We start from the raw sequence: 71,376 nt of genomic DNA on the forward strand, positions 1-71,376 counted from the left end.
CAATCCCATTGAAAAAGGGTTAATTCAAGGCAGAAACCAAATGGGAAATGGAATAGGTAGTGCACGGCTAGGATTTAGGGAATTCTAGAAGGTTTGGTGCGGCATCTTAATAGGGATGAGATCAGGTTTCTAGAAAGAATGGTTTAGGGCAGATTCCTAAACCTAAAGGGCCAAGGACACATGATATAAGTGTATAAGGAGGATTGCAATTCCTAAACCTACAAGGAATGGTCCACATGCGGCAAACACATGGATAAGGCTTCTAGAAACTGAAATAGGTGTTTAAATGTGTAATTAATCCCCTTTAATTAGCTAGATTTAAGTCCTAACCTAATTTGGATAGGATAAGATAGGATAATGTTAGAGTTAGGAAAGGATAAGGTTTGTTAGGATAGGATAAGATAAGGTTGGATAAGGTTCCTTGTTTCTTGCTTCTTCCTTATCTTCTTTGCATTTGGACTTCTTCCACCAGATTTGTAGCCTTTCCTAGCCCTTCTTGACTTCAATTTCGTCCATCCTCTTTACTCCATGGTTAAGCTATCAAATCCATGCCCAAAAATGCTCCATTTAGCTCCAAAATGCCCTTTCTTGCTCCTTTTGTCATTAGGACCTAAAAACATACGAAAATAACTTAAAAGACTGAAATAAATAGTAATTAACTCACTAAATGCAAGGAAACAACATAACTAAGTAGCATAAATATGCTCCTATCAAAATCAATCCGGATTTGACTTATGATGAGGAACCAGTGACGATTCTAGATTGGAAGGAAAATGTTCTGAGGAACAAGACAGTGAATTTGGTGAAGGTTTTGTGGAGGAATCATTCCGTGGAGGAAGCTACTTAGGAAACTGAAGATCGGATGAGAGATTTGTATCCTTGGTTGTTTTTTGATCACTAGGGGTTTGCTTTGTGTGGTTGTTTTGAATTTCGGGACGAAATTCTAATAAGGTGGGTAGGTTGTGACAGACCGTTCCGAATTTTCGAACCGTAGGGGTGAAATGACGTTTTTGCCCCTAGTGTGGTTATTTTGTTGTGTGGTTGTTTTTGGATTTTGTTGGCAGGTTTTGGACCACACACACACTCTCCTACACCCCCTCACCCTTTTCCCTGTCTTGCACCCTGTCCCGAGCTCTCTCTCTCTTTCCCATTTCCATTCTTTTTGTACGGACACACCCAAAAACCATCCAAACCTTCATAGATCGAGGAAACAAATTACATATTCGTGCTCGTGAGGTCCGTAGGAGTTCAACCATACCCATTTCAGGTAAGGATACTTTCGTTTTCACGTTGAACTCGGTATACCCCGATTTGGTCACTATTCATGCACACGTTAATTCTTGTGTTTTTGGGAATTTCAAGCTTGTAGGAAGCTTGGTGAGGTCCTTAGGAGGCTCGGGGTGGTTCGTTTGAAGGTTTTGGATGTCGGGATCGTGAGTTACAAGGTTGGCCGGAGTTGGTGGTGTTTTCCCGGCGTGATCCCATGTGTTTTGGTGCTTGAAAGTGGTATGGATTTGTTCCTTTTGTTGTAAGCTTCATTTTGGTACCAAATTTGTGAAATTTGGTTGAAAAACGAAGAAGTTACAAGGTTTTGAAAATTACCCGGTTTTCCGGCACCAGCGACGGCGCCGGAGCTTTGCCGGAAAAGACGACGGAATATTCCGTCAGTTTGGACGGAATATTCCTAACGGCGTTAACGGAATCCGTTAAAGTTAACGGAATATTCCTGACGGCGTTAACTGACACCGTCAGTGTGCTAGGCACGTGCCTGCGTGTGGCTGGCGCGTGCGGCAGTGGAAAATTTTTCTAAAAATATGGGGATGTTCCTGAGGTTGAGTAGATCACGTTGGTGTATTCATACACCCTATTTGAGCATTGTATGAGAAGTTATTTCATAAGGTTGGTTATGTGTTTTAAAATTAACGTTTTTATAGTTGTTTCGCATATAGGTAAGACCTATCCCGAGGACGAGCGCGATCACTCGAGGCAAGGGGGTTACGACCCTTCTACATACCAGTGAGTGGGCTTTTGGTTTTCCGTATATACCTATATACTTATGATTTTCCCAGAAAATGAATTGAAACGTTTTTTTTCGTTTTTATGCCATGCATTATGTTTGTCGTTCGTTTATGCATTGTTAGTAGCCTATATATATATATATATATATATGTTTGGTGCTGCGGATGCACAGGTAAGTGCCAGGTGAGTTATGATTTATATTTATGTTCAATAGTGATTTGAGATGCATAGAGAGCTCATAACCTGCACCCCCGGTGTTAGTGCTCCAGCCCAGAGTTGGCAACAGTCCTTCATGTGTTGTTCACCTCCCGCACCACACGCTCATCTTGGATCCAAGTTAGGTGCGTAGTCCTATCGTACAGACCACTTTAGGTGGTTCCGACTCGTAGATGACCCGCGATTATTCGCCCAGCCTTCACGTGATCGTAGCACTTGAGCGTACTTATAGTACACCTAGTCCTGTCGTACATACCACTTTAGGTGGTTCCAACTCGTGTGCAGGTATAGTTAGTGAGATGGAGATTTGAGCTCTAGATTCAGCCGTACAGGTCACGTTAAGTGACTCCGACTGACAGATTCATGGCATTGATTTTGACATTTTTCCTGAGCACTTGCATTTATTCGAGGCATTTGGCATGGCATATTTCTAAGCATGACTTATATATATTTATATATATATATATGTGTATATATATATATATATGTATATATATATATGTATGTATTCTACTTTTCTGGGAAGTATACATGTTTTACGGCGAGGGGTTAGAACTTGTTTACAAAATGGTTTTTGGAAAGCTTTGTTTTTGCCCACTCACACTTTTTGTTTTGCGCCCCTCCAGGTTCTAGTTGGCTAGCACTTTTGGTGGCTTCCCAAAGGATTTCCCCAGCATATCTGACAGATTATTACCAGTGTAGGACCACCTTTGGGTGTGTTTTTGTAGCGTTATTTTCTTTCGGACTGCATTAAGTCTTCGAGCTCTGAACTTTGTTTTCACACTTACGCTTGCACATGTATGTTCTTACGTTGTGTATAGCTGGTTTTTATTTATTCATACTTTTATTTATTATTTATTAGCTTCCGCACTGTGCACATGGTTACGTCACTTCCACCTGACGGCCAGCATGCCCTGATCTCGGTCGGGGTGTGTCATCTGCAGATGTTACTTGGATCTGCAAACTCTTCAAGGACATAGCCTTTCCTCTATCTAAGGTTCCAATGCTTTGGTGTGACAATGTATCTACCATCTCTGTGACAACCCGTCCCAGAAATTTTACAACGTACGTGTGAAAAGACAAAATTGCCCCTAGTTCGAATTCTCTATGTTTATTGGTTGTTTTTTAGTTTGGTTGGCATGTTGTAGGCCACACACACCTTCCCACACACCACAACCTTTCCTCTTGTTTCCCTGCATCTGTCTCGAGCCCCATTCCCTTCCCATTCCCTTTGAAACGTACGGACACACCCACACACCCATCAAACCTTCACAGATCGTGGAATCCAAGCACATATTTGAGCTCATGAGGCTTGTAGGAGTCCAACCATACCTTTTTCAGGTAAGAACACCTTCGTTTTCACGTCGAATCCACGATGTTCGATTTCGAGTACTGTTCATGCACACGTGATTTCTCACGTTTTAGGGAATTTCAAGCTTGTAGGTAGCTTGGTGAGGTCCCTAGGAGGCTCGGGGTGGTTCGTTTGAAGGTTTTGGACGTCGGGATCACTAGTTTCGAAGTTGGCCGAAGTTGGGTTGATTTTACAGGTGAGATTTCATGGTTTTTAGCACTTGAAAGTGGTATGATTGTGTTCCTCTCGTTCTAAGCTTCATTTTGGTACCAATTTTGTGAAATTTGGTTGAAAAACGAAGAAGATATCGAAGTTTGAAATTTTCCCGATTTTACGGCGCCGGAGGCTCGTCGAAGAAGATGACGGAATATTCCGCCAATTCTGACGGAATATTCCTGACGCCGTTGACAGAATCTGTTAAATATGACGGAATATTCCCTACGGCGTCAGTTGACGCCGTCAGCGTGCCAGGCATGTGCCTGCGCGTGGTCGGCGCGTGTGGCTATGCCTTGGCCGGCGCGTGGGGGCGCGTGCGGCGGTGAAAAATTATTTTAAAAATATGGGGATGTTCCTGAGGTTGAGTAGATCACGTTGGTGTATTCATACACCCCATTTGAGCATTGTATGAGAAGTTATTTCAAAAGGTTGGTTATGTGCTTTAAAATTAACGTTTTTGTAGTTGTTTCGCATATAGGTGATACCTATCCCAAGGACGAGCGTGGTCACTCGAGGTAGGGGGGCTACGACCCTTCCACATACCAGTGAGTGGGCTTTTGGTTTTCCGTATATACCTATATACTTATATTTTCCCAGAAATTGATTTGAATTGTCATTTGCCATATGCCATGCATTATATTAGCGTTATTTATGCATCATTAGTTGCGTTATTAGTGGTATATATATATACATATGCATATTGGGTGCTGCGGACGCACAGGTAAGTGCCAGGTAAGTGTTATTCATGTTTACATTCAGTGGTGAGTTGAGATGCTTAGATAGCTCATAACCTGCACCCCCGGTGTTAGTGCTCCCGCCCAGAGTAGGGCACAGTCCTTCACGTGATGTTCACCTCCCGCACCACACGCTCAGCTTGGATCCAAGTTAGGTGCACAGTCCTGTCGTACAGACCACATTAGGTGGTTCCGACTCGTAGGTGACCTGCGATTATTCGCACAGCCTTCACGTGATCGTAGCACTAGAGCATTTATATGTATTACACCCAAGCTTGTCGTATAGACCACTTTAGGTGGTTCCGACTCGTGGGCAGGTTTAGTTATTGATATTGAGATTTGAGCTCTAGATTCAGCCGTATAGGTCACGTTAGGTGACTTCGGCTGCCAGACTATATGATATTGATATGACTTTCACCTGAGCACTTGCATTTCATTGTGAGATTTAGCATGGCATATCCTGGAGCATTATTGGTATATATACATATCTATATGTACATATGTTATTTTCTGGGAAGTATACAGGTTTTACGGCGAGGGGTTAGAACTTATTTGTTAAATGGTTTTCGAAAAGCTTTGTTTTTGCCCACTCACGCTTTTGTTTTGCGCCCCTCCAGGTTCTAGTTGTCTAGCAGGTTTGGTGGTTTCCCAGAGGGCTTTTCCGGCATTTCTAACACACGATCACCAGCGTAGGGCCACATTCGGGTGTACTGTTGTTGCGTCATTTTCGTTTGGACTGCTTTAGGCGTTATGCTCTGAACTGGTGTCACACTTACGTTTGCACCTATTATCATTTCATGTAAACCAGTTTTTATTTATTCGTATTACTATTTCCATTATTGTTTTATTAGCTTCCGCACTGTGCACATGGATACGTCACCTCCGCGTGACGGCCAGCACGCCCTGATCTCGGTCGGGGTGTGTCAATCTCTCTAGCATCTAATCATGTTTTCCGTGCTAGAACCAAACACGTCGAAATTGACTATCACTATATTCGGGAACTAGTCTTAGCTTCTTTTCTTCAAGTTTGATTTGTACCAAGTGACAACCAAATTGTAGATATTCATACTAAATCTCTGTCCAAAGCTCGATTTCAGCTTCTCAAATCCAAGCTTTCACTTGGTACTCTTCCCTTCAGCTTAAGGGGGTGTAAATAGACACATCATTCTCAACAGTCCAAGTCATCAGTACAGTCAGCAGTTACTTAGTGTAAAAGTTTTGTTTGTTGTAACTACATTGTAACTAATCATAGCTTAAGGTTAATTAGTTACATTAGTTGACACTAATCTTTATTGACTGATTTGTATAAATATCTCAATCTAAATCATTTTAATCAATGAGAAATATATTTCTAATATAAGGTTTGTCTCTGGTAATGCAATCATCGCAATCTAGTTCTCTTGTCCACTACTTCAGTCTTATATTTGGTTACTAACTTGACCGTCAAAGAGTTTTTGGCCGGCACAGTCCTTCTCGGTCTTAGGCTTGCTCATGATTGTTTACTGTTTACAGATTGCTCGGATTTGTGCCTCCACCGTCGACGGCAATGTGCGAATTTGATTTCAGCACAAAGAAATTTGTAAATGCTTTTAATTTTTGCAACTCATTCAGAGACATGTTGTGAGACTCCATATTTTAAATATATATTTAATATTAAACATAGTTTCGTTAATTTATTTTATATCTATTATTTGTATATTGTTGTGATTTGTTTACAATTTCTAGTCACTAGGTTTTCAGGCATGCATTTTGAAAGCTGTCAACCAACCATTGGAATCTCATATATTTAGTGTTGTCAGTTATTGGGATGCTTTTGTTTTAATTACAACATGCAGCAAGTTGCTTTTGTAGGTGTCAACTTCTACTTAGTTGACTCATTACTTAAAGAGATCAAACCAAACTTTTATCTGGACAAGAATTGTCTACCCTCCCATTTCCGATGCCCTTCCGTACCCTCCTGTTTTGTATGGTCACGGTAAAGTCACGTCAACATTTTATATTGTTTTTTTTTATAGAGATAATAAGACAAAAATGAATAGTAATATAAAATGTTGACGTGGCTTAACCGTGACCACATAAACAGGAGGGCAAGGGAGGGCAAACAATCCTTGTCCCTTTTATCTATCCATACATTTATATTTTATTAATATTTTGGTTAGCCCTCAATTCTTTTAACCGCTCATTTCCCACTATAAAAGAACTTGCTTTCATTCATTTGTCGAACTCACTAGAAATGTACGTTGGTTGCGATGCATGCATAGTACATATTCTATTGCATGCATGGTCAGTGTATGTATTATACATAAATAGAGGGACAAAGAAAAGAGAGAGAGAGAGAGAGAGAGAGAGAGAGTTAGGTTTGAGGTTTGTGGAGATGTTAGTAGAGTTGTCTTGTCAAAGTTCGGATTATCGAGGTGAGTGGTTTAGGTAATGAGTTTAAAATATTCTTATTTTCTGATAAACGAAAACTATGAGTTATCATGTGATTTTACACTATTTCCAAATATCTCACTATTTCAAGTCAAGCATGTTGGATTTTGTGAAGTAATTTCGAAGTTATTATATATCTGATCAGTAATATGTTTGAGATGTTCATGGAGCATGAGAACTTTAGTGTTGGGTTATTCGAGAGATAAATGTATGGCACATGGGGACATTATGGCAGAATGGCCAATTTTGGGGTCACGTGGTGCTGCATATTATGAAGGATAACCAACATGTGAAGGGATGATGTGATATGACACTATGGGTGCATTTGTTGCACCGGACTATCTCGGACTAGATTAGCTTCAAGGATTAAGTTAGAGTGGCTTGACTTGGACTAAGCAGGATAATAATAGTGAAGTGTTTGGTGTAGTGCCGGACTAATTTATGGACTAAAATTATTTTAGAGCCCAAAATGTTTTTTTATCATTTTTAATTTACTTTTACTTTAAAAAACCAAAAGCAATCAAATATTATATTATAAAATATTATTTTTAATTTACTTGCCTTTCTCTTATCTTCATTGTTTCTATCAAACTCTGCATCTAACCCCTATCTCTTTGCTGCTCTTTTTTCTCCCAATTAGTCAAATCTCCCTCCTCTTTGCCCTTCCACTTCTTGCCTTCTCAACAGATTTGGGGTTTTTGCAATTCCCAAATCCCCCTTCTTCGTGTTTTGGTCGAATCATGTGTTGAGACATCACGTTGTTTGTCGTCGAATCTTCAAACAGCTTTTGGGGAGCGGTGAAACCGGCCTGTAGCAAGGCCCGACGAGCTAACCAGAGGGGAGTGGGGGATTATGGAGTCAAGGGAGTGAGAGACGAAGGTGACTTGGGGTTAGAATGCTTGGATTTCTTGAGACGTTGCAAAACCCAGAAACGGTCTTAGTAGTTCGACGCTTTTCAGGGTCTCTCGCTAAGAACCCCTAGCGAGTTCTTTAGTCCATGCGAGTCCCACCTAATCTCATTAAAGTTAGTCCCTTCTGTTAACAAACACTGGACTACACTAACTCTTAGTCTAGTCCAGTCCAATGAAACTTAGTGAGTGCAAACAAACACACCCTATGTGTATATTGATTTGATATTATTATTTATTTTCTAGAGTGGGTAAAACGGCATCGCATGACTGACATATTACATATTCTACTCACTGAGGGACGGTGGTTGTTGCTCACCCCTCACCTTTTATTTTACAGATGAGTTATTTGGCAAGACAGGTACTAGACAAGCTGAAGTTGTGTTAGACGAGAGATTTAAGAGTTTTTATTTTATATTTTTGTACACCCTGTAATGCTTTTGAAGTTATTTTATAAGGGAAGTTTGTTTTTTGTTTTTATTTATTTAGTTTTTAGCTCACGTGCTGCCCACAACATTTAATTTTTTCACCGATCCTAGGTCCAAGGCATGACAAATGTATGCGTGCATCAATTTTTTTATTTCAGTACTCTGTATCAGGTCATTTGTAAGTAATTTCAAAATTTATAAAGTAATTTCATAATTCTATTTTCTAAAAATCAACAATCCCTCATTATTTTGTATTCATTATATTTTACTAAAGAGATCTCCATTTCTTTGTAAAAATGAAGATTAGTTGTGAGGCTCATTATACATCGAACTTCAACGATCCGAACCGTTTATTTTTAAAGTTTTCATTCATAGATTATTTTGCAAAAAATAAATTCAATCTAAAACTATTTACTCATTTGTTGTCATGATGAAATTTCAATATTACTTAGAATGTAGTGTTCGTCAATTTCTTTTAACTCAATTAAATGCCTAATTTTTTTTTGATTTGGCCAATATTTTGTACTGATGATCTATAAAGTGCAACCTGAAAAATAAACTATTCGAATCGTTGAAGTTCGATGTGGAGTGAGCTCTGCACCTAGTTCCTATTTTTATATATAAAAATAAAATTAAAAAAAAAACAAAAAAACAAAAAAAGCAGCCCTTTAGATAAAGAGCCAATATATATATATATATATATATATATATATATATATTTATGTATATGTCCAAATGCTCCTTGCTCTAGGCACGTGACTGTACTATGCATGGACCTTTCCATAGCAGACGGTCCGGTCTCAGGAATATAGTTTGTTTGGTTTGTTCACTTTTACGTATTTTAAATCAAGCAAAATCCATGCTGTCTATTCACATCTTAGAAGCTCAATTCTTTATGAAAATAGGCAGAATGGGGTAGCTGCCCACATTTTAGCCTTCAAGTTTCAGACTATCTTGAAAATAACGGGCCATTGCCTTTGGAATTTAGCACGAGTAGCGTTTTCATGGCCATATTCCATTCCAGAAAGGATGCATTGTTCATCAGTTTGTGTCATTTCTGCACTTACTATTTGCTGTATATATACACAAACAGGTTTCTTGTTTTTCTTAGGTATACAACCTATTTTTAGTTAAATGTTAATGGATCTACTGGTTCCATCACTTGATTTCTCATATTATTTAGGGTTTTATGCTGAAATTAACAAGGTCTAAGTTAGTCGCACCGGTAAACTTGACTAATCAAGGTTAATAACTATATCCTCAATTATATTTGGTATATGATAGATATACAGTCTCTCTCTTTTGACCAACGAGATAATAATTCAATCATCAACTGCTATGTGATTTAATTTACAAAATTTAATTTAAAAATTTAGTTTCCTTAGCATTACTCTAAATGATATGCTATTATCAATGGTTGATGCCGACAACCTAATTATTACTGATCAATAGAGATAAATATTTTCTCTAAACATGCAAGAATCAAATGAATCTTGTCAACGTGTTGTGCAAACTTAAATGGATGTTGTTTTGTTCTAGATATTATTATTATGGTTAATTTTTGGAGTTAGAAAAAACAAAGATAAGAAGTACTGAAGTAATATTAGGTAATGAAAAGAGTCGTGAGCCCGTGAAGTGTGTGCTCCATCTCTATTTACATCATGTCATGTTGAAGATACTAATGTGAGCGTTTACTAAACCCAAAAAAATAGGGAAAAATGTTTAAAATAGTAATGTGAAAATGTCGTCATTTAGTATTATAGTTTAATAATTTTATTTATTTATTTTGTAAGTGGCGGTTTTAAGTTCAAACTATGTAGACTACAAGTTCAATATTAAATTACTATAATTAGCTAAGTGTGTGACTAACTTAAGTCTCTCAACCCAGAGAGGGGAGTGTAGGGGAATTGTGGGTTCAATGATCCTTATTTTTTCTGAAAAAGAGTAAGTATCTCGCACATGCTTATTAACGAATAACTAATCTCGCATAATTTTTCATTAGCGTAATTGGTGTATGGAGGAGGAATGAGTAGTTATGTTGTTGTTGGATGGACTTGTTTATCCGATTTGAAGGGCTGTGGGATTTCCAACTCACTTATGTGAAGATATTAAGATAAGGAGGGAGGTGTGGTCATTCTGTCATTCTCTTGATGGGGATCTCTTTCTGCATGCAGTAGTCTTGACTCTTGCGCTCAGAAGAACATGGACAATGCCTGCCCCAGTTGCCCACTTTTTATCCAGCTTATAATTAATTTGAGTCAAAATTCAAACTACGATTTGAAATGCCTCTTAGAATTTGTTTTTTACACTCACTATTTTAAGAAATAATTTTATTAACATTTTATCCCTAAGGTTCTGTTAGAAAAGTAAATACCATAAATAAGGCCAATTTTATTGTTTAACTTCTTAAATTACTGTTGATTTTCGTTATAATTGCATTCAGAATAATGCTTAGCTCATTTAACATCGAGAGACATAATTTTATATTTATAATGAAAACCGTTCGAGTTACATCTCTAAATTCCAAATTTCAATTTGAGTCAACCAAATTTTCTATGATTCTTCACTACATATGGTATTTTGCAACCAAATTTTTTGTGATTGATGACTTCTAAGTTTCGCGGGATGGGAACCTTGCTGCTCATGCAGTGGCGGCGCATGTTGCTAGCCTCGTTGGTTCCTTCTTGTGGAATTATTTAGAACCTGAGTTTTTGTTTAATATATTAACTGAGAATGTAAACGTTTTTATTCAATTATGATTTTAATAAATTCTACCTTTGGAAGAAGAAAAAAAATTGACAATTTACAAATAAAGATACAAGTTATAGCGTTAGTTGATTTTTTTTAATTGATTTGACTTCCTAATCATTACTGTTGCTGAATGAAAAACTTGTCCGTAAGTAATGAAATATTATATGTTTGTAAAATTGTGATCAATTATTGCTGCCCCGTTCCATGATTTATAGGTTTTTTATATTTGAGTATTTGGCTTTTAGGTCACCAGGTCGTGCACTATAAGTTCATAAACCAAAATTCTACGGTTCTATTCTACATTAGTTGTTTTTTCCTTTCACAAATTCATATCTTTATTTCATAATTAATTTTGTTTATAAGTAGAATTCTTATATGCTACAAGAATGTTTATTCTTTGAATCTATAATTTTGGTTATATGGTCCAACCTGATCGTATTATTTGTTATTTTGTCATATAAATTTATCTTTGTATTTTTAATAAATTACTTTAAAGAATACCAATCTAGATAAATATATATATATATATATATATATTTTACCAGCCTGAAATAAAAAATAGTTTCTTTACAATAGGTAAAAGAAATATGGGTACACTCTTTGGCAATGAGCAGCGCCGATTTCGAAGAGGAACTGACAACGAACCAACTAGTGTCCATACCAACATGAATTTTGTGCGCAACACATCAGCAAATATGCAAATTTCAACAAAGTAAAATACTCGTCACAAAGAAAGACTCGCAAATAACATCACTAAAAAAAGTACACAAATGCAAATGCGACATGGCTATCACTTATAATCTCGTGTATAGTGTCTAAAAAATGAAACCGCTAAATAAAGACACGTCCTAAAAAAGTACACAAATACGAATGCGATCTCGCTATCAATTTTGTTTCACTCGTTACAAACTGCCCTTGACACGCCTCTAGTGTATTGGCTGATTGAGGGAGACTAGTGGGTAATTATCAATCTTGTTCTATGGTGCAAATTTTGTGTGATTTTGGTTAATTATAAGTGGAATACAGGGATAATGGGATGGGGGCCGGAAGGGTGTGCAAAAGCCATAACAATTTGATATTGTAATCTTCAAGTTTTTGAACCTAATAAGCTCAACGTATGATTCCCATCGACCGCACATTAAAATTGACAGAGGACACCAAACAACAAAAAGGACCTTCAAATCATTGCCAGAGATCCAAAAACCCACCTTATTTCTTGATACACGTGAATATCATCCAAACCCAAAAAAATGCATTCCAGTCAGCCCTATAAAATCTCGAATGCCCAATCGGAAATCGACACGTCACCAGATAAGAAAAGGGTTTTTCCATAAAATCTCAAGTCACTTTGCAGGTGGTATGGGTGGCATACAAAGAATCATCCAAACAAGACATCCACGCTTGTCCCGTGGTTAGATTTGATGAGATTGAGAATATTTGGGCTAATCTTAGAATTGGCTAGTCATAATAATATGATTCAAATTCATTTTTGAGAATAATCAAACCTAAAACTTCTTACTTATAAGAAAGAATACCACTAGACCGTAGTACTAAGTGGTATCCATCAATGCAACTTTTATTATTTGTTTGCATAAATAACGTGAGCTTAGAATCTTGACCATGATCTCACTCATTTAACGCTAGTTGAGTTAGGGAGCTAATTTATATTTTTAACCTCTCATATGCTTTTCAATTTATTTATTTTTTATTAAATTAAATAAATTAAATGAAAACAACATACATAATTAAATAAAAGGGTGTAGAAAAAAAAAGAAAGAAAAAGAAGAAGTGTGTTTATCATATCATTCTCCTTGAGTTATACTTACACATACTTCATCAGAACAATTTTGTTCCATGCCTTTAGCTAATGTTTTTCTCTATAGGTTACAATCATAACACAATGAGACATTACGGACCACTTTAATAACTACTTCGTTAGTTTTTACGTTTGTTAGAATTAAAAGGAAATACGAGGAAGAAATGAGGATGAATAAGGATAGAGGAAGGATGATGGGAGGATATAGAACAAATGCAATTGGTATCGTATACTACATGAAAATCAAAAACAAAAAAATGAAAACAATTTCTAGTTTTTTGTTTTCACTTTTGTATGTTCATTTCATGTACATTTATCCTTCTCTCTTCACGTTTTTGATTCACCCATCATTCCATGTACTTTCTTTCTAGAGTAAATTGTAGCAATAGTCCCTCAACTTTAACTAAATTGAAGCAATGGTCTCTCAACTAAAAATCAATTGTCATTGGTCCCTCAACTCATCAAAACGTGCAACTATGATCATTTTCGTCAATTTTGTTAGAAATTTTGTCAAAATGAGTCACGTGCCATGCACATGAGGTTGAATTAAGAGGCAAATATGAAAAATCAAATAAGAAAAAAATTACATCAATGGTCCCTCAACTTTAATCCAACTGGAGAAATTAATGGTCTCTCAATTTTAACCCAGTTGGAGCAATGGTCATTCCAACATAATTCATTATAACAGAATTCTGACAGAGTTGATGAAAGGGAATATGGCTACACGTTTTGATGAGGTGAGGGACCAATTGTAATAGATTTTTAGTTGAAGGACCATTGCTCTAATTTGGTTAAAGTTGATGGACCATTGCTATAATTTAGGGAACTTTAACGAAAACTGATATTGTTCACTTTAACAAAAAACCACATTTTTATACTAAAAAATCAATTTTGGTACTATTCACTTTACTCTTTATTTTATCTTTATCGTTAAAACTCAAAGTTTTCAAATTATTTTTATTAGTTTTCCTTACTCTGCTTTCTATATAATTGAAGACTGAAAAATGAAAACAAATTTGTTATCGAACACATCATAGATATGATGTTTTCTTTTATGAATATTAGATTTGGTGTTTGTGGGTGCTTTTTTTTTTTTTTTTTTTTTGTTTTGTTTTAATCAGCTTCAGAAAATCTTTTTAAGTTGTTCAATGATTGGGTTGTTGTTGCTTCTATTATTATTATTTAATCATGTATAGAAATTGTGATAATTGGGCAAACTTTTAATCAAAAAATAAAGCTGTGGTTGCATGTGATCCATCTCATATAAACACAAGTTGAGTGGGAAGACTCCAAATAAATTCAATTCTTATGTTTCTCATTTGAATTAAAGGAATTCCTACCAAGCCGTAGAAACAAAAGAAGAAAAAAAAAAACAATCATAAATACAAATTGTAATTATGCATTATTAGAATTAAGCAATTTTTTTTCCCCCAAAAACTAACTAAAATAATAAATGTTACATAATTTTTGTTTTCTTTAGGTAAAACGATATCTTTATTGAAATTAACCCTTAAGAGGCCAAATTATGGATGAATACAGCCCTAATGAAATCTGAGGGTTCCTCGAACCATACTTTTGAGTCATCACTATGTAAATTGGACTTAGATAAACAGTGAGCTACTCCGTTACAACTATGAGGAATATACAAAATCGTATACCTTGAGAGACTGAGACATCCAATCCTAGACATCCTTAGCTATAAATCCAAGACTCGAGAGATCCCCAAGGTATTTCATCTGTAACCATTTGAACAACGCATTTTGTTTTACCCAAACCACTTGAACAAAGTTAAGGTCAGAAGAAATTAAGTTTCATCTATGAATTTATTTAGTTATCGAAATAAAAAAGTTATGATAAAATCAAAACAAATTGTATTTTATCTTCTAGAAAATAAAAGAAGCATGAATTTAATTGATGTGACATTAGCAAGATAAAAGGGAACATTTTTTCTCACCATCTTAAACTTTGATGTATGTTTACCATGCACCTAATCATTTTTCGATTGTTGTTTTACTTAACATTGGTTAACTTTTTTCATAATTTAAAAAGTAACATTTAATATAAAATTTAAGTAAAGTTAAATAAATAACACATAATAAATAATTAGATTAGAAATATAATGAACGTACACTCTAATTATGGTTGCGAGCAAAATGCACTCAAGATAAAATGATTGAAACGGTAAAAAGGTAGCGAGAAAATTAGAAGGAAAAAAGGCAGAAAAAAAGAAAAAGGGTCCCACAGGCAGAACTGCTGAAGCTGAGCATTGTCTCTTCCTGTGTCTCATCTCCATCACTCATACATGGGCACTTCCCCGTCTCACAGTGCCCCTCTGGCCTCTTTACTCTTTAGAGAGAGAGAGAGAGAGAAGAGGAGAGAGCGACATAGAATCTGTCTCTTCATATGCTTGTGCTATATTTACAGGCCTCCCAACGGTTCTTTACTTCTTTTTATTTGGTCCGCCTCGTCACCTACTCTCCAAAAACTCCACCTCTTCTCTCTCTCCCCTCAATCTTTCTGTTTTTGGTGCTGAATTTCCACAGCATATACAGTATTCGATTTTCTTTATTGGGTAACTATCCTCTCTGGGATATTTCCATTCCTTTTCTCCATCTGCCAAGACCCAGTTACTATTTCCCTTGATAGATTAGTCACTTGGGTTTTCTTCTCTCTCTAGGGTTTTGGGACACTTCTTTATCAAGGGAAAATAGAAACATACTATGAACTTTTTGGGGTTTCGTTTCTTGGGTTTTTCTGAAACAACTTTCAACATTTTTCCCATCAAATTTTAATTCCTTTGCTCCAATTTTGCAACTCCAGAAAAAAAAAAAAGCCCGTTTCTCAGGTGTTCTTTCTTTTTTAATCACACAAAAACTGCTTGGCCTTTTCCCACTTTTCATTTCAAAAAAAAAAAAAAAAAAAACCATTTCTTCTACTTTTAGGGTTTAGGGTTTTGTACCTTTTCAAGTTCCTCTCTGTCCTTTTAAAGCAAGGATTTTAGCAACTTGAATTTCAACAATTCCATGACTTCATCTCACCTGTTGTGCATGCTCTTCAATCCAACAGCCTGAGTTTTGTGTTTCTAAATTCTCTGTCTTCGCCTTTGGTTCCTCGGAATCGTCAAAAGATGTCTTCGTGTCTAAGAGGCGGCGGAAGAACCTATGCCTTCGAGCTTGACATAGTCAAATCGCCGTCCACATCAACCTTCACCTCCACCTCTTCTCCGTCCTCAACTCTCTCGGAATCCAGCAACTCCGGCCTCGCAATCTCGACGAGAAAACCTCGTACCCCTCGAAAACGGCCAAACCAAACATACAACGAAGCCGCCGCATTGCTCTCCACAGCGTACCCCAACATCTTCTCTTCCAAGAACTTCACAAATCCCAGAAAATTCACTAAACCCCACGACTCTTTCTTCGACCAATCCACAGAATTGCTCCTGCCCTTCAGAGTCATCGAAGCCGAAAATGCCGGGTTCTTGCTCCACCTCCCAATCCGGGAAAAACCCAGTTCCCAATTCGAGCCCAAGTCCCTGAATTCGTTCGAGAAACCGTGCCGGAGTCCCGGGGAATTCGATTCCCAGCCGAATTGCAATTCCGATTCCATGGAGTTGTGCGACGTGTACAATTTTCAAGAGGAAGACTTCGATGCGGAGTCGATTCTCGACGAGGAAATTGAAGAGGGGATTGATAGCATCATGGGAAGTATGAGTGTGAACATGGACTTGGAGGATGAGTCTACAAATGGAGGTGCGCAAATGAATAATTCAAATCCGAACTGGAATTCCTGTTATGGGTACCCAATGGGGCTCGGATTTGGCGGGAAATTCGAATTCGGGTTCGGGTCGAGAAGAGGAGTGAAGCCGTTGAGGCACGTCGATAATGGGAACTGGTGGAGTTTTCCCACCGTCGATGTTCTCGAAATCTCGCCCAGATTCAACAAATCTCAGTCGTGTTCCGCCCCGGCTCCAGCCGCGGCCACAGCCGGGAAGAAGAAGAAGAAGAAGGTGGAGAAGCTGTCGGTGTTGGAAACGAGAACCGCGGCGGAATTGCCGAAGGAGGCGAATCCGATTCCGAAGCCCCCGGCGGAGGAGGAGCCTGGGCTGATGCTAAAACTGGACTACGACGACGTTTTGAATGCTTGGTCGGACAAAGCGTCGCCGTTTTCGGAGGAAATGCCGGGATCTGATGCAGCGGCGGGGAATGATGTATCTGTACGTTTCTCATCTCCTGCCAGGGAATCGAATTCCGGGAAAACTTAAACGTGTTCAAATTCCGGAGCTTGAAAAATAAAATATAAAAAAAAAATCAGTTCCCCTGTTTTTTGTCAGTCTATTAAAGTCGGTGTGCAATTTCTTTTGGGCGTTAATTTATTTTCTGTTACCATTTTTGGTTTGATATTTTTTTTGTTCATTTTTTGCCCGTTCCGTTTTTTAGTATTTGTTTTTACTTCACTTATTTTTTCTTAATGTACATGATATCGTTGTTAAAAAAAAAAATCTCAATTTCATTATCCTTAAAACTTCACTTACAAAAATTTTGGGAGAACAGTTGTTTAAATTATTCTTCTGACTAATATTATCTTACGTGATACTGTAATTGTAATGAGTCGTATAATTGCATTCGCTAAAAGAAATTCTGAACCCTGACTTAACAATTTTTAAGCTCAAATGACAGAGAAGTCACTTGTATTTTTGCCAATCCGATCGCTTTGCCGTAAGTGCCAAAGTATTTATTAGTCTAAAACAAAGCATAAATTTAATTTTTAATTTACAATTCATTACTTTTTTTTAATCTTTTGGGTCAAAATCAAAGTATTTTTTGTGGTTTTTCTTTTTGGACACAATCATAAATATTTATTATTTTATTGAAGGCGGTATTGGTTATTTTCTAGGTCCATAATCTATTGGGAAGTCAAGAATGTACAATAGAATGACAGAATTGTCCTTGTATTTTTGTCTATAACTTATTATTTTGTTGATCATTGGGTTTGTTTTGGGCAGGCCAGGTTGGCGCATATTGATTTATTCTCGGATGTTGGAGGACTAAGGGAGGCTAGCGTGTTGCGCTACAAGGAGAAACGACGTACCCGCCTCTTCTCTAAAAAGATCAGATACCAAGTCAGAAAAGCTAATGCCGATCGACGACCTAGAATGAAGGTACATTTTTTCTTCTAAAACATTCTTTTTTTTTTTCTCTCTACAAGTAATAATAATATATACTAATTTATCTAGACGATGTGGAAAGAGATTTGAATGTGGGTGCAAATGGTGAAGCACACTAATATAGTAAATTTAGCACCGAATTGATGAATTTGAGCCCAAAATAAACGAAAAAGAAAAATAAAGATGTCATGATTCTTACTTTACAACATGTTTCTCATGATTAGTATTTATGTTTTCTTCTCTTTTTTCCCCTCCCAAACCTTCTCTCCATTCTCTCATTCTTGTTAGTAAAAACTTACTTGACAAGTAACTAAAGATCAATGTACACACCATCTTATTAACAAATAGAAGTTCAATTGAGAAACAAATTAGATCGGCCAGACAGAATAACAAAAACTTATTTTGATACAAGTGAGATATTCTATTTTAATCTAATTCGAACTTCGGGGAGAAAGATTTTAACTTGTAAGAGTGCACGTTCCGTTCTAAATAATATGAATACACTCACATCTGCAACACCAAGCCTCATTTTAGTTATACTTGTTCCCTATCATAGAAACTATATTTTTGTTTCAGGGACTGATGTTGGTTTCTTTATTTTGTTTCAGGGAAGATTTGTTAGAAGGCCACATTCTAGCACAAACGTTCAAAGACAAAAGGAAATATGATGATTTTCCCCTTGGATCATGGCCATAGGACACTTTCTGGCCCCCTCTTTCTCTTTCTACCCTTTTCCCTTTGTTTTGTTAATTAATTAAGTAATTAGTTCTCCTGTTTTGTTAATTATTTTGACTTTTATGTTTCTCACACTAGCAAAGAAGCCAAAGAGATGAAGACTAGACTAGTTACTTTTTAATGGGTAAAGAGATTTTGTTGTAGGAGGCCCAAGTAGCACATAAATCAAGTTATTTTAGTTGAAATTATTTTGGGTTGTTATCTTCGATGATAGAGTTTTGGTTTTTATATGCGTATTCATATTTCTATTGAAAAGTTAGATTTGCATTCCAACTATTTTTACAAATGACTCATAATCAATCCGTATAGTTTTACTAACTAGATCTCACGTTTGTGGTATTTCTCTTCTAATATTGTCATGTTGGCTTCTCAATGAAATGAGGAGGAGTTTCTCCTCAAGTTATGAAATTTTATGAAGTGAAGGAAGGCCAACCTCGTTTGTTGTAATCACGTGCACTATTTTGGTTTCAATTGCCATCCTGCATTCCACTCACAATTATCTTAGCTTTTAATATTCAAAATGCACAATGGTTTGCTAATTAGAGCAAGATATATTTCTCTATCGTGTTAATCTAGCCATAAAAATACACTAGCATATAATGACCTTAATTAAAAGCAAATCTATCATTATAAAATATAGTTTTTAGGGATAAAATATAGTTCTTTGGGATAAAATAAGTAGTACAATTCATCGCTCATCAAGTGACTTAATATGTCTCAAAATATGCAGCTACTGCGTGTTTGTTTAATTACAGAAGTTTGGTTGTGAGGTTAAGTAGCACATAATGGAGTTATTTTTGTTGTAGTTTACTTGGGTTGCTCTCTTGTATATAATGGTTTCGGTTTTCATATGCGTATAATCTTTGTTCTGGAAAACTAGATCTCGAACCTTCACATTTCAATTGTTTTACATACCTCTTGTAGTGAATCCTAATATGTTTACTGACTAACTCGTAAGTAAGTGGTATCTCTCATTCAATTTTGAAAACAATCGTGAAAGTTTGAATTGTCTTTCTCTACTCTAGGTGTTCAAGGCCCAATATGAGGTGGATTATAGTGCAAGACAGCTAGGTGCACTCTCTACACTGTTTGGTTTATCATAAAAATTCATGTTCCCTATGTTTTGTTTTTTTGTTTTTGAACAAATGATAATATCTACACTAAGGGGTGGGGAAGTGGGCTAAGTCTCACACTGGGCTTGTAAGACCCCACATCTCCCAGGGGAGTGGATCCTCTATGCCTTATATGTATATTCCCATCTTTACCTAGCACGAGGCCATTTGGGAACTTATTGGCTTCGGGTTCCATCAAAACTCCAAAGTTAAGCGAGTTCGGGCGAGAGCAATCCTAGGATGGGTGACCTACTGGGAAGTTCTCATGTGAGTTCCCAAAAACAAAACCGTGAGGGCGTGGTTGTGGCCCAAAGCAGACAATATTGTGCTATAGTGGAGTCGAGCCCGGGATGTGGTGGGCGCCTGGGCAGGGATATGACAATTTGGTATCAGAGCCAATCCCTAGCTGGAAGTGTGTCGACGAGGACGTTGGGCTGGCCGGAAGTGCGCCGACGAGGACGTCGGACCCCTAAGGGAAGGGGGTGAATTATAAGATCGCACATCGCCCAGGGGAGTGGATCCTCTATGCCTTATATATATATATTGCCATCTCTACCTAGCATGAGGCTTTTTGGGAACTCAGTGGCTTTGGGTTCCATCGAAACTCCGAAGTTAAGCGAGTTCGGGCGAGAGCATTCCCAGAATGTTTCACATCCCGGCCCGGGACGGATCACTTCCCGGGCCCGCTCCACCACCGTAGCACGATATTGTCCGCTTTGGGCTTACCATTCCCTCACGGTTTTGTTTTTGGGAACTCACGAGCAACTTCTCAATGGGTCACCCATCATAGGATTGCTCTAGCCCCCTTCTCGCTTAACTTCGGAGTTCCTACGGAACCCGAAGCCAGTGAGCTCCCAAAAAGCCTCGTGCTAGGTAGATATGGGAATATACATTTGGATCACTCCCCTGGGCGATGTGGGATGTCACAGAATGGGTGACCTACTAGGAAGTTCTCGTGTGAGTTCCCATAAACAAAACCGTGATGGCATGGTCAGGGCCCAAAGCGGACAATATCGTGCTACGGTGGAGTTAAGCCTAAGATGTGGTGGAGGCCCAAGCCGGGATGTGACAGGGCTAGCCATAATAATGTGGTTGAAATTCGCTTTTAGTGAGAATTAAACCTAAGACTTTTCACTTTCAAGTGAAAAAGAATACCATTAGACCGTAATACTAAGTAACATGTTCCCTATGTTTCTTTATAACAAAATTCCCTCCTATCGCTAGAATAATTTTTTCCCATTTTTTAAACATGAACTGGTTTTTGAAAAAAATTTCAAATTGTGTCTTTCCTAATTTTCAATTCCCCCATTTTTAATACAAAATTCTACAATTCCAACTTTTAATGGTCTGATCAAAACAATTTCAAGTCAGAAGCGGACCTGACTACATATATTTTTTCATAAGTACAAGGACATTTAATTAAATCTTAAACTTTATTTTTTGTCCCTTCATGTGCAAAGGAGTAAAGCTCGACTCACCAATTGCCATAAAAAAGTTTAATCTACCTCGCATTATGACGTTGTTTCCCGTGAAACACGTCAAGAAAATAATAAAATATAAAATTTTGACAGCATGATTTGAGGGGACGACATGGATTATATGGTTCGGATAAATCCGGATAGACAGATATCCATTTTAATAAAAGAACGAGACGACGCCACTTGGTGTCCTTCAAATTATTATCCTTTCTTCTTTTTCCCCTGCAACAGCAATGAACACACTCACCAACTCCACAGTCCACTCCATTCACAGTAGCTCCCTATCCACCTGGTACTCTTCTTCCTTTAATTGCTCTGTCAAATTTGTTTTATATTTTAATTTGAATTTCTTATTCGACTGGTAAATTTTGATTTCCCCTTGAATTTTTTATTGATTGTTAGATTGTTTAAATTTCGATTGACATAATTTGTTATTCAAATTGGGGGTTTTGCTGGGTTCCGGGGTTGTTGAGCTCAACGCCATCATCGGGGATAAAATTGACGGACTTTACATATTTGTGTTTGAATTTTCGAGATAGTTTTGCATACAATCAATGCGCCTAGGGTTTCAAAGAAACAATTGTATTAAAAATAAAATGGACAAAATGCAAACAAGTGAATGAGGGATCAACCAAAAGCTCACTCAGCCCTCACTTAGTACCACGGTCTAGTGGTATCCATCTGATTTGTAAGTGACAGATCTTAGGTTCGATTCTTGCAAAAGGCGAATTTGAACCACATAATTATGAGGCTAAACTCACCCCCCTAGTGTAGATAATATTGATTGTTCAAAAAAAAGAAAAAAAAAGAAGAAGCTCAATCCATTCCATACAAAAGGGAACCAAAATCTTTAACTTTAATTGGAAGTACTTTTGCTTTCGAAATTTCCTTAGTTGGATCGTAGTAGAACCCCAACCTCTCAAACTCATGTATGCATTCTGGAGTATTCCTTTCCCCAAAACTAAGTTGATTATGTAATTACAATATTTCGTTTATTTTTAAATTGCTTTTAAGATTTGTCTCCTCTTCCTCATTTTACAACAGATGGCATCTCTTGGAGAAGAGTTCCTTGACCATACCCTTGAATTTATGCGTCTTGCTATGGAATAGGTACTGTTGAGGCTGTAATTTTAAGTTTTGGATAGTAATCGGCGGACTAAATATAATATAGTAGGGTTGACCTGGTGTTTTTGTTTACCAGTGCCTATTAGTGTTGTTCTGGTTCCCATCTTTTAACAAAAATATGTGTTGCTGTTGATGGAAACGCTTAGTATCATTTGAATTCAATTGATGTGCATGCCGTTACTTTATTCCTTTTATGGTTATTTTTTGGGTGATTAATTTTTTCTATGCTTTCTGGTATTTAACTTTTATATTTGGTTATGCTTTCGTATTTGTAGGCAAATGAGGCTTTGGACAACCTCGAAGTTCCTGTTGGGTAAGATTTCCGATAATTGCATGAACTCTATTTGTCATGCTTTTAAGAGTCTTTATGAAGGGAAATCTATGAGATTCATGTGGGATTTCTAGTGACTAGCATGCATATACAATTCAAAATTTATATACGAAAGCAACGGAAGCATGTCATACATTTTATCAAAGCTATAGTCATGCAAATCCCCTTCAAGATGCATAGGTTTATATAAGATGCATCAAAACAAAATTTATAAGAAGAACAAACTAGAGGTTTAGTTTTATACCTCTTGATCTAGATCTTAGACCAAGGATGGACCACCTCCAAGATCTTTGCTCCTCAAACTCCTTGAGCCTAGCCTCCCTCCTTGCTTCCTCCACTTTGTATAGTAAGTGCTCCTAGGTTCTCTTCAAGTTTCCAAAGATATGAAAACCTCTAAAGATCCTCACCCACTTTGTAATGAGAAAGATGAAGGAATAACCAAAAGGGTGTATAGATGATTAGTTAAATCACCCCCTTGGTGGCCGGCCCTTTGTGTTCAAGAGAGAGAGCTTTTCTTTTTCTCTTTTGTTGTTTTAGAACACATCAAAACCCTAATGAATCTTTCACTATAATGTTCCTTTTATTACATAAAGAAACAAGTCATCAATTGACCTTCTCTCTCCTTCTCTTTGGCCGGTCATATGTGTTTGGTTTGGGCTTTGGGCTTTTAATTATTTCAAGTCATCCAATGCTTGAATAAAAGCCCAATGGGTTTTGGCCCAATGGGCCTAATTAAACCCGAACGTTTCTATAAGCCCAAAACGATCTTTATCGCTTTTATGATTTCTTTAGACTTTCTAAATTAATCAAAACACTTAATTAATCCAATTAATTATTTCCTTCATCCATTAGTTACTCACTACAAGAGTGTATTGGTGAACAATCTTTTAGGTTCTAATTAGCAAGGCAGTGAGGTGATTGGCACCAATCCAATTGATTATCCAATCACTTAGTGAATTAAAACTTACTTTTAATTCACCTTCCTTTTGATGACTACATTTAATCATTTAGAAGAACTCACAAGCCATGAGTGACATCTAACCATATATCATGGCTACCCAAGCTAATGTAGAAGTTATTCGGAGAACCTATTCAGTTGGAATTACAATGTAATTCGATCCTTCTCTAAAACAATACTCTCAATCACATTACTAGGGTATGGATTTATAATGTCAAACCCCTAATGTGATTATTCCTTCTTATATGATTCATTTGAGACGTATAGGAACGCTTTCCTTTATTACGCTCGATACTTCGAGGATTAGAGTATTCATCCTCTCTTATCGAGGATTAGAGATTCCTTGTTGCGCATTCACTTGCCTTCATGGCTAAGTGGCTTAACCCCAACGATGCCTTGGACACTCGCGAACGGAATGACTTTAACATAATCAAAGATTAAGTACTTAACCACAAGACAACGACGATGCCTCAGGTCAAAGGATTACTTACATTATTCCAACCATTAGAGTTACTTGCTTGGACATGTGAGTAGACCTCCATGCAAGTACTCTCGTTCGATTGTGTTCAGTGAACTCATTCCCTTAATGAGCACCTACATACTTGTCTTAGTGTCGCTACACGAATGGGATGAGACTTTCCATCCTTCCAATTGAAGCGGACATAGTATGTACCGGTCTATGGATTGTCAGTGTCCCTCCGACAATCCTATGACCAGGAACCTTTTTGGACATGATGGTTATGAGAAGAAGGTCTCTGTAATCTAACATCATTAGGTTACTTCTTCCATCGATCCATTGTCCATGGATTCACTATTTAGGACATATTTTGTTCATTGAGATAGTCCTAATTAGTATCTTTGCCTTCCGATGTATAAGAGTCATATATATACATCAATTCATTGTCCTGAAAGGTTTCTTCCAAAGATTGACTTTCAGGGCATATTTCCAACACTTTATACCCTTGAGCTTTGTACTCACCTGTTTTCCCCCTTTGATCACATTGTTGTTATCTCGACTCTCTTTTCGATCTTGTTCTTTGAGGTATCCGACAATGGAATGAACTTAGCAAATAAAGTCTACAATACTTTTGGAAACCCTAGAACTAAGCCTTCTCTTCTTTTGGCTGCCTCTCTTTTTTCTCCTAGCTTTTTCAGCCCTTGTCGCATCCCATGTATAAGTGTAGAGTGCAGTTTACACTCCTGTAATCTGATTAGGTCTCCTAATCTATTTGCGATAGGAAAGCACACTTGCATTCTTATTTTGTTTCTGCTTTTAGGATTCCTAATCTAATTGCACATGACAACTTAATTCTCTCGTAATCCTTGTAGGACAAAAACTCTTTTAGGGTGCAATTTGCCTTAGCATTCATAATACAGTCCTAAACAAAATAGTACTCTAAAAATATCTTTGAACCTTCTTTTAGCAGCTCTGGAAATCTTCAAGAACCTTCACCTTGGCAAACTTCTTCTTGCCTCATTGCACCTCAAGTGAGGAGGCTCCACCTTAATCAATCAACAAGATGTCAAGAAATGCTTGATTGTTTTTGCCGACACTTTCTTTTTAAGGAAATTTGCAGCGTTGTTGTCATGCAAACCTTTTCAACCCAAATCTCCTTGGTCACCTTGAGTCTTCCTGCGTTAGTACTATACCCACTCCATAAAACACCCTAATTGTGATAATGTTGATTCCCCTATAAGACATGGCGAATCAACCCCCCATTAAAACTTTTTCATTGTTGACCATCTTGTAGGTATCAAACCATTCTTTTACTACACACATATGGAATGTGCTTCTGGTATCCAAAATCTAACTTGTGAAAGCCTTGGAGCCTAATGTTGTACAATGAAGCTCCTCGTCACTCTCTTCTTCGATGATTGCATTAGCTGAACCTGAGCTTCATTCCATCTTGGTTTTCTTCTCCTTCCAAATCTTGTTGTTCCTTTTCCATTGATCGGTATAACCACATTCAAAGCAACCTTCCTTCTTTTTTTTCTTTTTCTTCTTGGATTTTGACCAACCCTTATTGCTATTCTTCTCTTCCTTCGTCTTTTCCCGTCCCGTCCCCTCTCATTTCCTAAGGCATTAGGGCCTTGAGAGCTTTCAATTATGTCATTCACTTTTGCATATGACTGAAGGGGCTTGAATTACGTCTTCAAGTTGTAGGGACTTCTTTCCAAATAATAAAGTTGTTCAAAAGTGCTTGTAAGACGAGGTAGATACCTTTGCAAGATGATAGTCATATCATCATCTTTGTAAGTTTCTTCGATCTTTCAAAGATTGGCTATGCAATTTTGGATCCTGCATACTTGATCTTCAACATCAACTCATTCTTCCAATTGAAGCCCTAATAGTTCATCCTTGGGAAACAGTTTATTAGACACGGTTTTTGCCCATATAACTTTCTCCAACTTGTCCCATGCTTCCTTAGCAGTCATCGTTTCAGTGATGTTGGCTTGACTCATTTTGTGAGATGAATCTCGATGGAACTCTTGGCCTTCTTAAGAATCTTCGTCCATGTTGCTTCTATCATAGTCGTACCAAGGAGTGCATCATCCAACTCCTGCTGTATCAATATGCTCTTCATCATTCTTTGCCAATTAATGAAGTCATCCTTGCCATCAAAATGTTATAACCTAAGCCTTAAGCTTTTTAGGTTTATGGTCTCCTTTCCACTGGCCATCGCAGGAACACTTTGAACCAAGCTTTTGATATCAATTGTTGTTATTTTGACTCTCCTTTGGATCTTGTGATGTTTCCGTCAATAGACTAAACTTAGCAAATAAAGAATAACTAGAAACACACAAGATTTATACTAGTTCTACCGAACTTTTGTCTAAGTCCTCTTGTGATTTCTCTAGGTAAAGAAACCACGACTTCATTGATTAATAATAGAGTATACAATACTTTTGTAAACCCTAGAACTAATGCTTTTCTTCTCTTGGTTGTCTCTTTGTTTTCTGCTAGCTTTTCAACCCTTGCTGCACTCTATCTATAAGTACATGGTGCGGTTTACATTCTTATAATCTGATTAGGTCTCCTAATCTATCTGGGATAGGAAAGCACACTTGCATTCCTATTCTGTTTCTACTTTGAGGATTCCTAATCTAATTGAACTAAAAAACTAGTTTTCTCCTAATCCTTGTAAGACAAGAATATGTGCACCTTAACTTTCCTAATTCAATCCTAAACAAAATAGGACTAAGAAAAAAAGGAACCAAAACCTAACACACATAATTGCTGGAAATTGGTTCATTTACCTTGGGGTAATGCTAGGGAGACCACATCTAAACCATCTATTAGACAAGTAGGTCCACCTCTATTAGAGAGATGATTTAGCTGTGGTTTATTTTACTTTAGCTTGTTATATATGCTTAACTTAAAAATTATTCTCATTCTGAATTTTGAAAGCAGGCTTTAAGCTCATTTGGGGCAAGAATGTAGGGGTAACACAACTTTTCACTTTATTAAGTTTCCCAAGCCGAATTAAAAAATGTAAAGTATCATACGCCCATCTCATCTTTTTATTCTTCTCATCACCTTCTTGAAGTTGGATACAACATGCGCTCAATTGCTTCTTTTGTTAAAAATCAAGGCTTATTTTGTATTAATGCATTTTTCTAATCTATAAATTTGATTGAACAACTGTGTGATTGTTGAAGATGGGAAGGTCATAGCCTCGGGAAGAAATCGAACTAATGAGACACGAAATGTAAGTTTACCATTGGTTCTGAAGCTTAAGAAGCAATTGTTCCTGTTTATCTGGATATTTGTTTCTGAGAATTCTTTTCATTTAGCGAAAATCCCAACACCTTGTCATGTTTCTAGTTTTCTCATAAAAATATTTTTCACATTTTAATTGTGTATCTCATAGGGTATGTTTGGGTGAGGGACCTCAAAATTCTAAGGCATTTAAGCAAGATAAAGAAGAAATGGATCACAAAAAAGTTAGATAGGAAGAAGTAGGAAATGCACCACATATGCATTGCAATGTGAGAGGAATTTCTAAATGATTTCTTTCAGGTAGTCATTTGCAAATCCCTTTTACATGCCTTTTGTAATGCTCATGTGGTGCATTTGTAATCCCTCTCATTTAGCTTTTTGTGATCCATCTCTTCATCATTGGATCCCTAAAATTTGAAAGTTCCTCACCCAAACATACCTTAAAGACTGTTTTCCTTGGAACCACAAGGAAATGATGGAACCCAGTTAATGCATTTACTCAAATATCTTGATGATTGTTCATTGTTTGTGTACTTATTCTTGCATCTTCAATGTGTTCCCCGTTTCAATGTGGTTGGGTGGATCTTCAGTTCGATCATGCTCGTTTACTGTTCTTATATTTTTCCTGCCTTCTACTTTGACCCAAAAGTACTGCTCTATGGTTAACTTCTTGGATCAAATGTTTCAAAATATACTGACTATATAAAACATTCTTTGGGAGTCTTTCTTACATGTATATCGTTATTATAATTTATAAGATTTGTGTTTGGTACTTGTTTGCTTTGTTTAATGTTCATGAGAACTATGTTTCATATGTAAGCCTTATGAAATTGGAATATGAGTTTCTTATTTACTATGCTCGTCATAAATTTGCAGGCTACAAGGCACGCAGAGATGGAAGCCTTTGATACTCTTCTTGAGCAGTGGAGAGAACATAGGCTTTCAAAGTTAGAAGTTGCCGAAAAGTTTTCAAAATGTAAACTCTATGTTACATGCGAGCCATGCATAATGTGTGCAGTGGCTTTATCATTTATTGGTATGCTCCTTTTCTTATAATTTGCATATAAATGTTGACACTTTTTTCTCTTTCCCTTTGTCACTTGGATCAATGTATAGGTGACCCTTCCTCCCATGTTTAGGAATAAAGGAAGTATTTTATGGTTGTGCCAATGACAAATTTGGTGGGTGTGGATTAGTATTGTCGTTGCACTTAAGTAGCTCTGAGCCACAAACGAGGTTTATTTCTGAACCCACATCACAAGCAAGATTTGAGTCAGTTTTTGTAGTGTTTTCCCTAGTCATTATTTTCTCTTGGAAATCTTTTACCAACTGTTACCTTGTTTTGATGTACCTTTCTAAGAAACAGTTCTTGGTCCAAAAATTGTAGGGAACTACATAAGTATCTTTACCTACTGTGAATGGACAGATACACGCACCACAAGATTCATATATGAAATGCATTTTATGCATATATGCACATAATTTCCATCTTCAATTTAATATGACAAAACATGAGATCTCTTCACTAACGATGGTGTGTTGAGAATGTCTGATGATATCTTTTCGTTATCAATATTATGCCGAGTTTTATTGGAGGAATGTGCCGATGAGAGGAGTTCGAGTTTAGGCCTTAAAATTTTTCTTATGGTTGATTGTTTCCTCCATATTTAGTGGTAGGATGTCTGCACCTAATTAGTGGATTCTTGATGAGTTAATCAATACGTTCACCTTGTTAGATAGCACAAACAATCCTAACATATAGAAAGAGGATGTTGCCTATCATGGACTTGGCTATAAGAGGTGAACTGGAAGTGTTTTTTTTTTTTTTTTTTTTGTGATTCCTTAGTTGTGTTAGGATTTTTGGCTCGTCAAATATGTCCTAGTCGGTTTGGGTTTGTTTTAGGAAAATTAGATGAATGCCGATTCTTGTCCTAGAGGGATTAGGAAAGAATTTCAGTTTTCCTTATTCAATTTAGGTTTGGATTTCTAGAAGTCTATTTGGATTTGGATAAGTGTAATTTCCTAATCCACTTAGAAATAGGAATTCAATCAACCTTAGGACATGTAAACCTGCCCTATGCCTATAAATAGGGTGCGGTAAGGCTTAATTTTAAGAGAGAAAACAACCAGAGACAGCCGAGAGTGAGATTAGTTCTAGGGTTTGCAAAAGTTCTGTAATCTCTATTATTAATTAAAGGAGCGGTGATTTCTCTACCTAGAGAAATCACAACTGGATGTAGGCAAAAGTTCTGCCGAACCAATATAATTCTTTTGTGTTTCTAAGTTTTTCTAGATTTGTTAGTTTAGTCTATTGCCGTTGGTTACCTTAAAGAACAAGGTCTAGTGGGCGGGTTTTTCAACAAGTTGTAGATAATGCTGAAGAGGTTGTGCAAAATTTTCTGTATCTTTTTCTTTAGCGATGATGAAAAAACGCAAGGGAAGCTATATCTTTCTGGAGACTGTATTCTATTATTTCACATATGTTTACATGTTATGTCTATTATTGCAAATATGTTACATGTGAGTCTATTATTTCAAATATTTTTACATGTTAAGTCTATTATTGCCATGCGGTGCAAATTTTATAAATTATAATCAATGCACTATAATGTTCTTGGCTTCTGTCTCCGGTCTTGTAGCCAACATGATTGTCTCTCAGTCGCACATTATGTATGTTGAATAGTGGTGCAACTCCAGAGGGGAAAGGTTTCAAATGCACTGAAGGGATATGGCAATAGAAGCAGTCTCTCTTTTTCGCAATTTTTATGAGCAGGGAAACCCTAATGGTATAATTTATATTTTCTGGAGGCTAATCGTTACTTATACATTTTATAATTTGTCAAATGCTTTACTCATTGGAGGATACCAGTACGTAGTATAAGTTTGATGTCATAATCACAACCTTTGTTAATATTTGTTGCTTGTAACATTCATCATCTGGTTGAAGTATTTGAGCTTTTTCTTCATTTCTTTAACTGATCGTATTGTTTGGTTTCTCTCAGCTCCAAAGCCTCATAGACCTCTTGCCCAACAAGCAACACAATGAGTACGTAGAGATTCAGTAGTTTCTCACCTCGTTTATTAAATGGTACAGTGGAATCCTTTTGAGTTCATTTCTGTTATAATCTGATTGTTTACTTGCTTGATTGCTTTGCAATTTTTCTTCTTTTTACTTTCTGCTTCTCACCTTTCTCCTCTTTTTTCACTGTTTAATGTAACAATTGTTAATTTGATTTCAGGGGTTAAAAATCAAGTGTAAGACCAAAGCAAGACGTTCCTAAGGTTTGCAACAGCCCGAAATTGGATGTTTCAGGACTTCGGAAGGGGAACGGTTGAAAACTTTGGAAAACTATACAAAATACATATCTCTCTTCTATATTTTCTACTATCACTACAATTATATTTTTTACTTGAATTAGTAAAATTTTGGAATAAGCTTAGTAGAAATGTAGAATTTGAGAATTGGGTTTTGTGGTTTGTGTTTTTCCTTCCCCGTCATTCTAACTTATGGTGTAGGCTTTCTAGAAGAACGATTGCTCTTCAGAAATCTAACATGCTATGTTGTCGGACTATGACTTTACATTTTACATTTAGACGTTCAACTACGTAACGTTTTCATCCAGTGTAAGATTGTGGTAAGAAGAAACTAACTCTTTATTTATTTATTTATTTCATGTTTCAGAAATTTATCAAGAATCAGATTTAACCTGAATTAAGATATTATCAAAGGTTTTCTTTAAAAATATAGTTTACAGTTCAATTATTCTGAATTGTTTTGAATAAATAAATGAAATTAATTCAATTTGATTGAATAAAATGAATTAATTCATTATTCACAAATAATTTTGGTTTGATTTAGTTAATGTGATGTAATGGAAGTGTTGGAGAAGTGGGAGCTTGAGTATGCAAATTGTTGGTATCAAGCTATTGAATTCACATGATAGTTTCGAAATGAATGTCATGATGAGAATTCAACTTAAAAGCTCGCTTGATGTCTAGGATTGACTTGATTTGAATAGTCCACTAGATCCGATCAACGTTGAATATAAATATGAATGTTAACCTACATATTTTGTGACATGAAGGTAGAAGATAGACGCATCGTGAAGTTCCACTCAATCCTACCATTTTTGTGATTATTAGGAGGGATAAGTTTTCTTCATGATTTCTCTTTTTTCTACCTTCACTTGGAAAAATATGCAAGGGACAATGCTAGCAACCTTCTCATTTACCTTCTCGTTTCAATCTTTGCACGTCTACTCATGTTATGTGTATTCCACTAGCATGCAAAATTAAAAATTTAATTATTTTTTAATTAACTAAAAGAAATAATTAAAATGTTAGTTTTTGAGTAATAATGGAGTACATGTTAGCTGAAGGGAAGTGAGAAAGTTGAAATGACCAAGCAGTACCTTAAGATGTAGGGACGAAAAGTGAGGAAGTTACAATTTCAAGACATGTGCTATACAATTCTAAAGTCCTAAAGAAATTTCCTAGTCATATGATGATCGCATCTGAAATGTCTGTTCATGTCGTATTTAATTTTTTTTGTCTCGAACTAAGCATGTAGAGACACGAGATAGGCATGAAGGATATAAAATTGAATATACTAAACACTAACCAAACATACGAGGAGTAAAATGGTGCGTGTTTATAATTCCCAATACTAATTGAGCAGCAACAAAAAAATAATCGATCTATAATTATTGAATTAAACTGGTTAATGGACTGTGCAAGGACAACCCAAAGAATAAAAGTGTTAAAAGGCATAAAACCCATATCCCACTCTGTCTTCGACTCTTCGGTTTGGTTTCCGTAAACCCCTGTTCCTCGTCCTTGTCTGCACACAAACAACAGACAATGGCACCTCTGCAGCATTCTTGCCTTTAGTTGAAAGCGCCCAACAAACGGTAATGTTCTTCCTCTTGCATGTGTTGGGCCTTTGATACTTTGCACGTCTATGCTATTGGTGTCCCAATTTCTTATATATATATATATATGTATGTATATATATGTATGTTCTTGATTTTCGTTTAATTTGTTTAGTTTTATATGCTTTACTCTTATCTGCATATCATAACTGTTCTATAGAATTTTGTGCGATTGATTGCAAACATTGATGCCATTATTATTGAAATTTGTATAAACCCCAATTGTGCAAGGATCTAGGTTGCTTTTCCCTGTTGGGTTGACCAAATTGGGTCCATTTACATGCCCTTGCTCCCCATTTATTAGATTTAGTTAACACTGATTTGGTTTAGTTTTGATGTAAGAGAAACGAAAGCGAAATTCGGGTTGGTTTAATATCTGACGCCTGTAATTGGGGTTGAATGTCACCACTTATCGTTAGAACCAGATTTTAGTTCGTCTATGTGGAACAGTTTTGAGTGGTTGATCTTATTAGGTCTTTGTATTTATTTCCCATCCATCTTAATCTATGAAGAAAGACGGCAAAAGTAGAGAATTTCGCAAATTTATTGCCTCCGATCGTAGGGTTAATGTTTTGTTAAGAGTCAATATAATGCTGTTTGCATTCTATATTTGCTTTCATGGGCTATTCGGCGAGTGATTTATTGTAATTAATGAAACTCGAAAATGTGGTCGAAGTTCAATTGTATATATCTATCTAGGTTCTGTATTGGTACTGTATGAATAGTTTCATTTCAAGTAATATTCCGTAAATGCAAGGAATCTGTACTTTTTATGCTATTAAAGTACTTTAGTGTTGCGATCAAGGAAAGATGTGTATCTAAGTGTGTAGGAAATAAATGTGGAATACGCGTGGTGTTATATGATACTGCATAACGGATGCGTTGAACTTTTAATTTATGTGTGGCACTACACAGACTACCCAACCCACCATGAATTTGGTCTTTGTAGCATGCTTCCGTGCTAATTTGCAAAATAGACATACTAAATTTTAGTCCGTACATTGCCAGGTAAATAAAATGTGGTTATCTAATTGATATGTTTTTTAATTTCACACCTCAAATAGAATGCACAGATTTCTTCAAGACTAGAATGCACAGATTTCTTCAAGACATTAGAGAATATGCTTTGTGATTTGATGGCTTATGCCCACAACCTGACGATGTTTTAGTTATTTTCCAGTTACGAGTTTATTAATGCTTTTGAATCTTGACCTGAAAAAAGGATGAACTAAGATAATGCTGTTAAAATATAATTGGTGTCAATTTCAACAAAGTTTGATGTATCTTCTTGGATATGGCATGCTACAAAGCAATTATTTTTATTCACCAATGTGGTATGGAAAGTATAGTGCCTTGTGCTTGGATAATGTACGTTATGGGGAAGTTATTGCACTGCATCGCTTCTCTTTTTCTAGGTGTTTGAGGTTTTTCCTCCTGAGGCAGAACAGGAGCTTTGAAAACTGGATGTTCAATTCCTTTGTGCTGCGGACGTGAAGATCTTGTGGAGATTTGATTGGGAGTAGAATTCTGATGATGAGTTCGGTGGTTGGAGCACAAGGATTGGCATATCACATAGTGGGACTGTAGCAGATTGTAAGCATGTACATTTTGTGCATGATATGTGGTGTGGAAATGCCCCATGTTTGATTCGGCAGGTAGCAGATGATTTGGTCTATGATGGAGGTGTGCCTCTTGAAACTCTATGATTTAAACTTGAATGACTAGGAACTCGTTTTGGTGGAGGATTTCTTCTCATACTTTAATTGAGTGAAGGTTGGTGGACTTGCGGTCTTGGGGACAGTTGAGTGAGGTGGAGTTTTAATATGGGGTAGCCCTTGGTCTGGAAACTTTGTTAGTGCTCTTTTGGGGCAGGGAACATGATTCGTTATAATTTTTGGTGATTGAAAATTTGATCTAAACGGGCGGGTACTATTTAATAGATGCTATATGTGGAAGAACGTTTTGTTTATTGGTATCGTGAAAATAGTTTCCTCGTAAGCAGCCTTCCTTAAGTATAAGGAATCTTAATTTTCATTTAGTTAGGTTTCCAAGTATTGCAATAGTTTGGATTATGCTCATTAGAGGATTGTGATGATTAGTTACTCAAAAGGGGAAGCTGCTAGTTCTGCATATGTTGTTTCTTTGGGGTCTCATATTGATGCTGGGATCTATCAGAAGTAGAGAGGTTTTGTAAGCAGTGCCAATGTGTTTGTTCTTGTGTTTGTGATTCACATGGCATTAGAAGAATTGTAGCACTCTGAAGTATGCTAGTCATATGGGTCTAGGGTAAATTCTGCTGGTGTATGGTTCCAGCAGGCCCATTAGTCTTCAATTTCCTATTTCTTTAAGGATTAGGTTATTTCCTGTTTTATTAGGTTTAGGTCTTGATCAATCACACGTTATGTACCCTTTCCACAGATTTAGTGATTGAATAAAATTGATGGAACTTTGCTTCTCTCTAGGTTTGTGTGATTTCTAGAATTCCTACTGGTGTCATCGCATTCTGTCATGGAGTTAAAGTTATTAAAAGGATTATTCTCTACATGTGTTATTTTGGAACCTTTAAAAAAGTTTGTTTACTTATTTATGGGGGGGGTTGTATTTTATTTTATTTTGTTCAAACTTCTCTTGGAGATGCAGTATGAAAGTGGGGCTTACGCAAAAACGGGTGTTTGAGGATATTTCTTACCATAAGGAAATCAATTAGGGTTTAATCCTTTTTCTTTCCTTGGAGAGAAATTTTATAATGCTGGCCCACCTAAGGCAGCTTCTTAAGTAGGTTTGACAGTAGATTTGTAAGCAAACAGTGGAATCTGTAAGTTACTTTTTCTCTGTTTGGTTGCCCCCTACCTTATTAGAATTGCTTGGTGATAGTAGCTATTGTTGGTGATGTGTTTGTGGAGTACCATTGAGGGTTTTGTCATGCTGTGTGTCTCAGGAAAGTTTGTGTTACCTGTTTGCTTGGACGATGAAGAGTCTCACTTTCATTTTCTGCTTTTTATTTTTCCCTGTCTGCGTTGAAAAACTTACCTTATGAAAGTGAATTCATTTGGAGAAGTGCATGGAAATGTACATACGATCCCCATTTTTGAAACTTGATCCATTTTTTTCCTTGTTGGAATCAGAGAGGTTGATACGATAGAAAGAAGAAAACTTTGGGGGATGCCTCTTCTGTCATATGAAACTCATATTTCAAACATTTTAGAGAGTGAATCAGCGTGTTACTGTGGTACTTGGAAGCAACGGACACCAGATATTAGTGAGGTGGTTTCAGGTGAAATGTTGATTCTGAGTTCCTTTCCTAGTTCAATTGAAGCTGTTATATTTTGTGTATCTAACCATGGGTTTCACGATGCCTTATGTGATTGGATGCCTGGTGCTGAAACTTGGCAGATGTGTACAAAATGCGATGATCATTGCAGCTGCAGAAGAGCTCAACCAATCTCTGAGAGAAACAAGAATTTTGATGATTCCCGCCCCTTGATTTTTCCAAGAAGCTCTTCCCAGCTTTCAGCAGTCACCATGTCAGAAAGTTCTGCACCTAATCTCGTTTATAAAAGGAGGAAGTTACAAGGAAACCGTGTCACCGTGTTTCCAGGAGAGCGAGAAAACACTATAAGTGGTGATTTTTTTTCTTTTCTAAATTCTGAAGCTTCTACAGTTGCTGCTAAGGAAGAACTTGTATCTCAATTACACCATGAAACTGAAGCTACTCGAGCTCATTCTGTAGCTCGTCGTTTATGCAAGAGAGTTGGTCATGTTTTAAATTCAGAATCTTGTAATGGATGTTCTGCTGGTGAGGAATTAATTTTCAATGAAGCACCTAAAAATAACGTGCAAAAACTTTTAGAGGTAAGCAGCGTGAATGATAGTTGCTCATCATCAAAGTCAAATATGGAGCATGTTTCAACTTCTGCAAAGACTGAAGTAGATGAAACAGCTGAGTGCTCCTCTTCTAGTGCAATAGTTATGGAGGCTGTGGGAGACCTGTCTGAAAGGGATCTATGCATCTCTATTCTTAGAAGCCATGGACTGCTTGGGGATTCTCAGGTTACCATGATCGGTGGTTCTGCTGAAGACACTGACACCATTAGCGGTGAAATCCATCGCCGGTCATGCAAAATTTGTAGTCGTTCTGGAACCACTTTGAAAATGCTAATTTGTGATAATTGTGAAGAGGCATTTCACATGTCATGCTGCCACTCCCGTATGAAGAAACCACCTATTGATGAATGGTTCTGTCATTCTTGTTTGAAAAAGAAACATAAGATTTTGCAGGAGAAAGTGACATCGCCCAATATCACGAGTGTCATGAGTAGGGAAGCATCATCCAAGGGCCAAATGAATCCCATAATCTTAATGTTGAGAGACATTGAGCCGTATACAACTAGTGTTCGGGTTGGTAAAGGGTTTCAAGCGGAAGTTCCTGACTGGTCTGGCCCAACAAATGGGTATGTTTATTCTGTCATTTGCTCTCTTAACTCTTTTGATGCAGTTGAAGTTTATATGTTGCCTTCACTAGTTGGATGGATATCCTTGTGAAAACAGCTTGCTTTCCTTGTCTCTCTTCCTTTTGATTAGTCACATTTCAAATGATGTACTATGAAGGTAGCCACTATGTGGTTTATATAGGAGGGTAGGGTAAGTAGTTTCATTTTGGTTTTTGTGCTATGAATCCTTGTTTTCAGAGGACTTAGCACGCCAGGTAGGACAGATCTCATTGCTTGTGCTGCTTGTATTCCTAAACAATTGGCTGGCTGTCCTGCATAGGCACCTGTGTGGGATCTTTTTTTATCATGTGTTCTCGTAAAGAAAATTTTCATAATCTGCCTTTCCTAACTCTGGTTTGAATCCTTATTTTCTTTCATTTTGCATGTTACTTACAACTTACAAGTTACAACTTCTGTTATTTTGATTTGATACAGTGATATCAGTGGCATTGGTGAACCTTTGGAACTAGATTCGTCGGAGTATGCTAGATTGCATGTAAGTCCTTGATCTGTATTTGTATATGTAATCAGCTTTTTCATTTGGCATGGGAAGTTTGGAAATTCTATGGAGTAATGACACATCTTTCTGTTGTAGGGGCTGAACTGCAATAAACCTTCTAGACATAGCTCTATAGGTAATTGGCTTCAATGTCGAGAAGTTGTAGATCGCGCAAATGGAAATATATGTGGAAAATGGCGCAGGTAATTAATTTATGGCTTGTGTTAACGCTTAATTGGAACCTGTGAAGGTCGTGATCTGATTATTTAGTTGGAAATTTTTCTGACAATATGTATAGTACTATATTTGAGTGAAATTACTTTAACGGAGAACATGAAACACCAATATGAATGGATGCTTGCTGTTTGTGACTTGTCAGTCTGAACTCTGAAGTTGTACAATTATCTGAGAGAGAACTCCAGTCCAAGACTGATGGTTCTTTAGAATTTAGATACTGGAAGAACGCATCGAAGATGCCCTTCTCTCCTTTCCTGTCTGTTGAGGGGTTCTCTCTCAGGGGGTTTTTGTCGGGTTTTCTTCGGTCTTAGTGATTGACTAAGACTTGACACAATGGCACTGGATCACAAATTCCAAACTCCAAACTTGTTTTCTCACAAATTCCAAACTTAATTCATATAGGTAGCTCTAAATTGTTTAAAGTTACACCACAAATCTGCTGGCTGGATTCTTTTTTTATGGCAATTGTCTCGAAATATGCAAGTACACAAAATAGTTCATGATGAGTTTTTTGGTATCTTGATATATTACCTAATACTTATGATCTAAAGTTGTTCTTATCGCTTTTTTTGATCGCTTGATTGCTTTTCTACTTTTGTTCTTGATTATGCTTGACATTTTAACAATTTGGAAGATTCTTGTATATCAGGGCTCCTCTTTTTGAAGTCCAAACTAATGACTGGGAGTGCTTCTGCTCTATCCTTTGGGATCCAAGCCATGCTGATTGTAATGTGCTTCAGGTGGACCTATCACTGACACTCTTCATGTCTCTGTTTATAGACAACGTTTGGATTTTTAGATCGTATCATATGAAACTCTTAGAACTAGAGTAGTAGCAAAAAAAGGGATCACAATTTACACTGCTAGAGATACAGATGGTTGGGATTGCATCACAATGATTGTGCATCTCAACCATCCATATCGAACCTGCTGAGGGTTATTGGGATTTCATTCAGTCATTGGATTTTGATTAAACATGACTGAGATGTAGTCAATAGGGTATCGAGCACTTCACTATTGTTTTAGTATGTCAAATAATGTATTTTGCTTTCTTCACTTCGGTTTTGTCTTTGTTATATGCTTTCTTCACTTCATTATATGCTGGTCTGTCTGGTGTCCATCTTTAAATCTAACGTTATCTCTCTTCTTTTGTGTCTGGCTCAGGAACTGGAAACGGATCAAGTTCTAAAGCAACTGAAGTATATTGAGACGGTATTTTCCAGGCAATTGTTCCAATAAATAAGTTTTTGGATATGTTAGAGTTCATTTTAGTTGTATAGTATGATAAGCAAGTAGTGGTATGTGGAACCAAGAGTACCTCTCGAAGATATGAGACAAGAGTCTTAACAGACAATAACTTTACTAAACTAAAGAAATTGCTGACTTTTAAAGGACCCAATGAACAAAAAGGATAAAGAAAATAGGTTTACACTAGAGTTTCCAGAACAACTATGTTGTAGTGAGTTTCTGGCATATCTAATACTTATACGCTGTTGCATCGTCTCACATTAGCATGCTTTTGTTGAAACAATTACTTGAAATACTATTTTGAATTCTTATATATGCATAATGGGTCGTAGGAGCATAATATATTGGTTTACCTTGTATGATCCTTGTGGTTTATCTTTGGGTTCTTATTATTTCTTATGATGTGTAGCTGAGGCCGCGGTTATCTGCTAAACAGCATACTTTGGATGGAACCAAGAGTGCCGGTGAATTGAAGAAGCCCATAGTAGGTACAAAAAGTATACAAACTCTATGATATGGTGAGAAGTGGTGTAAAAGCGTGTATAGAACCTGGCTCGTCAGTCATTGAACATCTTATATATCAAATCGAGTTAGAAATTTTGACCACAGTTAACTGGATTATGGTTTTTGTAGGCAAGCGCACGAGCCTCTCTCTCTCTCTCTCTCTCTCTCTCTCTCTCTCTGTGTTAAGCCTAACTTCCTTTTTAAGTTACCAGTGTTTGTTGTTTGCACAATGTGACAAGTCATTGCTGCATCAAGATATAAATTAAAGTGGTTCTTTTTGAGGTTGCAAAAGAAACTCTGAAACTGAAGGTGCTTTTGTGTAGTCCAAAATTCAGGGTGGAGCTCCAACGGTTATGAAAAGAAAGCAAACGATTCTTCCAGTGGGGAGAAACTGTCTGAGTAAGGTAGCTCTCACATTCGACGGGAATAGTGTGGGATCGGGTGGATCAAAACACGTGGATTGACGTTGGTAGGGAGAAAAACTTGTCAGACCACTACTTGATATAAGAGTTGCTCCAGTTAGAATCGCCAAGTCATTTTCACACGTCATTTTTAGCTTATCACATCCTCTTTATTTATGGTTATCAAATTTAATAAATCAAACAGAATCAACGGTCAGGATTAAACATGAGTGTGTAAGAGGTTGAGGCTGAGGCAAGTCATTTGATTTAGTAATGAAAAACTGGATTTTTTCTTTACTGTTTAACTAATTGCCCCCAACAAGAAAGTAAAAAGAAATGTATATTTTTTTTTTTTTATTAAGAAAATGATATTCCAAACTATTCTAATCTATAAAAACAACGATTCGAACTTAAAAACAAGGGGTGATGACATAACCTTAGCCGACTGACCATTCACATTTGATCTCTAATTATATGATTACATGTTTAACTTGTTCCAAGTCTCTTTTTTTTGGGCTTTTTTTTAAAAAGAGGGACAACTGAACGATGAATGCGACCCCTAGACTGCGACAATTTCACACAGAATGAATGATGAATGCACACAGTTGCGGCGTCATTCTACTCCTAGTTCATCGTCTTAACTTCAATTTCCAGTTGTATAGCAGTGTGAATCAAAACATGCAATCACTATTGCGTACTCTTCTCCATGCTTCAGGATTCATGTAAGAGAGAGAGAGAGAGAGAGAGAGAGAGAGAGAGTATTCTTGCACAAGAAGCAAAATGATAAACAAATAAATTCTGAAAAGACGGGATGACTGAGGTAAAAAAAATGCTATATTTCATTCAGAAAAATGACAAATTATCAAACCTTTTCCTGCAGTTGTGCTACTGGAACATAAATCACAGTGTGTTCATGCAAGAGAGATTTATTCGATTTCTGCTTTGCTTTCACATTTTGCAATTTCAGTAATTTCTGTCTCATATGTTCTAGCCTACCTTTGGCTTTGCATAGTCTCTCCATTTCCAGCTCTGCAGCTCGACATCCGTTTCCACCGCCTCCAGCGATAAGGTTCGCCCGCTTCTCCTTTGTTCTTGTGTTCATAAGCTTCTTCAAGCTCACATCATCACTCGACTCTTTTCCATCCTGTATGAAAGCAAACCAACACATGAGTCAACTTTGTTGTCAATTAATATTTTCAGCAGAGGTAATTAGTAGTAATTATAGGATATGAAAACCGTAAACGTCTCTAACCAGCCACTTTAAATTCAATGAAAAATAAGCAGAGACAGGTATATAATCTTTAATCCAATACAGTGAAAACAAAGGCAAGTCATAACTGTGAGAAGGTTAAAAGAAGATATAACCATGTGAACTACTTGAGGAGGCAAAGACGAGGTCCCGAAGAATTATCTGATATCCAGAATTCTTCTTCCCACAAAACCAGAGTTTTGAGAGATAATTGGATGAGAAGGTTGCTTGCATGTATGCAAAAGGGTATATGATTTGAGGATTGTGAAATTGGAAAGTCAGGTAAGTGCAGTTGGTTTCTATTATGGTTTTTGGATAGAAAACACGAGATGGCAAATTTCCGGAAACTCACAAACCTTATTCTGAAGGACAAGGACTACATAACTTCAGGTATATCCAATACATTAAGAAACCAAGCAAAGATCATGACGCAAATTAACTACTTAACTATTTTACTGACAAAATCATGGCTGCAATGACAGCCAAAACATAATAACCCTTAAAATAACCAAAACACTAATGGCCCTGGGATTTGTGAATAAAAAAGGCGCAGAAATATTCAGAAATTTATTTATCTATTATGACAGGCCAAGACCTTGTTGCTCTTTGAAGGTGACCCACACGAAGGGGCTTTCTGTTGACTTTTCCTCAAAGGGCTACTTAGTGATTTTGGATGCTTTCTCCGGAAAGCTGCATTAACATTCTTTGGGGAATGGACCACAGTTTCAGCTAAGGTATCATCATCTGAATCTGAAGCCATGAGATCCGCGGCTTTTCCAGTCACATTTTCATATCCTGGTTCCTTGGAGATTCCAGGAGTAAAAGTCTGATGGTCTTTACCACTCACTTCCTGTTGCACAAAAGATCCATCAACATAATTTATTGAGAGACATAAAATCTCAGGAGTTGAGATTTAAGATCCTAACGCTCCATGACTAATTCGGACCAATATACTCTTTGTTGAAAAGATTTCCAACTCCACATCAAACATTTGATTTAGTAGTGAATCAACAAAGAGGCTAAAACAGATGAAAAGAAGAAATAAACAATGGTATAATTGAAGAAGTTAGGCGTATAAGAAAATACATGGACTAATAGCTCACCTTTCTGGTTTTCAGAGCTAAGTAACGTGCGTTCTTGAACCATTTACTAACCTGAAAATTGCAACGTTAAAGTTATTAAAACGATGGATAAGGTAATAAGCTTGTAGCCATCTAATATCCGCAAATACTACAAAACCATGCCTACGCATTTTAACATTCCTTGACTCTCACACCAAAATCCCAATAACGTAGAGTCCAGAAAGACAATGTTTTTGACTGGACGAAAAACATATCAATAACTTCCAAAATATATTTTCCATTATCCAATTTGGCAAGAAAATAAACTCATACTGAGCAACAAACTAGTTGATGGTTCAAGAAGGCCCAAACAATCTATAATTAATCAATCACCATTACCTTCTCGGGATTAAGGCCCAACTCTTTTGAAAGATTGTCCTTGACAGCTCTAGAAGGAAGTTCATTCTCAGAAAACACTTGGCGGAGCTTCTGGAAAAAGAAATTACAGCAGAAGGTTTTAGTCTAGGAAATACAGATACGACCATCAAATTTAAAATAGCTTTGGCGGAAGCATTACGAGTGCAAGTGAAGAGAGACAGATGTAACCAGAGAGAGAGAGAGAGAGAGAGAGAGGGCAAGTTCTAATACCTCTACTGCCTTTCGAGGAATTCGGAAGCAGGATCTTCTAACTTGCGTATCAGAAGAACGTATATTTTTCACTTCTGTATGGTCAATATCTGGATTTCTTTCGCTTTCATAGAGAGTCATAAGGGTGCTGGCCGCATCAGATTCTTTTTCTCTTCGCTTTCGTTTAACAGGACCCCAGTCTTCATCATCACTGATTTGTTCGAGCAAAGGACCATCTTTTCCAAACATTTCCTTGTAGGAAAAAACAAATATGCACAACACAGTGAATATCGGATCATCACCTCAAAGAACCATTGTTATACAGCAAATACTATACCCCATTATTATCCACAAGATATTAATTTTACAATAAAACCCGTAGGAATATATATATATATATTGATTTAAGTACGATACGAGCATTTCATAAGTTGATTATATCTAGCCACATTTTATTGCCAAAACATCCACAATCAAACATATAAAGACTGGCAACAAGCAATTTCCATGTAATATCATTATCTCAAAATTAATAACTATCCTTGTGCCAGACCCAAAAGTGGAATAAAACAGATTTAAAGGAATTAAGGAATTAAAGGTCATACTAATATTCAAAATTTACCAAAAACAAGTTAAAAAAAAAAAAAAAAAAAAAAGGGAAAATTTGGGCTGGTATACTCACATCATATAACTTCTTATAATCAACACTTCTTCTCTGTCTGCGGCCAGAAACAATTTCCCCATCAGTAGATTCATCAGAACCTACACTGACATCAGTTGATAATTCCTCTTCTGATACATTGTCATCGCTGCCTCCCCTGCTGATGCTGCAGCTGTTCACATTCCTCTCTGGTTTATAATCATCATCTTCAGAATCATCCGAAGGCCATTCTTCATCTGGATTTAATAAGGAATTCTCACCATCGGGGAAAGTGGCTTCTTCCTTGAAGACATCCTGTATTACATAGAGAGCCATTAGTTACAAGAATTATTAAAGCAGCAAAACCAAAAGTAATTGGGGGTGAAAATTTGACATTTCTCAATGAGTTAGGCAGTTTCTAACCTGCCAACCACTGTTCATCGGAAAGCAAGTCCCAAGGTGAGCATTGACTAATTCTAGTATTTCCATTTTACAATCGCAAAATTTGCAAAACCAACCCTGCTCTCCTCGAGGAACTGTAGATTAACAATTGAACTTAGAGGTAGCTTTTCCGAAGAAAATATGGTTGGTAAGTCACCAAAGGGCCCAAAGAAAATTCCAAAGAGGTGAGAAACTTACTATTTTCAGTATCCAAGGGAGGATCAAGACATTTTTGGTGGAATGCACAATTGCATGTCCCATCACACAGTATAATATCATTATCAGGGAAAGCTTCGTTCAACTTGCACTTCGCACAGAATATCTAATAGTAACAAAAAAAATGGAACATCAATAAGCATACAGCCAAGATAAAGAGGTATTAGTGGGCCTACGCTTGGGAGCTGTCAAGAGAATCCAGACCTTAGCCAAGATCACAACTGGAGATTCCAAACAGCCCCTTTCGGCATACAAAAAAATAGTAATACCATGTACTTACATGTTCATGAGAAACAGATCCATCTGGAGCAATAAAAGAATCTGCGATGCTTCCTACTGAGCTCAGAGAATCCAGTTGTTGAATGGCATCGCGGATTCCAAGCTTGCAATTTAAAATCTGCTTATTGGCTCTCTGCAGTTCCAATTCTGGCCTAATCTTTTCTCGACTGTGATATAAGTAAGAAATTAAAATAATTAAACCGCAGAGCCATTTGCTATAGAAAGGAGGTCAAGAAAACAATGCACATTCTAAGCTTAATTGATAATCATCACTTGATATTAATAAAAACAATTGAAATTTTATTCAAATCAGACACTGAAATGTTTTCAGTTAATTTGAGTACATCAAATCTACCAATTGAGCTTCCTGCTATTAAAACGATTGAAAACGTAAATTCAACGAATAATATCAAAACATTAGCTTCTACGACTATCCAGTCTCCTCTCCTCTTTATTAAGATTCTATTTTAACATAAATACCATTGCTTTCAAACCAAGTCTACAAAATTTCATTACTCTTTACCTATGTCTAGCTTACATACTAAATCATTGAACAGAAATGTGTGATATATAAAGCAGAAATTGGGAACCGAAAAGATTTTAAGATAATCTTACATACCTCTGACCCTTCCAACCTTCACCAGCATAAGCATCAATAAGGTTCTGCTCCAGCTTTATTTTAATCAACAGGTACCTTATCCTCCTCTGCAGGCGAGAAGTTTCATCCAACTCCACCTTATCCTTTTTCGGTTTCTTCTTTCTCCTCCTTTTCTCCCCCTTCTCATCAGAGCCATTGTCTGATAACTTGTGGTCCTGAAGTTTCACTGAAGACGGCTTTTTGGAAGAATCTGTATCATGCACTTTATGAAATTCTTTTCTACTCATCAATTTTTTGTTAGTATCATTATTCCTTGACGTTGATGCTTTGGTTGAAGAGTCGGCACCTCTCTTCTTTGACAAGGCTGACGCGATAATAGTCTTGGACGACTTTGGTTTTAGTTTCTTAACACGGGGAACTTTTCCGCCTTTTTTAAAACTTGGTGATGAAATCAGCTTCGCCATGGAACTGGAATAACCAGATTTCCCGGACTCTTTGAGGTTTGATTTCTTTCCAGAACCACGCATATTTTTAACCAATGTATCCATACTGAAAATCAAAACACAAATCAGAATAGCATTGACAAAGCAAGTTTTCTAGCAACCTGGATTTTAAACATATTCGACAATGTTAATGATCAGAATTGTGGAAAGAAATTCCGAATTTGCGACAGCGAAGTGAACAGAGTGCCTCTTTACAAAGTAGATTAATTAATTAATTCCTGAACAAAGAGAACAACATTTTCAAGAAAGAAAGAAAAATATAGCAAATTAATCAATGAAACAAGGTGGAGTCAAATGCAATCATCTTTTCTGAAGTGGTATATCATGAATTAATCAGAAGCAAGAACTGTGATCTTCTGCCTCCCGATTGGAGGATTTGATTTGGATGAAGAAAACTCAGATCACAAATTTCAAAGATTGGAACAGAGCACCAAACATTTGAGCTTCAAACTGACAGATAAAGACGCAGAGAGATAAAGGTAGAAATGGGACCTCACCTGAAAAAGAATGGAGATCTCTATCAACTGTTGGCCTTTGAAGCTGCTACAATACACACACCTATATATATATACTGTATATATACATTCATATATACAAGCAAGAGCTTTGGAATTGTAGAGACATTGATGGGTTTTGGAGTAATTGCTCCAAGAATTTCAAATTTTGATAAAAAAATTTGGGTTCTTTGGGGTTTTTCAATGGTGCCTTTTGGTTAGTACTCGCCGGCAGGTTTTGTTCTCCCCGAAGCGCCACCCGACGGTCTCTCTCTCTCTCCCTCTCTGAAAGACTAATTAGTAAATAGCCTTCCAGTTTTGGAATTCTCGATATTCGATTAAATCAATCATATGCGGTTGATGTGCATAATAATATACAAGCCAGTCATTTAGTAATATTAGTATTCTTCTTTATTTAAAAATGAGACGTCTTAGTACTAGCAGTATTCTATATACTTTGGATTGAGACAATGCTATACTACATGTTAGAGCTTGGGGGTGGGCATCAAAATGACCAGACCGATCAAATCAATCAACCCGAATCATATTGATCAATTTGGTTTGATTTTGACCAAGAAAAAAAAATCGAACAACCTAAACATCCAACCAAACTTATTTACTTTTGGTTTGGTTTGGGTTTGATATTTTTAAAACCGACCAAAATCAATCTGAACCGATCACGTATCTTTTAATTATTAATTTATTTATTTTATACATGTAAATTTATTTTAGGTTATTTAGCGGCTCTACCATACACATTATAAGTTGTAATGATTATTAACAATTAAGAGATTTATATGTATTTTATGTTTATGTGAGGTTATAATAAATCGTTTGCTAGCATGAAATTTTCTTTAATTGAAACTTAGTTCTATCTGACTTGATGAACTTTTTATGTTACGAAAAACTTTCAATCGAATTGGAATGCATGAGATGTGTGGATGTTTGGAAGATTAAAACTCTTGAAATATTGAACATTTTTTAATTTGTGTTGAATAAGCTTAAACCAACCGAATCAAACTGATTAACAATGATTTGGTTTGATTAAATTTTAATGGTGGAATTGGACAAAGTCAAACCAAATCGAACCATTAAATACTAGCTGGTCTTGTTATATATATATATATATATATATTTTTTTTTTTTTTATTTTTTTTTTTTTTGTGTCAAACTGAATCAAAACGATCTGTGTCCACCCCTATTAGAGCCCCATCCTTCAACTTTGTTTCCACCTTTTTTGGTAAATTACCTTTTTTGATTGCCAATATAATAGCTCTAAAAAAAGCACAATAGTTAAATTACCTTATATACTCATCTCCAATTGGAGATGCTGAAAATGCAAGATGCCTTGAAGCAGACATTTTACATTTTTTTGGAGGAAAACTCATTTATAGTGGAATGTAAATTATTCATCTTCAACAAAAGATTATTTACATTAAAAATGAGATTGCAAATTTACATTTCTCTCATTGGACTAGATTGTATATTTACATCTTCGAGAGATGTAAATATAGTTTTTACATCTCAAATTTACATCTCTTCATTAGAGATGATTTAAGGGATGCCAAATATAGATGTCATATTTCAATATGATGGCTCATGAGGCAAATTGACATGTTGCTAACTTTACATTTCACCCAATTTTCCAAACTCTATTATTTTTTGTGTTTCCAAGCAGTGGTAATAAATACTTACAAGAAGAAAAAAAGCTAGGAAGATCACATGTGAACCACCTCTCTAATAAGGGTAAGACCTACTTATATCGATGGGTTCTATCTCTATTAAAGAGTCAATTCACATGCAATATGTGGATGCAGATTTCGTCCCAAGATAAAATGAGGAAAATCGTAGTTGCAAAACAATAATATCATTAGCCTAATTGACAAACACCCTTGAGAAAAAGGAAGGGAGTGTCCGCTAAAGGCCCTCCGATGTGTAAGTAAAAAACAGAACTACTCTTAGCTGAGCGCTTCCAAATAAACTACTTTTGCACCTACATGTGGGTTGGAAACACCTTTGGAATCCTTTTGTCAAAACTTATGCATTGGACCTTAGCGCTTCCAATTGAACTACTCTTAGCTGACTTGGCTAAGTCATTTTCCTGTATCAGAGCTCCATTGGAATAAAATTCTTCTTAAGGACTTCGTACCTGCATTAGACACATGGTGCCGCATAACGTACTTGACTTAGTACGCTGGTCAAGGATGGAAGTAATCGTACTTAGTGTCATAGTTTAGAGCCATCCCTTTTGATGATTTCCAAATTTCCCTTTCAATTACTCCCTCAATGTCGTAAAGCCCATGTTTGAATGTTATAACCCACAACCCTTAGGTTGTAATTAACCTTCCGTTGGCCAGATGGTGTGTTGAACTTTCAGATGATGGGGATATGTCCTCGTAGCCGTGCTGCTGTAACCGCGCTTAATACGGCTTGAGCATCCCAAGTTGCTAACCGAACATTACAGAATGGGCTAAATGAGACTCCCCTGACATAGTCACTTTAAATTTTTAGACTTGCAATTATGCAAAGTTTCAAAGCTATGTGTCATTTAAGATTTTAGGGCATCTCCTACCGCACTAAAAAGAAAAAAGAACGAACAAACAGACAAAATTTGCAACATGGTCAAACTTAAATTCTTATTCATAAAAGAATGATAATTTGATAAGGGGGTGTGATTGAATCTGGATAGGACTACCTAATATTTTTGAAAAGGAGAATCAAATCATTAGTGTAGTTCTAGTTAAAAGATGATACAACGTAAGTCTACATCGAGGATCATCTTTAATGCATAGCCCGTTGTGGGGCGTTAAGGAGATGAGCTATCCATTAACATGTCTACATGTAGATAGCAGTGTTAAAATTAATTGTGGTTGAATTGGAAACAGATGGCCTACATATCTTTTCATGTCATTAAAGAATCAAACCATTTGTAGTTGGGAAGAAATGAATTTTTTTAGCACGGTCAACGATGCTTGAGGACGTTCCACCTTAAGGTAATCGGAGTTCCCTTCCTTGTTTTGGGGTTGCCGACTTTCCTTCCTTTAGGCATCTTGTGTTCCCCATAGATGTAGTTGATGTTGAGGGTAGGCTTCTTCTCTGGACACTGGTCTTCCTCATGTTGGTCGAACTTACCTTGATCGTTCTCTTTCACGGATCCCTCTTTCCATGGTTCTCTACCTGAAAAGTCGTAAGGTTCTTTGTAACTTACCAATAGAGGTGTTGATCTTCAGCAAAGTCTCCTAAATATGTTCCATGGTGGAGGGAGGGCTAGTTGCGGAACCTTTGTCATTTCCCAGGATGCTTGTAGCTTTAAGGATTTGGTTATTCGTACTAGGAGTAGTGAAGATGTTGGGAACTGGATATTCTGGAGGGAGTGATGAAGGCGCCGAGGATTGGATTGTCTCCAGTTACCATGTTAACGTTAGCGTTAATAGAGCTTTCTTCTGCATACATGCTTTTGGTATAGTGATTTGGTTTGGAGGAATATGAGTTCACTCTCAATGAAAACACCAATTGTTAGAACCAAATTTGCTCACCACCGTAAAGGGTGGAGATGCACAAATTCGAATAACCTGTAAAACAAGAAACAACAATCAGTAGCCAAGGACTGGTAGGATGCTAGCCAAAGGCTCTTCGACGGTCAAGTTAGTAAGAAAATATATGAGACTCAAGCAATAGGCAAAAGAATAAGGGCACAATAATTATGTATTCAGAGATGAACCCTAGAAGGGTGTATTTATACCAATCAAGATAAATACCATTTAAGATATGGAATCCGTACTATCTAGGAGTAGATATTACATTCTCTTTGAAGTGTTATTACTTGTGACGAACACTAATCCTAATCCTTAGATTGTAAGGATTCCAAGAATATAGGAAACATGGTTGATTCCTTACTAGATTAGCGGAACAAGCATGATCAATCTCAGGGAAGTTGCCAGACTTTGTCATTGCTCAGGAACAGGATGATGGTGGCATCACTGCCCCATACGTGTAGCTTCACTATGGAAGTTGTTGAGTATGTGACCGAACTTTTGAGGTATTAGTATTCCAATCCACCTTACCCCGGTTCTGGAAAATTATGGTCCCATAACACACCTATAAAGGCTTGAAGCTTCATACATCTATTAAGGACACTTCACACACTTATAAAGGCTTGAAGATTCACACATTTATTGAGGATGGAAGCTTCATACACCTATAAAGGCTTGAAGCTTCATCCATTCATTAAGGTTGAAAGCTTCAAACACTACGAATGTCTCAAAGCTTTGCACACCTTCACCAATTATTAAACTCAACAAAGCCTGAAGCACTGATGCTCAAGCTATATATGTAAAGAAAAAAGCTTCAACCACAAGCCTTAAAAAAAGGCTTGTAGCTTTAAAAATGATTCCTCGACGACTCAGAAAGATTAAGACACCTCTTTCGGTAACTCTTCTTGCTCGGAGACTTGGAGGGACTCCTATTATATGCTACTACACTTGAAAGCTTCATGATTATTCAATGATTTTGATTTTTCAAGTCCCCAATTCTGATACTATATCTCACCAATTTTGAAACTACCAAATACCGATCAACTAAATATCTTCAAAAACCTATTGAAGAGTTCATCCAGAGACATCCTTAAAGGCAGACCAGCAAGATACATCATTTGCTGCGAGCATAAATAAATTGATCTGTCCTTTCAATAGTCTTTGTAAAAACCGATATTTAAACTTCGTCACTTCTTGTGATTTTGATAAAGAAAATATCACCCCTCCCTAAACTTGCAACCATTATTTGCTAACATGGCATGCGCATTTGCGGTATAAAGAACACTAAAAAGACTTGTTTGCCATAATATAAAATAAAATAGAGAGTAAAAATCAATGGACTAAAATATCAGTAAAAATTAGGGATGTGCCATCCACACACCTATTTTTACTTCATATACGCTTTCTAATATGAGGGCTATTTTTTGTTTACTTCTACTATCCAAGTGGTGTTGTGTAAATGACCGTTTATTAAGAAAAACATGGGGATTGTAACGAAACATCTGAGTAGTGCTCACCAGGATATCCAATTAATTAGGTCAGTTTTTGTTTACTTGGGATTCTTAAATTTGATTTTAGGGATTTTAATTTGAAATATGGAGTACTAAATAATCGAATTGAAAATGCACGGAGTACTGAAATTATTTATAGGTTTGTTTTATTTAGCTTAAAATTAGACCTTTGATTGTTGGGTTTGTGCAACTGTTCTGCAGCTCAGAGGAGTTAGACCAGGGAACAATGGGCATCCCGGATTGGAAAACTAGTAGTAGACTGACGCGAAGGTGTTTGCTTGCAACCCACTTTCGTGCTATTAGTTTTGCGTTTTACAATCAATTTCTACTTAAACATTTGTCAATTTTGCAATTTTGTGTAAATCTTGCATGTCAGGACGACACGTCGTACGTGAAATGTGAATGTTTAGGGGTTACCTAATCTAGATTCTGTTCTCCCTGGTCGATTTTTTTGGAGATTCAACGACTCACAATCATGGATGGATTCTAAATAGTATGCCTTTGATCCCCTTTCTTTTTTATTTGTTTCTAATTATGCAATCTTTTGGCCTTCTTTGGATTGCAGTATATGCATACGGTGGGATAGTTTCAATTGTAATATGATTACATGAAGAAAGCACTCATATAATGATTTGAAATGGGACAAAATCTCCCAAGGTTGTACGTAATGGCATGTTCAATCACACTCATCACATTTTGCTCATGGAAACGTTTGATTCCATCAATTTTTGCTTCCAGATTGGCAAGCCTGTTTTGACCTCATCAAAAATCTCTTTTGGAATACAAAATTAAGGGGGAAAAGGCATTATTCAACTTATGAGAAAAGGAATTTTAAAACAGGAAAGAAAATAAAATGAGCAGATTTAGCATGGTTTTGAACTAAATAGAGAGATTAATAAGAACACAAGATAGATTAATTGCCGGTTAACTGATGATATGATGAATTCTGACTTATTTAATGGTTATCTTCCGCATGAATTGTAACTTTGAACACTTAGTTTACATGATAATTCACATAATTGGAACTTACTTTATGCACCGACTTTGATCATGGTCTCTGGAACTCCATGGTAATTTGCATACTTAATATAAGTATGTAAACTAATTTATGCACCAAGCCTTTTATTAACAGGTGAAAAATCATGGAGTTCCAGAGACGGTGATAAAAAACATTTTGAGTATAGCAAGAGAGTTTTTCCACATTACCAGATAGTAAGACGTTGAAGACGTACTCAGATGACCATTCACAGACCACTAGGCTTTCCACCAGTTTCAATGTTCGGACTGAAAAAATGTCTAAGTGGAAGGACTTCAGTAGACTCCATTGCTTCCCACTTCAAGTTCATGACTATGTCCAAGAATGGTCTAACAATTGCCTATTGTTCAGGTAAATAGGGGGTGCCTCTTTTTCATCACCTTATGTTAGTACTCAAATATTGAGTAACGTTCTCTTAAGGCGGTAGGAAAGCAAGCGCAGCGTGTGGCTTTAAATTACTATCCACCATGTTCACAACCAGAGCTGGCTTATGGATTGCCTGGAGAAAGGATCCAATCAAAAACCGGCACCGCTCCACGGGTATCTTTCCATATGTTTTATACAGTTTCAAAACCCGCAGCACCACGAGCACTCTAGCTAGTAATTTACTAAACTTCCAAAAATACTCTTTTTATACTTGTTTTGTTTGGACCCCTATATGATCACGTTGAACACCTAATCTTGATCGAGGAGACTAAACCCAATCCTATGGCGGTGGCAGCGGTGCTTCACAATGGCGAAGTTTATTTGTTTTAAAACCCTTTAGAGTTTCTTTGTTGTACGCTCGCTTTCGTCTATGAATATGTTAATGACACCAAGAGTGCACCAAACAAACTCTAGGGTCATCATGCATCGTTAAATGATAAAAAAAATATACATACATACATACATACATACATATATACATGTATATATATATATCTATATCTCTATAAAGCAATTGTAGTGTCTCAGTCTAATGACTAATTGCATTGTTGCAACAATATAGTTTTCTTATTTGAAATACAAGTAAAACTTTCATATGATAACTGTTATTTGATCATGTTCAGTAAACTCACTCTCTATTGAATATTTATGTACTTGTTTTTGTGTCTTCATTTCACACCAATAACTTGAGACGAGTCAATCTTCCAAACCAAATAACATATTCAATGTTACATTTACAATCTTACGATCAGAAATACAAAGATATGAGTATGAGAAACATATAACTTCTTTAAATTACACAGCTGTGAACAATAAACTCTCCCATTTGGGCAAATCTTCTTTTCGAAACTCTAAGATTTCATTGAAGACCACATTTGAGGGAATTGCATTGAACACATTCACCGTAATCGTGACGTTCCAATTTAATAATACAAAATCATATTTTTTTCAACCCTATAAACATATGATATTGTAAAATTAAACTAAAACACCATGTAGCGGTGAACTCGTTTCATGTTCTGCTAAGATTTTAAAGTGGTGTGGTGTAGGTGGTGGTTCACCTTATGCTTTCAGCCTGTCCTCCCATTCCACACTCTAAACCAGCCTGTACTTGGCATTTGGTAATCAATCAGAACCTGATTCCAAACGGAGGAAAATCTCCATGTTGTGTACTAAATTAATCCAAATGACCAAAAACACCATCCTCTCCCCACCAAGCCATAAACCATCGTGGGTATTTCAGTATTTTCCAAAGCAAGAAAGATACCCGCCATTTTCTATTCTCGAAATCAATCCAACCGCCACTTTCTAACATCCCTATGCTTCCATGGCTTCTCTTAAGAAAATTACATTTATATAGGGATGTGCTATATACACACTCCATTTTACTTCTCACACATCTTTTGATAATTTTTGTCCATTGATCTTCTTCAATTCATACAATCCGACGATCGAAAATTAAAAAGATGTGTGAGAAGTAAAATGGTGTGTGGATATCACACCCCTTTATATAACTTGAAAAATAAAAGGTATTTAAATTATATTATTAAAATCTCAAACATTATAGTCCCTTGATCAACGGGAAGACAACTTATATAAGTATACTGTCACAAAGTTTGGATTAATGATACAACAGAAAATGTGAAGAAAAATAATATAAAACGCTAAGATAACAATATATCTATTCCAACAACAAACATGAAAAAAACAGGAATAACAAATAGAGAATAGAACTACAAAAATACCGATATAATAATAGTCCTTCCAGTTGCGCACATTTTGGAGGGGAGGAGAGAGTCGTTGGTTGTTTTTGTTGTTGGAATCACTCGGTTTCGGAAGAAGAAGAAGAAGAAGAAGATCATCTTTCACAACCACCACCTTCATCACCACCATCTCCTCCTCCTCCTCCTCCTCTTCCTCTTCCTCCTCTGACATAATGATTGGATCTCTCTAACCCCAGCACGTTAAAAGTGTTGGTGTTTTTGAAAAAACCCAATAAATAAATAAAACGAGTTTTATTTTTTATGGGTACTTTTCAGAGCTTTAGGAAGGCCTATGGAGCTCTGAAGGACTCTACCAAGGTTGGCCTCATCAAGGTCAACAGCGAATTCAAGGTGCGAAAAAGAACCGATTTTGATTTCTGGGTTTTGTTTTGATGAGCTTTGTGATGCCTTGCATTTTGGTTTTTTTGATGAAATGCAATATTTGGTGAAATGTGGGGATGTCTGAACTTTTTGTTGTTGTTTGAAGGATTTGGATATTGCCACTGTGAAGGCCACCAGTCACGTAGAGTACCCTCCAAAGGAACGTCACGTTCGAAGTGAGTTGATTTGTCTCTTGCATTTGATTTCCTACATTTGTGGATTTATTATTTGATTGTATGATGAGGATCTGAATCTGCATTATAAAAAGGGTGGTGCTTTTTCCGGCTTTCGGATTGCATGTGAATGGTAAAAAGAAGTGTGTCGATGACACCACCCTGTAAAAATGATGGTCATCAGATTTGCAATTGTGCTCATTGGCCTTGCACTTGCTATTTATGATTCTGTTCTTGCATTACTACATTAATGAGCTATCTCAATTCAGTCTTATTCTAATTCCTGGATAATTTTTTGGTGTACTTTTGTTTTTATTGTTCTGCTGCCTAGAGATTTTCTCCGCGACATCAGTGACACGTCCACGTGCAGATGTAGCATACTGCATTCATGCGCTGGCCAAGAGATTGTCCAAGACACGGAGTTGGATTGTAATGTCCTTCTTTATTCCTTCTCTTCTTGTTCTTGTTCTTGTTATCGTTGTTTTTGTTGTCGTTCATAATTGGTACGACATGCATATAGGAAAAGTATGATCAGTAGCAGTAGCAAAATATTTGTTAAAATCTAACAGATCACTTAATAAGTGAACTTACAATCTACAGGTTGCCATAAAGACGTTGATAGTTATTCATAGAACATTGAGAGAAGGTGATCCTACCTTCAGAGAGGAGCTTTTGAACTATTCGCAGAGAGGGCACATTCTCCAAATTTCCAATTTTAAAGATGACTCAAGTCCCCTTGGTAAAATGATTCCGCCTTCCATGATTTTATTTTATGTAACATGTGGCCGATGTTGTAACAGTCCCTTCTTACACCAACTTGTATCTTGCAGCTTGGGATTGCTCCGCCTGGGTGAGGACATATGCACTCTTTTTAGAAGAACGGCTGGAGTGTTTTCGAGTTTTGAAATATGACATTGAGGCAGAGCGTTTGACAAAAACGTCGCCAGGATCAACCAAGGTGTGGTTTGTGTTTGCCATTTTCATGATTTAAAATTTTGTTGCCTCACATTGTTCTTCATGATCAACTTTAGTATAACAAAGATACCATTAACTCCACCAGGTCCATAGTAGAACACGAACACTGGGTGCTGATGAGCTGTTGGAGCAGCTACCTGCACTGCAGCAACTTCTTTTCCGCCTTATGGGTTGCCAGGTACTGATCTGGCTTCGTTCTTTATAGACAAATGCTTTAGTTGGTCCATGATGACATTAATAAGGATGGCCTTGACGAAACAGTCTGAAAGAGCCATTTATCTTTAGGTCGGAACTTCTGATTTGCTCTCATTTTGCAGCCCGAGGGGACAGCTTATAACAATTACCTTGTACAATATGCCTTGGCTCTGGTATGCATGATAGATAACCTACGTTCCTTGAGAAAATATAATATATGCATTTCTACAAGTTGCTTCTGAGTTTCAACATTGTTTCTTTTCCACGTAGATATTGAAAGAGAGCTTTAAAATATACTGTGCCATCAATGACGGAATTATAAATCTCGTTGACATGGTAAGGCTCTACTGGACCCTTACGTTTCTCTGAAATGAATCGGGTTTATATGATACTTTCCATTTTTACAATTTTCAATTATAAGAACTGGAGTACATGTTCATGCAGTTCTTCGATATGTCAAGATACGATGCAGTTAAAGCCCTCAATATTTACAAAAGAGCTGGCCAACAGGTATACAATGGTACTTTGTTTTTCTCTCTGGGGTTAAATTAATAAGGATCCCCTCAGAAGCTGTTTTTTCTTTACCGAGCTGCAGGCTGAAGGGCTTGCTGATTTTTATGAATACTGCAAGGGTTTGGATCTTGCTAGAACTTTTCAGTTTCCAACATTGAGACAGGTTCCACTTCGCTTTCTACTAGAATAATTAAGTTGATTCCATTGTATAGTCTCTCACACCTTTTCTTCTCTACACCAAACAGCCCCCACCGTCATTTCTTGCAACAATGGAGGAGTATATAAAGGAGGCGCCTCAGTCAGGTTCCGTTAACAGGAGACTGGTGAGATAGCATCCATATGAGTATGAACATTTGAGTACTAGATAAGTGTGTTCACATGTTCGTTGCATGCTAATTGCTGTTTACAAGCTGTATATAAAAGGCTCATGATTATTTAAACATTTGAACTATCGGTGTTTTATTCAAATTTCTGATAATTTTGTCCGACTATAGGAATACCAGGTGACAGACGAGCAGCCTCAGAGACCTGAAGAACCTCCCCCTCCAGAGCCTGAAAAACAAGACGAAAAAGTTGAGGAGCCACAGCCGAAAACAGAGGAAGAACCCCAACCCAAGGAAGAGGAAGTCGAACCTCCTCCTTTGATATCAACCGATGACACTGATCTGCTGGTACGATATTGTATACATGGGCATGTACCTGTTTTCTCTGATGTCAATTTGTGGATATCTGCCATTTATGTTGTACTTTTCCTTTTCATTGTCTAGGGTTTAAGGGAAATTAATCCAAAAGCTGCAGAAATCGAAGAAAGCAATGCCTTAGCTCTTGCCATAGTTCCACAGGGTAAGTTTTGTTGTATGATATCTTTACACATGTCTGCATTGTCGAATTTGAAGATTGTTCGCTGATACATTATGAATTTTGTTTTATAAGTCAAACCATTTATACATTTGCAGGCAGTGAACAAAAACCTGGAGCGTGTTTCAATGATTTTGCTGGGACTTCCGGTTGGGAGCTAGCACTGGTGACCACACCAAGCAACCATACCAGCCAAGGGCCCATAGACAGAAAGTTGGTTAGTCTTCTTTGCTTTCCAAAAAAGATTTTATTTTTCTGCCCCTTCGTTTCCAGTGCAATGGTATGTATACTACTAGCTCTGGTTACTCCTATACAGCTTGGGATTTGATTTCTTTCAGTGTTAAGTTTGGCGACTGCATGATTCGGAATGCATGCGTAATCACTTTCGCACTTTACTCTGAATCACGGAACTGAAGAATCTGAAATCTAGCTTGATCTAGGGTTGTGTAGTTAAGTATATGCATCAAAATTTTAAATTGCAGTTGTTTGCGTCGCTGAATTCCAGCTCGAATGAGTTTTCGGGCCTCAATCACTTTTTCTGTGGTAAAAAGGAGGCCAGAGGGGGAAGGGAGGTTCTAACTCTTATTTCAGTGTGGTGGTAAATGCACAATAACCACTGGAGCTACATGCCACTGCGATTCACTAACATGTATAGATTAGTATTCATATTATTATTTCTGTGTATTGATGAGCATGGGTTGGGTTTTGGTTTAGGCTGGTGGCTTTGACAAGCTATTACTTGATAGCTTGTATGAAGATGAAGGTGCCAGGAGACAGTTACAACTCCAGAATGCAGGGTATGGTTATGGTGCGACGAGCTTGCAAAATCCATTTGAACAACAAACACAACAGCCCGTACATGACCCATTTGCAATGTCCAACAGCGTAGCACCCCCAACAAATGTGCAAATGGCGCTCATGGCGCAGCAACAACACCAGCACCAACAAATCATGCAGCAGCAACAACAACAATACCAACAACAGCAAAACATGATGGTGGTACCTCACCCGTATTATTCTCAATATTCCCAACCAATGCAGCCCGCGGGCTCTTCAAACCCGTTCGGAGATCCATTCAGCTTCCCTCCGAGTACAACGTCGCATCAGGGAAACCAAAACCTAATATAGAAGACCACTTATTTCATGATTTTATTCCAACTATTTTTTTCATTCTTTGGAGTAATAGTGTGACTTTGATGAGCTCATTCTTTTTTTAATCTGTATATTGTTTCGGTGGGCCATTGACAACAACGGAATGCATATCAAACGACCTGCTATTTGGATCAAACATTTGCTTGTTGTTCAGTGTTTACGGATGCGTATCAGAAGTTCAACATGTATACACAAATTTCATCAATGCAAGTTCGACGTTGAGTTGCATTTCTTCCTTATTACATCAAGTCTCGGACCGAGAACTTAAACCTTTTTCTTTAGCACGTTGAGTTGCATTTTCATTCATACAGTGTGTTGCATTCCTATTTAATAAAATTTCTTATCATTTGACAAAAAAGAGGAAGAACAAAGACCGTGTGTGTGTGTGTGTGTGTGTGTGTGTGTGTCTATAGTTTTACCGACTGTGTCACAATGGTATCCTGTTTTCAAAGAGATCGTATGGTTAAACAAAGTAATTCAAAATTTCACACAACTTGAATGTTGTAGGCCTATTTGATTGAACTGTAAAAGGATAGAGAGGGAAAGGGGCCCATGGCAACATAGAGAGAAGAGAGATGTAATTCTGAGGTGTGTGTTGTATCACCCTCTTATGCCTTTATTTATAGTAGTAGGATAGGTAGAATCCTTATCCTAATACAATTACATCTCTAATAGGAATTAAACTACTAAAGGGAATATACAAGATACTCCTAGAAACACTAGGATTTATACAATCACATTCTTAATCCAATAGGACTACAACATTCCCCCTTGAGTGTGTAAATACTCAAACAAAACATCGCATCAGATCTTTAGCAGATAAGGTAGAACAGTTGATGAAGTTGTCGGCATAATAGGTGAATGCGAGTCTCAAATATAAGAAAGTAAGTATGCATGGATAGTCAACCTCACAAAACCTCACTATGGTAAAACCTAAGGTAGGCAAAAACCCATAGACTAACGAGAAAAGTGAGAAGTATGCAAAATGTCTAAAACAAACATCAAACAGGACAAAAGTAGTGAACTCAACGGAGTATGATCATCCTAGGATGCGTGCTTCATCAAAACCTCGTTAGATAGCAAAAACCTAGTGGGAAAAATGCTCTTAATCGTAGGAAATGTTTTGATGTTGTTGTTGCTGGTGAGAATAAAAAAACTTATGTGCTATGTGCTTGGTGTTGTCTCCCTTGATGTATCCTTTCTTTAACTGCTTGATACATGTTGCATTGTCTTCAAAGCTTCGAATATGTTCCATGATTGCTCTCAACCAAAAGTACTCACGCGATGCTTCATGTAGGACGAGAATCTCAACATGGTTTGAAGAAGTTGCAATTAGCATTTACTTGGTAGACCTCCAAGATATAACAGTGTCTCCAACAGTAAAGACATAACCCGTTTGAGAACGTGCCTTATATGGGTTAGACAGATAACCAGCATCTGTGTAACCAATGAGGCGAGAATCAACCCAAGGACCCAGGGGGCGGCGGCTTCTCTCGAGGATTCATGAGTGTAGAACAAGCCCAAATCCGTCGTACCCTTGAGGTAGTGAAAAATGTCTTTAACATCATTCCAGTGTCTGTGTGTGTCTTTAACACCATTTTAGTGTCTACATGTAGGCTCGTTGTTGTATCTAGCCAAAAGATTAACAACAAAGGAGATGTCGGGTCTAGTGCATTGAGCCAAGTACAATAAAGCACCAATTGCACTTAGGTATGGAACTTCAGGCTCCAAAATCTCTTCATCATCCTCCTTAGGACAAAAGGGATCTCGTTTAGCATCTAGAGTCCGAACGACCATAGAAGTACTCGAAGGCTTCGCTTTATCCTCATTGAAACGTTGCATCACCTTCTGGGTGTAGTTCGTTGATGTACTAAGATTCTATCTGAATAATGCTTGATCTCCAGTCTGAGACAATACTGAGTTTTCCCAAGATCTTTCATCTCAAATTCCAATTTCAAGTGAACGGTAATTTCCTCAAGCTCTGCGGGAGTTCCGTTGAGGTTCATGTCGTTGACATAAATTGCAATGTTCGTAAATCCGGAATGTGACTTCTTAATGAACACGCATGGGCATAGTTTGTTGTTCACATAACCCTGACTTGTCAAATATTCACTCAGACGGTTATGCCACATCCGCCCAGATTGTTTCAATCCGTAGAGTGATCTCCTCAATCTAATTGAGAGGGTGTTCAGTGGTCTATAATTATTTGAACCAGTTGATGGAAGTCCTTCTGGAACTTTCATGTAAATTTGTGTATCTAGATCTCTATAGAGATACGCGATTACCACATCCATAAGCTGCCTATTCAGTTTTTCGGAAACTACCAAATTGATAAGGTAGCGGAACGTTATGGCATCTATTATGGGGGGAATACGTCTTCTCGTAATCTATCCCAGGGCGTTGAGAGAAACCTTGAGCGACGAGGCATGCTTGTATTGCACTATTTCATTCTTTTCATTACGTTTCTTCATGAAAACCCATTTATAGCCCACGAGCTTCACATTGTGGTGAAGTAGGAGCTATGGGCCTAAACACCTTGCGGTTCGTAAACGAATCGAGTTCGACCTAGATTTCTTGTTTCCAGTTTGACTAAGACATTCATCAACAAAACATGGTTCAAATCGCTAAGTATGATGTCAGAAGCAACTGTATACACGAATGCATTATCGACAATTATCTCGTTCCGATTCCAAACCTCATCCAATACTGTGTAATGGACCGGAATCTCACGATTCTCAAGAGGCAAGGTTGTCTTGTCTAAGACATCACCATAATCTAGAATAACCTCATGCGTTGGAACATATGAGTAAGCAATGGTCAGATTCAGACTAGGGTGACTAGTTTGTGCTGTTTTCCTCTTCCGGAGTTATGAATCCTTTGGACTAGGAGGCCTGCCATGCTTCAGGGTAGGAGTAGATAATTGGCTAGCCACTAGTATACTTTGCCGTGTAGGAGGTACGGCCACCCCACCCTTGGGGACGGTCTGGCCTTCCAAGGTGGTGTTACAACGTACGTTAAGTACGTCAATCCTTGTAGGTGTGTTTGCAGTGGGTATATGTGATCTCATCACCTTTGCTAGATTAATAAAAGCATCTGGCATGTTTTGAGCAATGCTCTGAAGATAAAAAATATGTCGCACTTTAGTTTCAGATTGAGGAGTGCGGGGATCTAAATGAGACATAGTGGGAGTAATCCACGACAATTTGCGATGTTCTACATGAACGTTAGTGATCTTATCTTCCTAATGACATGAAGACTGTCTCATTGAAGTGACAATCTGCAAAACGTACGGTAAAGAGATCTCTTGTCAAGGGCTCTAAGTAATGAATAATTGATGGCGAATCATAACTGACATAGATTCCTATTTTTCTCTAAGGACCCATTTTGGTACGTAATGGCTGCGTTATTGGCACATAGACTGCACACCCAAACACATGTAAATGTGAGAACCAACTGTAACGGTGAATGAGGTTGGGTAGTGCTGGGCCTTAGGCGGACCAACATAGCTGTGTGCAAGATTGCATGACCCCAAGCAGATACCAGCAAATTGGTTCGCATAACCAAAGTTCGAGCTATCGTTTGAAAATGCTCTATGAAAGCTTCTGTCAGACCGTTTTGGGTGTGAACATAGGGTAGATGATGTTCAACATCAATCCCAACAGACATGCAATAATCATCAAAAGCCTATGACGTAAACTCTCCAACATTATCTAGTCGAATCGACTTGATAGTGATAATCAGGGTGGTGAACCTTAAGCTTAATAATTTGTGTCAAGAGTTTCGCAAACTCAGCGTTGCGTGTGGACAATAAGCAGACATGTGATAATCGCATTGATGCATCAACCAACACCATAAAGTATCTAAATGGTCTGCATGTTGGTTGGATAGGTCCACAAATATCCCCTTAAATCCTCTAAAGAAACTTAAGGGGGTCGTGAATAATCTTTGTAATTGAGGGTTGAATGTTCAACTTCCCCAGGGAGCATGCTTTGCAAAGCGGATGGTCATGATAAGATTTCAAGAGATGCCCATGTGATACTTTGAGGATTCGGCGCATCATGTCGCGTCCAGGGTGTTCCATTCGATCATGCCAAAACAGGAGAGTGTCCTGGAACCTAGCCATAGGGTCGGCCATGTGGTGTGTCTCAAAGGCTCGAATGGTTGTTATGTACAACCCACTCAGGAGACGTTCCAGCTTCTCCTGAATACGCTTCTGACCATATTTGTAAGAAGTGATACAAAGAAATTCAAAACCATTCTTTTCAGTGGTTTCAACATGATATTGATTATCTCGAATATCTCTAAAGGTCAGTGACATTTTTTCGGAACGTGGATAATAGAGTGCCTCTTTAATGGTTAATTCAGTACCCTTGGACAACATAATACGAGCCTTTCCGTATCCTTCTATCAGGTTCAATAAGCCTGAGAGGGTTGTCAAAGGTGCATTCTTAGGTACGAAGTTAGTAAAATAATGTTTCTCACGCAATATGGTGTGCATGGTTGCACTATCAGCCAGACAACTAACTTCTCCACTAGTCATACCTAGAAATAAATTAATTGAATAGGTCACATGCATAAATATAATTCCATTAATTCAATTAATCAATTCGATAAGTAATATCCATAATTCAAAACAAACCAAAACCAAACAAATAATTCCAAATACTTAGAAAAATTGTCCAAAAATTAAACCATAAACCTAAAATTTAGTAGGTGTTCGGCCACTCCTAGTGGGTTCAGCCACTAGGGGTGTAAAAATACCCTTACATGTCTTAGAAAAATAAAACTTTATTATTCCATAGGAGCGGATGCCTTCTTAAAATCAGAAACCTCCAGAGTTGTAGCAGCATATTTGGGATGTTCCACATGCACAAAGTTAGTCTCATGATGGGACTGATACTTAGTAATAGCCTCGGGGTTAGCTCGGCATACGCATGACCAATGATCCTTTGATCCATAGCGATATCATATGTCTATTTCAGTGGAATCCAATTGAACGGTAGTTTTTCCCTTGTTCTTGAAGTTTGGGGCCTTAGGGGCAAAGGGTTGGTGCTTTTGGGGAAAATTTCCTCCCTTGGGTGGGCCTCTGTTCAGTGGACCTTGGGCCTATGGTGGGCCTTGCCGCCCATTACCACAGCATGTCGGTTATGGCTGCTATAATTGGACGCATGAAGCGCGGCGTTCAAGCTAATAGGTCGAGCTTGATGATTCTTCACCAAAAGTTGGTTCTGCTTTTTAGCAAGAAGTAGAACAGATATCAAATCCGAAAATTTGGTGAACTTTTGTGCCCTATATAGTTGATGCAGGACAATATTGGTGTCATTGAAGGTCGAATAGGTTTTCTCCAGAAGATCTTGTTCAGTTAAGTCGTCTTTTACAGAACTTAAATAGTGATCAGATTCGACAAAGTTCAGAGTTATATTCATTCATAGACTTAAAGTCTTGGAAGCGTAAATGCTGCCAGTCATGTCTTGCTTCAGGCAAGTAAATGTCTTTTTAGGGATCAAAACGATCTGCCAGAGCAAGCCAGAGGGTACGTGGATCCTCCTTTACGAGGTACTCGGTCTGTAGTGCATCATGAATGTGTCTTCGGAGGAAGATCATAGTAGTAGCTTTTTGAGCTTCGTCTACGGGTTCATCAATGGTAGCTCTAAGACTCTTTGTAGTAAGATTGAACTTTACGTCTTGAACTCAATTCAGGTAGTTTCTTCTAGAAACTTCCAAAGCAGTGAAATAGAGCTTGTTCAAGTTCGACATGTCCCTAAATAGAGGGTACAACAAAATGTGGTTAGCAGGTCCTGGAGCAAACTTTCCTTTTCTTGTCATTCTTCTGGCTTGATTTTTCTGAACATACTTATATCCTTGATGTAGCCATCATGGGAAGTTGAATTTGACGCTCTCCTTGCCAGCTCTTCAAGGACGGTCGGTCCCTCCGTCGCCACAATGGGTTCGACTGAAACGAATGTCATTGCCAAGCTACATATGCTCTTATCCCTCTTGGCCTCTCAAATCCTTGAATGCAAAGGCCTTGATTCCGTGGGAGAATGTTTGAATGACCTTGCACCCGAGTGTCTTCAACCCTAGAACGAACCCGAGAATATTTTGGTATATTCGAGAAAGCTCTTCGGGCCGAAGGCAATTTGAAAGCTGCAACGGTTATTCAAGAAGCTCTTCGTCCAAGGGTCGAGGTGCTAAAGGTAAAGAAAGAGCAACTGGTCGATCTTAACCGTCAAATTGTCGAACTCCAAAGTTGAAGTTCAATAGTTGCTTCTGAGCTTGCAAAGGATTTCGAGTTGAGCAAAACTTGTTTGATCGAATACGTGGCTAGCATGAAGCGGATCGAGCAGTTGAAGATGGATAAGAGAAATCGACAAGCTGAGGTCATAATGGGCGAAGTAAGGTGGTTAGAGTTGAAGGCCGTCCTTGAAGCTTTTCTTCCTTCATCACCCTAGAACTGTTTAGTTGTAAACTGGTCGACCAGCTCTACTTATACACATTTTCCACGAACTTAATGAAATGAACTTTTATTCTCGCATCTCCCAAGTGACTGGATAATATTTTATCAAAAATTTTCCATTGATTGGCAGTTTATGAATTAGACCAGTTCGATCTTTAAGGTGGTATGCCCCTTTGCTGAGAACTTTATGGAGGACGAATGGTCCTTCCCAATTCGACGACCATTTCCCGAATATATGATCTTTGATTCCTACGGGCAACACTGTATGCCAACCTAACTCTCCTTCACTGAACGTTTTTTGTCTGACTTGTTGTTATAGGCTCGCTCGACAATCTTTTTCTGTGCCACCAACAAATTATAAGCATTGGGCCAAGCTTCCTCCAGGTCTTCTAAGTCTTGTCTCATGAATTGATTGTATTCGGTGCTGAACATACTACTTTGTTCAATTGCTCGCAATGAATTTATACTTAACTCGACTGATAACATCATGTCTTGTCCATAAGTTAGCGCATACAAGGTCGTCCCTGTTGCCGACCGGAGCGAAGTTCGATATGCCGATAAAACCTCGTTTAGCTTTAAATGCCACATACCAGGCTTCTCTTTTATCGTTTTTTCAAGAATTCCGATCAACACTTTATTACTTGCTTCGGCCTGTCCATTTGCTTGTGGGTAATACGGCGTGGACTGTTCGAATCGAATTTTTAAACTTGCCGTGTACTCTTTGAACCTGTTGGACGTAAAGATTGTACCATTGTCCGTTATAATTGTCTTTGGTACGCCGAATCTGCTTACGATATTTTCTTCCACAAAATTACAAACCTCTTTAGACGTTAACTCGGCGTATGACTTTGCTTCGACCCATTTAGTGAAGTAGTCTATTGCAACTAGTATCCATGCATGCTTAGCTGATTCGCACGACGTAATTTTGCTGATTACGTCCATGGCCCATCCTCTAAACGGCTAAGGTTTGGTGACCGAGTGAAGTAATTTGACCGGGACTCATTGTATAGGCCCATGAATTTGACATTCTACACATCGTTGTGTGTACCCGATACAATCCTTCAATATACCCAGCCAGAAATAGTTGTCTTCGAAGCAACCAACGTATCTTGCGCCCAGATTGATGAGCCCCACAAATTCCTTCTTGTACTTCTGTAATTGCTTGGGCAGCCTCCCACAGGCCGAAGGATAATAACAATAAACCATCTTCACCTTTCCGGTACAACTCGCTTTGATACAACACATAATTTGTGGTAAGGACCCTTGTCCTACAGTTGTGTTTGTCACTGGGGTTATCAAGATATCACATGATTGACCTTCTCCCGTCATCTGGTAATGTCTTGACAATGCACGCGTCTATAGGATCTCCTTGTTCTAACAACGAAGGTAAGGACATCACTTGTGTACAGATCACGTGATCGTGTTGGAGAACTTGTTGATTGACCAAGGCCAGGTGTGATTGTCGTACTATGGGTATCGCCTGACATAGCTCGCCCCTAGAAGTTGTGCACCAAAGGCTTTTGAGCCAACTCGTCTGCATCGGTATTTCGAATGCGGGAGATGTGTTTGAACATGATACCATCAAACAACTCATCCAAATAGCTGGCAACCATGTGATAGGGTGCCAGAGTACAATTCATGCAGCGAAAAATTCCATTGAGTTGGTTAAGCACAAGTTCTGAATCGTCGAGGACGTGTATGCGGGTTACCCTTAAGTCGGGAAGAACGTTGAGGCCGATGATAAGGGCTTTGTATTTAGCCTGATTATTTTTGCAATCTAAATCAAGCTTAAGAGAAAAATACCAGCGGTGTTGATATGGGGATTGAATGACGATTCCAACACCAGCCGAGGCTGAAGTACTAGAACCATGGCATGTAGGCCTACATGGCACGCATATCGAGTAATTAATGAGCTAACTATGTCCTTCAGTTGTGTGCGGGGCGTGCTAACTCGTCGATCGAGCTTGGTCGAGGAGTAAAATGTGTTGATGTCGTATTGGGCGCGCTGCTAACTTCTTGATCTTGCGACTGCGGCTAAGGAAGAAACATGTCTCGGCCTTCGAGTTCAAGAGCTTAAAGGCAAGGCTCCTAGTTCTGCGAAGTTCAATATCAAATTCAGTTTTCAATGTGCCGAATGGAGTAATCTGTAACACCTCACTTCGTTAAGAAGGCTAATGAAATGACCTCTGCCAATAAGGATTCGAAAATTCTTCTCGACTGAGACTTGGATAGATAACCAGTTGGCCTTGACGCAGTGTTATTTATTCAAACTGAAGGTGTTTTGCAGTCGGTTGATTCTACGACAACAGTGTTGTTTATCCAAACTGAAGATGTCACTGGTTGCTTTTACAGTGCTGTTTATCCAAACTGAAGATGTGTTGGCAGAAAAAGAAAATAAAAATCTCAAGGTTGTTGAGAAGTTTCACGTAGAGCGAGAGTTTGCGCAGGGCAGTTTGTGTGTTGAATTAGAGGAGCTTGAATGATGCACTCCCCTCTATATATATAATAGCGAATCTACTCCTGGCCAAACCAGAGATGTATTCGAATTAAAACTCCCAAATCTATTCTGATTAGGATTCGGCCAATCCTAGTTCTAATAGGTTATCTGAACTAAGCTTCTATAATGAATTAGATTCACTCCCGACTTCTCAGCGTCTTCAATTCTGATACCCCTTTGTTGTACTAGGACTTGACTTCTTCGCTCTTATCCAAATCAATCCTTCTTGCAATAAGACTTGGCCGACCTAATTGGGCGGCTTATGATAGCTAGACGACCCATAGTATTTTTGAAAGAGCATTAGGCTGAACACAAACCTAAGCTCGGCCTAATAATGTTATTTTGGGTCCAAACAGATTGTTTGAATGAAATTTTCTGTAATCTGAATGCAGTTAAATTAAATAGCAATTGGATTGTTACATGTTTAGTTATTTTGTGATGAAGCATTTGTATATCATTGAGTTGTTAAGAAAGATTTAATATTGGTTTTTTTCAAAGTTTACAGCTTTTCTAGCTAACATAAAGTTAGGTTTTGATTCTTTTAGAGAATTTGTGTAACCTTGCTTTTAAAACTAAAATGACAATGTGGTTTCCTCTTTGAATTTGTTTTCATTTTACTTTTTTCGTTGATTTGTTTTTATCAAAGGTTTAAAGAGGGGGGTTAGTAGTTTGTGAAAAAAAAAATAGTTCTTTAATTTTTTTATATATATTCTTTTGAATTTTTAATAAAACTTTGTATAGTCTGAATGCAGTTAAGTTGTAACGACCCGTCCTTAAATATTACGGTTTTTATAATTTTAAAATATGAAATTATGAAAATGCCCTTCGAGGCAAAAACGTTGACTTTTGTTGACTGCCTTGGCGTATCCTTATTGTACTCGTTGTCACGAATGCGTGAGCGCCAGCAGAATTGAATTTAGAGCTAGAATGTGGTTTTTATGGAATTCAAAACATATGGGCATTTTGGTAATTTTATGTCCCGTGAGATATTTTCTTGTTTCGTCCTTTCTCACTTTGTTTGGTGGGCCCGTGGGGCCCACCCCTATTTTGGGTTGTCTTTCAGCCTACTCTTTATTCTTCCCCTTTCTTTCTTATTTTCCTTTTACCCTGTGAACACTCTAGAACTCTTTCTTTAATGTCTCTCTCTAACTACGATACTCTCACTCTCTCTAATTACCGAGAGAACCACCCACACCAACACCAATTTCCGAGTGAAATCCATATCAATATTCCCTGATTTAGGTGTAGTTTGACCTATGGATTTGAATGGTGGTGCTGCATGTGAAGATCAAGTACTCAAAAATGAAGAAAGCTAACTGTTCCCTCTCGGTGAAAAACTCTTCGACGATTTGACCTGAGGCTCGATGAAATTGAGGTGCTTCAGACTCAATTCAACCTTCATTAAACCTCAGGTACAACTTTTGTATCCTGCATGTTGAATTTTGGCATGAAATTCTTGGGATTTAACCCCAAATGCCCTCTGTGTTCATGCCCAGAAATCCGGTGACCTTCTTGGTCATTTTTCCGGTGAACTCGAGACTAAATCTACATCAATCGCCAAATCTCAACTCTAGGTAACTCTCTTGACTTTATCTGTGAAGTTTGAGGTTAGATTTGAAGGACTGGAGCTAATGCATGCTTTGTATTTTCTGCCCAGGAACCAACGAAGCATCATCGGTGCCATTGCAACTAATCGAAGACCAATTCATTCCAAATCGACGACTGAAAACTGGTGAACTGTACCAAAGTAAACTCGATGACCCTGAGTTCCTTTTCACCCATGATTGTTAGAAATTATTTATTAGGTGAAGTCTCTAATTTTATTTGAATCATTTTGGATTGGAAATCTTGACGATCACCTGTGCATGCATATGTTTTTCCATTTCCAGACACTGGCAAGGAAAAATACTGCGAGTTCGTGTTGAATCTGAAGTGGATTCAACCTTTCAACTCCTAGATTTCGATTATAGGTAAATTCTAAACCTTTTGCTGAGCTCTAGATTGTGTTTTGGAATTAATTTTACATGGGAATGGAACTGATACAAAGTCTCTATAAAGTTATGGGAAATCTGCGATGTCCGGCCAACTTCGGTCGACCAGGGCAGGTACTAACGATCTCTAACGGTATCAGGTGCAATATAAGGGATACAAACTTGGACAATGCACCTATTATGGATTATGCTCGCATTAACGGTGAGTGGATCCCTTCTCAAATTGCATATTTGATAAAATATTAGGCTTGCATTCATTCTACATTCCATGAATTAATTACATTTTATGATATGCTTTACGGATTTCTATATTTATGATTTTGGAGAATTCATCATTTATTCGTCCTTATGAAATAGTTTTGGAATCTATCTACTTAAGGTTTATAAAATGGTATGTTTATGGAAAATACGTTTTTGGAAATTCTTATGATTTCAGATGATGAGATTTTGGAATTCTAAGCTTGGTATGAGATTTTGAGATACATTTTTTGTGTTTATCTAGTGGGTTATCATACAACACATACACACAACACAAGTATGTAGTCTATGGCCATATGACACAATTGATATTTATGACATACTCCTAGCTTCACTAACGAAACCAGTGTTGGATAACTTCACTAGCTACGGCTAGTGTCAGTGTGTTATGTATATATGTATATATTTCTTCTCTGGTGTAACCTAGAGTCATACAGCTTCACCTTCGGATGATGGGGCCTACCATGTTTCTTCACTGGTGAACAGAGTGTCGCTATGCCTTCATGTGACTATGATACCCCTAATTGAGTATATCATTGTTATGACTTGTGAGATTTTTGGGTTTTGCCTTTGGACGTTTCGATACCACTTTTAGAGATGATTTTACTGCTACGAATATATTTTGGCATGTTAGAGTTTTGGAAAAACTTATATGTAGTGTTATATGAGTTTAAACAGAGGGTTAGTATGTTCAGAAAGAAACTGGTTTTCTTATTATTAGTATTAGAAATATAAACTTTGGTCCACTCATCCTTTGTTTTGCGCCCCCTTAGGAGATAGAATCGAGGCATTCGATCCCCGCGTCTGGGCATTTCCGTTTAGGTATCTTCGAGTCTTTCCTGTGTAGGACCCACTCCTTTGTTCGTACTTTTTATAATAATTCTTTCATATTATTTTTTATTAGTTATATGCTCTGAACAAGGTTTTGCATTGGTGTATTTCTTTCTAATTACGTATTTTAATTGTTTTTATGTTTAAAATGGCTTCGTCATCATTGGACATTGGTTAGTATGTGCCTGTCCTAATATTTGATGATATCGAGGTCGGAGCGTGTCATAAGTTAAACAATGTTTTTGCTGCATTGTATTTACTTTTCTAAATGAAACTAAACTTATAGTAGTGTTGCGTTTCTTTTTTAGAGAATAATTTTTTATGGCATTGAAGGTTTATCAAGTGATGTATTTCCTTAAATTGGATAATTGTAGTTTTGTATATTTTAGGTGCTAATTTGAATTTTCAGTATTTGCTTCAATTGGGTAATTATGTGAAATATTAAGCAGCTTTAATATTCTTGAATAATGTTTGAGTATAAATTGAGCATTACGAATGGCAACATAGTTTATGCATTATTGACGATGTTCAATTGATCTCTTTTTTGGTATATTGTAATTATCAATGTGATTTAGTGTAGTATAGCCTTAATTTAAGTTCACTGCATTCTGAGTCTCTGACCAATGTTGAATAACATTCTTGGTCTTTTCAAGTACTATGTGTAATGAATGTAAAGCTTGGATACCAGTCTTACTCATGTCTTGAGGTGTTTGCAGAGAAGGAAAGGTTTAGCTTTTTTCCAATAAATTATGCAGAGTGTCTTGCATGTTATTAAATTGATATAGGATTTGTATATTGTTAAATTGGTGAAGGAAGATTTAGAGCCTTCATCTTGACATGAAAATTATGTTTTGGATTCGATTGAACGATGAATATTTACATTTATTGATGGTGTTTAATTGATTTCTCTTATAG

General features: G+C 37.3%; 4 protein-coding genes and 1 long non-coding RNA gene across 15 annotated transcripts; 4 read left to right on the forward strand and 1 right to left on the reverse strand.

The window, feature by feature from the left end:
• Window positions 1-15,311: 15,311 nt before the first annotated feature.
• On the forward strand, window positions 15,312-18,956 carry LOC137732062 (protein CHLOROPLAST IMPORT APPARATUS 2). 2 transcript variants are annotated; one of them, XR_015958026.1, is made up of 3 exons: window positions 15,312-17,082; window positions 17,877-18,027; window positions 18,642-18,956. XR_015958026.1 is itself a non-coding variant. In XM_068471358.2 (3 exons), exons 1-3 carry the CDS (start codon window positions 15,997-15,999, stop codon window positions 18,699-18,701), a joined length of 1,302 nt encoding a protein of 433 aa, XP_068327459.2. In that variant the 5' UTR covers window positions 15,312-15,996; the 3' UTR covers window positions 18,702-18,956. The 2 variants fall into 2 exon arrangements, 1 of the variants encoding a protein (XP_068327459.2); XM_068471358.2 differs by having other exon boundaries at window positions 17,872-18,027.
• Window positions 18,957-27,409: 8,453 nt separating this feature from the next.
• Window positions 27,410-29,745, forward strand: LOC137730695 (uncharacterized). The gene is made up of 3 exons (XR_015957569.1): window positions 27,410-27,482; window positions 28,370-28,469; window positions 28,610-29,745. It is a non-coding gene; the product is annotated as an uncharacterized LOC137730695 (long non-coding RNA).
• Window positions 29,746-32,121: 2,376 nt separating this feature from the next.
• LOC137730555 (uncharacterized) lies at window positions 32,122-39,506 on the forward strand. Of its 10 annotated transcripts, none has more exons than XM_088687571.1 (9): window positions 32,122-32,403; window positions 33,840-34,107; window positions 35,550-35,698; window positions 35,818-36,875; window positions 37,359-37,410; window positions 37,510-37,616; window positions 38,300-38,390; window positions 38,815-38,862; window positions 39,308-39,506. In XM_088687571.1, exons 4-9 carry the CDS (start codon window positions 35,818-35,820, stop codon window positions 39,410-39,412), a joined length of 1,461 nt encoding a protein of 486 aa, XP_088543697.1. In that variant the 5' UTR covers window positions 32,122-32,403; window positions 33,840-34,107; window positions 35,550-35,698; the 3' UTR covers window positions 39,413-39,506. The 10 variants fall into 10 exon arrangements, with proteins under 10 accessions (XP_088543697.1, XP_088543700.1, XP_088543694.1 ...); XM_088687568.1 differs by having other exon boundaries at window positions 32,224-32,403; window positions 37,350-37,410; XM_088687569.1 differs by having other exon boundaries at window positions 32,224-32,403; window positions 33,868-34,107; window positions 37,350-37,410.
• A 1,113-nt stretch (window positions 39,507-40,619) lies between these two features.
• Window positions 40,620-46,334, reverse strand: LOC137732075 (pathogenesis-related homeodomain protein). The gene is made up of 11 exons (XM_068471371.2): window positions 45,915-46,334; window positions 44,936-45,463; window positions 44,318-44,483; window positions 44,020-44,143; window positions 43,804-43,916; window positions 43,423-43,695; window positions 42,762-42,992; window positions 42,513-42,602; window positions 42,156-42,206; window positions 41,648-41,902; window positions 40,620-40,947 (listed from the first exon to the last, which is right to left on the reverse strand). Exons 2-11 carry the CDS (start codon window positions 45,460-45,462, stop codon window positions 40,666-40,668), a joined length of 2,112 nt encoding a protein of 703 aa, XP_068327472.2. The 5' UTR covers window position 45,463; window positions 45,915-46,334; the 3' UTR covers window positions 40,620-40,665.
• A 7,771-nt stretch (window positions 46,335-54,105) lies between these two features.
• Window positions 54,106-58,655, forward strand: LOC137732815 (putative clathrin assembly protein At5g57200). The gene is made up of 15 exons (XM_068472081.2): window positions 54,106-54,531; window positions 54,668-54,737; window positions 55,066-55,163; window positions 55,335-55,473; window positions 55,565-55,692; window positions 55,795-55,887; window positions 56,027-56,077; window positions 56,175-56,240; window positions 56,349-56,414; window positions 56,500-56,580; window positions 56,663-56,740; window positions 56,912-57,088; window positions 57,185-57,260; window positions 57,374-57,492; window positions 57,990-58,655. The coding sequence occupies exons 1-15, from the start codon at window positions 54,442-54,444 to the stop codon at window positions 58,401-58,403; spliced, it is 1,746 nt and encodes a 581-aa protein (XP_068328182.2). The 5' UTR covers window positions 54,106-54,441; the 3' UTR covers window positions 58,404-58,655.
• The last annotated feature ends 12,721 nt before the right edge of the window (window positions 58,656-71,376 follow it).

This window comes from Pyrus communis, chromosome 16, assembly GCF_041283825.1.
Source record: "Pyrus communis isolate YQ-2024b chromosome 16, ASM4128382v1, whole genome shotgun sequence".
NCBI lineage: Eukaryota > Viridiplantae > Streptophyta > Magnoliopsida > Rosales > Rosaceae > Pyrus > Pyrus communis.

Bases quoted from the DNA above. Each gene is read 5' to 3' on its own strand.
- LOC137732062 (XM_068471358.2), top strand. From the start codon at position 15,997: ATGTCTTCGTGTCTAAGAGGCGGCGGAAGAACCTATGCCTTCGAGCTT. The intron at 17,083-17,871 runs GTACGTTTCTCA...TGTTTTGGGCAG, and splicing joins CGGCGGGGAATGATGTATCT to GCCAGGTTGGCGCATATTGA. The intron at 18,028-18,641 runs GTACATTTTTTC...ATTTTGTTTCAG, and splicing joins ATCGACGACCTAGAATGAAG to GGAAGATTTGTTAGAAGGCC.
- LOC137730555 (XM_088687565.1), top strand. From the start codon at position 35,794: ATGCCTGGTGCTGAAACTTGGCAGATGTGTACAAAATGCGATGATCAT. The intron at 36,876-37,349 runs GTATGTTTATTC...GATTTGATACAG, and splicing joins TGGTCTGGCCCAACAAATGG to TGATATCAGTGGCATTGGTG. The intron at 37,411-37,509 runs GTAAGTCCTTGA...TTTCTGTTGTAG, and splicing joins CGGAGTATGCTAGATTGCAT to GGGCTGAACTGCAATAAACC.
- LOC137732075 (XM_068471371.2), bottom strand. From the start codon at position 45,462: ATGGATACATTGGTTAAAAATATGCGTGGTTCTGGAAAGAAATCAAAC. The intron at 43,917-44,019 runs GTAAGTTTCTCA...GTTAATCTACAG, and splicing joins TCCCTTGGATACTGAAAATA to TTCCTCGAGGAGAGCAGGGT. The intron at 40,948-41,647 runs GTCTTGGCCTGT...GCTTTCATACAG, and splicing joins CACCTTCAAAGAGCAACAAG to GATGGAAAAGAGTCGAGTGA.
- LOC137732815 (XM_068472081.2), top strand. From the start codon at position 54,442: ATGGGTACTTTTCAGAGCTTTAGGAAGGCCTATGGAGCTCTGAAGGAC. The intron at 54,738-55,065 runs GTGAGTTGATTT...TCTGCTGCCTAG, and splicing joins AAAGGAACGTCACGTTCGAA to AGATTTTCTCCGCGACATCA. The intron at 55,888-56,026 runs GTACTGATCTGG...CTCATTTTGCAG, and splicing joins TCCGCCTTATGGGTTGCCAG to CCCGAGGGGACAGCTTATAA.